The sequence below is a fragment of the Cajanus cajan genome, chromosome 2 (genome assembly GCF_000230855.2).
Source record: "Cajanus cajan strain Asha chromosome 2, NIPB_CcT2T_4, whole genome shotgun sequence".
NCBI classification, from domain to species: Eukaryota; Viridiplantae; Streptophyta; class Magnoliopsida; order Fabales; family Fabaceae; genus Cajanus; species Cajanus cajan.
In genome coordinates, this window is record NC_138518.1 from 3163557 (window position 1) to 3235645 (window position 72089).

At 36.0% G+C, this 72089-nt stretch overlaps 4 protein-coding genes and 2 long non-coding RNA genes across 6 annotated transcripts; 4 read left to right on the top strand and 2 right to left on the bottom strand.

The window, feature by feature from the left end:
• Positions 1-3709: 3709 nt before the first annotated feature.
• Positions 3710-4096, bottom strand: LOC145954624 (uncharacterized). The gene has a single exon (XM_083069312.1). It carries the CDS (start codon positions 4094-4096, stop codon positions 3710-3712), a length of 387 nt encoding a protein of 128 aa, XP_082925438.1.
• A 22483-nt stretch (positions 4097-26579) lies between these two features.
• LOC145954625 (uncharacterized) lies at positions 26580-28388 on the top strand. The gene has a single exon (XM_083069314.1). The coding sequence runs from the start codon at positions 26580-26582 to the stop codon at positions 28386-28388; it is 1809 nt and encodes a 602-aa protein (XP_082925440.1).
• Positions 28389-33506: 5118 nt separating this feature from the next.
• LOC109801826 (uncharacterized) lies at positions 33507-34578 on the top strand. Its single transcript, XR_002240058.3, has 3 exons — positions 33507-33794; positions 33900-33979; positions 34141-34578. It is a non-coding gene; the product is annotated as an uncharacterized LOC109801826 (long non-coding RNA).
• Positions 34579-34648: 70 nt separating this feature from the next.
• On the top strand, positions 34649-36718 carry LOC145955224 (vacuolar protein-sorting-associated protein 33 homolog). The gene is made up of 5 exons (XM_083069933.1): positions 34649-34716; positions 35008-35064; positions 35425-35487; positions 35588-35694; positions 36555-36718. The coding sequence occupies exons 2-5, from the start codon at positions 35032-35034 to the stop codon at positions 36652-36654; spliced, it is 303 nt and encodes a 100-aa protein (XP_082926059.1). The 5' UTR covers positions 34649-34716; positions 35008-35031; the 3' UTR covers positions 36655-36718.
• Positions 36719-37288: 570 nt separating this feature from the next.
• LOC109810273 (cytochrome P450 82A4) lies at positions 37289-39929 on the top strand. The gene is made up of 2 exons (XM_020373695.3): positions 37289-38340; positions 39121-39929. Exons 1-2 carry the CDS (start codon positions 37405-37407, stop codon positions 39748-39750), a joined length of 1566 nt encoding a protein of 521 aa, XP_020229284.2. The 5' UTR covers positions 37289-37404; the 3' UTR covers positions 39751-39929.
• Positions 39930-51524: 11595 nt separating this feature from the next.
• Positions 51525-56493, bottom strand: LOC114916624 (uncharacterized). The gene is made up of 6 exons (XR_003805183.2): positions 56386-56493; positions 53708-53761; positions 52629-52721; positions 52446-52549; positions 52157-52371; positions 51525-51803 (listed from the first exon to the last, which is right to left on the bottom strand). It is a non-coding gene; the product is annotated as an uncharacterized LOC114916624 (long non-coding RNA).
• Between the last annotated feature and the right edge of the window lie 15596 nt (positions 56494-72089).

The following is a 72089-nucleotide window of genomic DNA, read 5'->3' on the forward strand; positions in this document are numbered from 1 at the left end:
TAGTAGCTTGTAGGAGAAGTTATCCCTAACCATGGTTCATTAAGAACCATGGTAGGATTAACTTAAACTCCTACGGTTTAGCTATCTTCTAGGAGAAGCTAAACCTTGACCATGGTTCTTTTAGGAACCAAGGTAAGGTTAAGCTAACCTTGCTTGAGTTTAGAAGCTTGCAAGACAAGCTTCAAACTCAAGCAAGAATGCTTGAAAAATTCGGCCAAGGAGAAGGAAGTAAGCTAGGCGGCCCATGGTTCAAATTACTCCTTGATTTAATTTGAAATTCTTTGATTTGGTTTAGTTAGGTTCATCATATGATGATGAAACCTAGCTAAATCAAATCTATGAAAAATTAGGAGCAAAATGAGTCCAATATGTAAAATTTTGCCTAGGCCCAACTCTGGCCCAATTTCTAAGCACACTCCCTAACTTTGCTAAATGTCACCCCCTTTTTCCTACTGAAAAAAAAAGAATGAGTGTGTCAACTAGGGAGGTTAAATGGAGTTAAACTCTCCAAGTAACCTACCTCAAAATCAATATACAAACACTAGAAAAAGCTAGTAAAGTGCCTCACAAATACAAAGGCAAAAATAACCTATACACAAGACTATGTATAAACTGTACAATATAAACAAGTAGAACTAAGGCCTTCTCTTCATGATAGAGCATTCCAAGTGAAGATTATCTTGGGCCTGACAAGCCCATTAGTCTTCTCTAGATCCAGCTCTTCCTGTATCCTCCTAGCCATAGCTCTGGTCACTGGGCCCTTGGCCCATGGTCTATCACATTCTTTCTTTGAACGGGAGTAAAGAAGGGGGTTTATTCACTCTTTACTCCCAATCTTATAAGAATTTCAAGTCTGAGTTTTTCCGGGTAGTCCTCGTGGACGTCGACCCTTTGGAGGATGGGGATTTCTACTTTGGTGGACTGCCAAAGTTCCCCTTTTACTGGTGCCCTAATCCGTCGAGGTTTCACGGGGTGAACCCTTTGGAGTTGACGGCTTCGGAGGCTACTGTCGTTGAGAGTCTCTTGGCTTTGCCTCGCCTGTTGGATTGCAAGACGATCTTGTCGCTTGCGAACTCGGCACACCGGGAGAGGGTCCTGGAGGGTGAGTATTTTGTATCTTGGTATTTTATTGAGGTTTGTGTAATCTTTCTTTTGCTGGCGTGCCTTATTGTCTGTTTGTAGGCCTTATAGGAAAAGACTTGTGGCTCAAGCTGAAGCCCTGCTTCAACGTGATCGAGCTCTGAGTTTCTGAGCCTCCAGAGGATGAGGTTTCCCCCCTAAAAATCAACCGAAAACGGAGGAGGGGCGGGGGGGGGGGAGATCGGGGGGACTTCCGCCCCTCGTGAGGTAGGGGAGGTTGCCTCCCAGGTTGTTGAGGCTGGGGTGGTGGACCCTGCTGGGAGCCCGCAGTCGGAGGGTGTCGATCGTGTGGCTATCAAAGAGGTGGCGCCGGCTGCTGAGCCAGTCGTTCAACCCGGTGAGGTGCCGGTTCAAGCTATTAGGCGGGTTGCCGTGGTGAGTGCCTTGCCTGATTATTCCTTCTTCTGTCCTGTATGCTCTTTTTCAGTTTCCTGAGTTGGGGTTGTCTGCTACAGGTGGGGGCTATTGCCGAGGTGGCTACCCAGGCTGCCGGTGAGGTCGCTCCAACCTCCGAGACAGTAGCTCCGGTCGCTGAGCGGGTCGCCCAAGCTGCCGAGGTAAGCAGCGTGTACTTGTGATCCTTTGATGCACCGTATTCCTCAATTCTTTTCTACTTGTGAGGTTTATGTGTCTTTTCCTTTTTCTTTTGCAGGCGAGCGAGGTTGCCGAGGTTCTGGAGATTCCAAGGTCGGTGACGACAAGGGTCGATGTTTCTGGTGCAGGGCCGGAGGCTTCTGCCTCTGCTTCGGCCGATATTCGCGGAAAAGGGCCTAGCTCCGGGGTCTCGACTTCTGCTCCGGGGGCGAAGGGACCTCCCAAGCGCCTGTATCTTGCGTACCGCTACGCGCGGGAGGGCGCGCCGATGCGGTTGGAACATTTGAGCACGTCGGAGGAGATCGATTCTCTGTGGAGTGTCGTAGTGACGCCGGAGAAGTTTTTCCCCAAGGGGTCACTGAGTGCGGCTGATCAGGCAATGATTGAGTCGGCCGGGCCGATGGGGGGCCTTGAAGCGGCTCAGATTTTCCTGCAAAGGGGCACGACCATTGTGGATCACTGGAAACACAAGTGGTCCAAGCAGCAGGAGGATGTGGGGAAGATGAAGGGTCAAGTTCAGCCCCTGAGGGAAGAAAATAAGGTTTTGAAGGAGGAGAACGGGGTTCTGGCTGCCGCTCTTGGTGAAGCAAAGTTGCAGGGGGCCGAGTTCCAAGCGACAAGGGGGGACCTCGCCAAGGTTCAAGAGTCACTGGAGGCTACCCTGCACTCCAATGAAGGTTATGAGGGCCAGGTTCGCTCCTTGGAAGATGAAGTAGCGATTTTGAAGGGTGAGCTAGTGTCGGTGACCGAGGAGCGTCTTCGCGACGAGGTTATCATTAGTAGTAAGGAAGAGGAGATAGCCGCTCAGAGGATAGGTCTTTCGGCGTTGGAGGTCGAGAGGGCGGCACTGAAAAGGAGGCTTGAGGAGGTTGAGCGTTCCCTCGTAGTGGAGCATAAGAGGGGTTTCCTCAAGGCTGCTCGCCAGGCTAGACTCCTTGCGCCAGGGTTCGGTTTTTCCAGCATGCATGTGGAAAAAGTTGTTCGTTTTGGGAAGTTGGTGAGGGAGGACGACGTCGAGGATAGCTCTGGTGAGGACGCCTCTGCGTAGGCCAATTTTGATTGCGTTTGTCTGCTTTACTTTTCTTGTATTTGAATTCATGTACTGAACATGGTTTTGGTATTTTTATTTGATTTGGGCTGTTTTCGCGTTTTAAGACATATGTTCGATGTCTGTTGCCTGGTTTTGGACATGGCGGTACTTTGTTTTGAGTCGCTCGTGCTGAGGTTCGGAATCGACCTCTGTTTTATTAAGTAACACGTTGCGAAGGTTCGAACTCGACCTTAGTTTTTTGCTAAGTAACACGTTGGGAAGGTTCGTACTCGACCTTAGTTTTTTGTTAAGTAACACGTTGGGAGGTTCGTACTCGACCTTAGTTTTTTGTGAAGTAACACGTTGGGAAGGTTCGTACTCGGCCTTAGTTTTTCGTTAAATAACCTTTGTGAAGGTTCGGACTCGACCTCAGCCACGCCGGGGTTCGATTTCGACCTCGGGCTTTTCGTTGAGTAACCTTTGTGAAGGTTCGGACTCGACCTTAATCATATCGAGGTTCGAACTCGACCTCAGTCACGCCGAGGTTCGGTTTCGACCTGGGGTTTTTCGTTAAGTAACCTTTGTGAAGGTTCAAACTCGACCTTAATCATATCGAGGTTCGAACTCGACGTCAGTCACGCCGAGGTTTGATTTCGACCTGGGGCTTTTCGTTAAGTAACCTTTGTGAAGGGTCGGACTCGACCTTAATCATATTGAGGTTCGAACTCGACCTCAATCACGCCGAGGTTCGATTTCGACCTCGAGTTTGAGTAAAACGTAAAACAATGTGAAGTTTGAGAGATATAAGTAGAACATAATGAGTTCTTTTCATTGATTGCGTAAATGTGCCTCGTTAAAAACCCTCTCAGCCAAAACCCATCTTTGTGTTTTTTGGGACAAGAGACTGAGGTGGGGAAAAGAGTGCACAGCTTATTCATACAAAGTTTAACTGAAATAGAACTTGAGATGCGTAGCATTCCAAGTTCGCGGTATAGGTTTCCCGCTGAGTTCTTCCAGTCTGTATGCTCCATTTTCCAAGTCTTCTGTAACTCGGAAGGGGCCACCCCAAGTGGGTGCGAGTTTCCCATATGATGTGTCCTTTCTTGCTTTGCCTAATAATCGCCAAACCAAGTCACCTGCTCGGAAAGAGCGAGGTTTTACTCGGGTATTGTATCTGCGGGATGCTCGGAGCTTGCAGGCTTCTTCGTGGATTCGGGCTTCGTCTCGAAGTTCGTCCACTAGGTCGAGGTCGGCTGCCAGTTCTTGGGCATTCTGTTCGCCGCTGAAGACTTGGCGTCTGTGGGATGCTTTGCCGATTTCTACCGGGATCATCGCGTCGGCTCCGTAGGTCAGCTTGTAAGGTGTCTCTTGCGTGGTCGACTGGGGGGTGCAATGATACGCCTAGAGGATGCTGGGGAGTTCATCGGGCCACTGCCCTTTGGCGTTTCCTAGTCGCTTTTTGAGTTCCCGGAGGATGACCTTGTTGGCAGCTTCGGCTTGGCCATTGGTCTGGGGATGTTCCATTGAGGTTGAAAGGTGTTTGATTCCGAGCTCGCGGAGGAAGTCCTCGAATTCCTATGCGATGAACTGTCGACCATTGTTAGTAACGAGGGCGTGAGGGATTCCGAACCTGTAGATGATATTCTTCCAGGTGAACTTCTGCACGTTCTCGGTGGTAATTTTGGCGAGTGGGCATGCTTCGATCCATTTGGTGAAGTAGTCGACCGCTACCACGAGGAATTTTAGTTGGCCTTTCGCAGGGGGGAATGGCCTGACGATGTCCATTCCCCACTAGGAGAAAGGCCACGCCGACATCATGCGGTGGAGAGTTTTGGGCGATTGTCGGTGTGCGTTGCCGAATTGCTGGCATTCTTTGCATTTTTGGATGTGGTTTTGGCAATCCGACTTCAGAGTGGGCCAGTAGTACCCAGCTCGGAGTACTCTGGTTGCCATCGAACGTGCCCCGGAGTGCATGCCGCATATCCCCTGGTGGATTTCCTTGATGACATAGGCTGCTTGAGACGCAGTCAGGCATTTGAGCAGTAGGGAGGAAACGCCACGCTTGAATAACTCATCCCCGATGATGACGAACTTGGCCGACCTCATCCTTATCTTCCGAGCTTCGTCTTTATTTTCGGGCAGGACTCCTTCTTTCAAGTAGCCCCAGATGTCTATTATCCAGCCCAGGTCTTCATTGTCACTGACGTTGACGACCTTGTCGTCCAAGCTGGGTGAGTGCAAGGTTTCCTGGATGATGGTTCGGTGCTGCCCGGGTCTTTTGGTGCTGGTGGGCTTGGATAGGAGGTCAGCTCGGGTGTTTTGCTCTCGTGGTACATGTTTTATGGTGAATTCGTCAAAGGATGAGATCTGGTGGGACGCAGTGTGAAAGTATCGCTGCAGCAGAGTGTCCTTTTCCTGGTATGTCCCACTGAGCTGCTCCACCATGAGTTTCGAGTCGCTGTTGCAACTCACTCTTCGAGCTCCGAGGTCGCGGGCTAGCCTCAGTCCTGCGAGAAGTGCTTCGTACTCTGCCTGGTTATTGGTCACCTTGAAGCCAAACTTAAGGGATTGCTCCAAGGAGACTTGGTTTGGTCCCTCCAGAATGATGCCTGCCCCGCGGCCTTTGGAGTTGGAGGAACCGTCAACATGCAAAGTCCACACCTGGGGCTCCTCGACCGTAGCTGGTGTGAGCTCGGCTACGAAGTCGGCTAGGCATTGGGCCTTTAGGGGTCCGTGACCTTCGTACTGGATCCCGAACTCGGATAGTTCCACCGACCAGGCGATCATGTGTCCGGCGAGCTCAGGTTTTTGCAGGATTTGCTTGATGGGGTAGTCAGTTTTGACTATCACCTGGTGGCTCTAGAAGTAGGGTCTAAGCCGTCGGGCCGCGGTGACAAGCGCCAACGCCAGCTTCTCGATCATTTGGTACCTCCTCTCCGCATCTTGGAGGACTCTGCTAATGAAGTAAATAGGTGTCTGTACCTTCTGGTGCTCTTGCACGATAACTGCGCTAATGGCGTTTTCCGCTACGGCCAAGTAAAGGAGGAGGTCGGTGTTGTTATCCGGCCTCTGTAGGATTGGTGGGGTTGTGAGGAAGGTTTTGAAACTTTGGAAAGCTTCTTCGCACCGATCTGCCCACTGGAAATCCTTTGGTTTTTTTAGCAGAGTGAAGATTGGTCCCGCCTTCTCTGCGAGCTTGGGAATGAAGCGGGACAGCGAGACTAACCGTCTAGCTAGGCGTTGGACCTCCTTCACCGTTTGTGGGCTTTGCATCTGGATGATGGCTTTGCACTTCTCGGGATTGGCCTCAATTCCTCTGCTGGTAATCATGAAGCCAAGGAACTTGCCCTCTTGGACACCGAAGACACATTTCTCCGGGTTGAGGCGCATGTTATGCTTCCTGACCTGGGCGAATACTTCGGCGAGGTCAGCGGCGTGGTCTATCGCCGAGGTGGTTTTGATTACCATGTCGTCGACATAGACTTCCATGTTTCTTCCGATCTGTTGATGGAAGACCTTATCCATCAACCGTTGGTAGGTTGCCCCTGCGTTCTTGAGGCCGAAGGGCATCACTCGGTAGCAGTAGTTGGCATGGTCAGTGATGAAGGACATGGCACTTCGTCAGGTGGGTACATCATTATCTGGTTGTACCCAGAGTAGGCGTCGAGGAAGCTGAGGAGGGCGTGTCCGGAGGCTCCGTCGACTAACCTGTCAATGTTCGGCAGAGGGTATGAGTCCTTGGGGCATGCTTTGTTTAGGTCGGTATAGTCGACGCACATACGCCACTTCCCCGAGTTCTTTTTTACTAAGACGGCGTTTGCCAGCCATGTGGTGTATCTAACTTCACGAATGAAGCCGACGTTGAGCAATTTCTGTGTTTCGGTGACGATGGCCTCTCGTCTTTCGCTGCCGACTTTCCTCTTCCTCTAGGCGACTGGTTTCGCCTCCTTGTGTATTGCTAGCCTGTGACAGATGAACTCGGCGTCTATGCCGGGCATGTCAGCGCTGGACCAAGAGAAGAGGTCGGCGTTCTTGAGGATTTCTGCCTCGAGTTGCTGTCGCAGTTCCGGAGTTAACTGCCTACTGATCTTCGTGGTTTGTCCGGGGAGTTTCCCGATTTAGAGGTCATCGAGCTCATCAACGGGGCTAGGCCGTTCGTCTTGGACGTCAGATCTTGGATCGAGGTCGGTGATTTCTTCGTGGCTGGCGCGAGCCACGGTGGTAAGGTCGTTCAAGCACTGCTCATCCAGTGAGGCGATTTTCAGGCTTTCCGCGTAGCATTGCCGTGCCATCTGCTGGTTTGCTTTGATGGAGATAATCTTCCCGTCGTGCCCTGGGAATTTCATGGTGAGGTGCGGGGTGGACACCACCGCCCCGAGTCGATTCAAGGTTGGCCTGTCGATGATGACGTTATAGGAGGTGTCAGCTTCCACGAGTAGGTATCGAACCATGACCCGTCTTGAATCTGGAGGTGCTCCGAAAGTTGTCAGTAGGTCCACGTATCCCCGAGTGCGAATTCTTTTCCCTGCAAAACCGACTAGGGGTTCTGTGTGAGGTTGTATGAGAGAGTGGAGGACATATAACCTGAGGAATGTTGGCCAATATAGGATGTCAGCCAAACTCCCTTGGTCGACCAGGGTCTTGTGAACCTCCCAATTGGCTAATGCCACGGTTATGACCATGGGATCGTCATGGTTGGGATTGACCCCGGCGTAGTCGTCGTCGGTGAAAATGATCACCGGCGAGCTCCGGTGCGAAGCATAGGTGGTGAGGTGTACGTGGTTGACGTTGCGCAGGTATTTTTTCCGGGCCGAACTGCTGGCGCCTCCCCCAACGAAGCCACCTGCAATTGTGTTGATTACTCCCCGTAAGGGAGCTGGCCCCGCCGCCTAGCATACGTCAGCTCGCGTTGCTTCGCCGGGGTTGAATTGAGGGCCGGGAGGAGGGTCAGGGTGTCGTTGCTGGGGTGGAGCACGAATCCTCTTGTTTTCCGCGGGCAGAGCCGCTAGGTCAACCTCTTTAACGGTTCGTATTGCGGCCAGGTCGATTTCGTGCTTGGCACGCACGTTCTGTGGATCGGTGTCGTGCTGTTGCCGTATCTGCTTGACTTGGTCGACCAGCCTCCTCAAGGTCGCAGCGTCGCTATCCATGGTAATTGAGTGATCTGCGTTGTCTGTCGCACGTCTACTATGGCTTCTGGTGAAAACCATACAGGTCGCCGATAAGAGCTGTCCGGCCCCACGGTGGGCGCCAAATGTTCTTACCAGAATTCTGCTGTAGAGCTGATCTGCCAGGTAAGATCGGTGAGCCTCCTTCACGGGTACGCTGGTGCTCCAAGATGGGGGTGGTACCTGCAAAAGAGACTCCGATGCTAAAGTTAGTGTTTGTGGGAGTATGAATCTCGTATATGTAATGCACGTACCTTAGTGTGAATTAGGGTTGTTTTGGGCCTTGGGCCTGAGATAAGATATGGTAGGATTAAATGATGGACCCCGTCTGAAGCGAGATCGCTCGAGATCGGTTATGATCTGCTTAAATGCTGAGTTGACGTCGCGTAGCGCGTGCCCGACCTCATTTTGTGTAGTGATGCCGAGCTCGGAGCTCGGCTTCGCGGTACGGACAGTACAATTATAAATTTAAAAGTTTAAGTAATAATTTATATATTTTAAAATTAGAAGGGTTATAATAACACTGGTATAACTTTTACTAAGTATTACACCGCTCAATAACTTTATATTAAATGTGAATTTTGTAAATCCAACTGTTAGATTGAAAGTTCATATCACTTTATATGTTTATATCAATTTTTGTTAAAATTGAATAACTTAAAAGTAATCAAAGTGCTCATATTTTATTTGAAATGTATATATTACGTCAATTTTGTTTTACAAGAATGAAGTATCAAATCATCTTGAATTCATATAAAATTTTGTATATATGATCTAAGAGTAAAAAACTTTCAATCTAACGGTTGAATTCATAAAATTCATATGTTATTGAGCGATGTAAGACTTAGTAAAAGTTATACCGATGTTATTATATCCCTTCTCTTTTAAAATATTATTTTTATAAATTAAATTTTAACATTTTAAATAAATTATTAATTAACTTGATATATTTATTCATCTTAAATCTAAGATATAAAATTCAAAAAATGTATTTATCCTTGTTTTATTTTCTAATTATCAACCATTAATAAAATATTAATTTAAAATCTTAAATAGTTATATCATAATTTTTTCATATCAAGTTTAAAATCAGATATTAGTTACACGAAATTATTAAAATCATATAGTAAATTATTAATAAGATTCTAGTTAAATAATTTAAAATAATTTAAAATAAAAAATTTTATCATACAACAATAAAGAAATATTAATAGTTAAGAAAATACATTTGTACTCTTCCTATTAGAAAAAGAGACGATGTTATAATTCTTTTTTTCCTTAAGATATCACATCTCTTCTATCAATAAAATTTAAATATAAAAATTTATTTAAAAATAAAGTTATCATAAGTTAGAAATATATATTATAAATATTGATCAAAATAAATAAGAAATTTTAAAAAATTCATATACTCTAATTAAAAAAATGCATAAAAATCCAATCATAAAAAAACTAAATACTTTTTCACATAAATAACTATTGGTATTAATTATGTAGGAGTGCATATAAATATTTTTTTATTATAAATTAATTTCTTGCACTTACAAAAAAATAAAATGGGTTTGATACTCAATAACAATATTATCATCACTTTTAAGCAATTTATAAATTTTTTAAAGTTTTATTTAGTGACCGAATAGAATTTCGTCGCTAATTTTAACTAATATTTAGCGACCGAATATAATTCCGTTGCTAATTTTAATTAATATTTAGCGACCGAATATAATTTCATCGCTAATTGTAACTAATATTTAGCGATCGAATTTAATTCTATCGTTAAAAAAATCAAAATTTCTGATTTAGCAACTGAATTCAATTTCGTCGCTAATTTTAACTAATATTTAGCGACCGAATTTAATTTTGTCGCTAAAAAATTAAAATTTCTTATTTAGAATTCGATCGCTAACTATTAGTTAAATTTAGCGACCGAATTCAATTCGGTCGCTAAATTTAACTAGTATTTAGCGACCGAATTTAATTTCGTCGCTAAATTTAACTAATATTTAGCAACCGAATTCAATTTCGACGCTAAAAAAATCAAAATTTCTAATTTAGCGACCGAATTCAATTCCGTTGCTAATTTTAACTAATATTTAGCGACCAAATATAATTCAGTCGCTAAAAAAATCAAAATTTTTGATTTAGCGACCGAATTCAATTTGGTCGCTAAGTAGTAGTTAAATTTAGCGACTGAATTGAATTCCGTCGCTAATTTTAACTAATATTTAGCGACCGAATTTAATTTTTTTCGCTAATTTTAACTAAAATTTAGCGCCCGAATAGAATTCTATCGCTAAAAAATCAAAAATTTTGATTTAGCGACCAAATTTAATTCTGTCGCTAAAAAAAAACAAAATTTCTTATTTAGCGACCGAAATAGAGACTGATTTTCTAGCGATGACTTATTTTGGTTGCTAAATCAGTCGCTATTTTGATTATTCATAATCGGTCGCTAAATCAGTCACTAAATAGAGACTGATAAATTTCGGTCGCTATTTTGCAATTTTCTAGTAGTGCACTGATGTGCTACCAAAATAACACACCTAAGGTAGTCTAGGAGTACATGTAGGGAGCTACCCGTACACTCTCAACTAGAAAGATGTGTTGCTAGGGTCTGGTTGGGATAGTGAAGCTGCGCAAGTTACATCTCATGCTCACAAATGAGCGGAATCGAGACATACAAACCACAATATCCCCTAGGACTCCTCCAAGCTGTTACACAAGGAGGGCGTTCCCTAACGGTGTACTCCACATCATACCCCATCACATAGATGCACTTGATGCATGACACACATTTACACATTCATTGACTCATCATTTCATTTATCACAAATTCCCATGTTTCATGTCACCCGATCATTTTTCACATCTTCACATCATATTCACATGGTTTCATACAAGGAACTTCTCATGGTCATATACATCAAATTAACACATAAACCATACTAGGAAAATAGTCAACATCATACATATTCAATTCATAATTCATCATACACACAACACATAAGGTATTAGGTCGAGTCGCGCTTGGCGCGTCCCAGTTCCCGCCCAGTGCACTAACGCACCTGGCGTATTCCAACCACACCCGACGACTTAATTATCGCACCAAAAGCGGATCCCCATTCTTTGCACGTCTGACGACTTAAATGCCACACAAAAAGCTAAGGTTTTTCATCCGACGCAATCCTCCATGCACCCAATGTGAACCCTCCAAGGGACCTATGCCTAACGAGGCTCACCATGCACCCAACGTGGAAGTACCTGGAGACTTAGTCCCTAAATCAAGAATGTACGCTTGGTGTCCCGACACGAGCCTACATATTTCCACTTTGTGAAAACACACATTTTTCACAATTAGACAAGTATTCACATAAATCAATCAGTCAAAACACTTCATATGATACCCGGAACACGAATCCATACTCAATTTTACATAAGAATACCTCAAATTTCATCCAAGATCATGTTCCTAATTTCACCTCATAGGATTTCCCAAAGAGCACTGTAACTCATATAAAAACTTATCTATTTTCAAAATTAGACACATATTCACACTCAGCAATCATCAAGGAACATAATAAAAAACTCAAACATCAAAATAGAAAACATTTAGGAATTGCATGTTCCTAAGACATTAAGCAAAGGATTGAGGGTCAATCCTGCTATCCAACAGTTATTTCCACAACCCCAAGTGAGGTTTCTCACTCCCCCATTACCTTGATGAGAAAAAGATTAAGCGACAACAATCTTTGGTTGGTCTCCTTTTCCTGGTTCTCCTTGGTCTTCAAAGAGCATAGAAAGGGAATGAATAGAGTTAAGAATAAAAAACGTAGAAACGGACTCCTAACCCTCCATTTTTACTTAAAATTAATAATAATAATAATAATAATAATAAAATTTACAAATAATCGCAATGTCCTTCATTCCCTTCTTATAAAACAATTAAAATAATTAAACATATTGCATTCTCTTCAATACCCTTATTAGTTATGTAACACCCCAGTTTTCAAAAAGGTTATTATTATTATTATTTTTATATTGTTATTAGTATTATTATTATATGATATTTGGTCATAATTATTTTAATAATTATAGAGGAATATTATTTTGTACGTTTTAAATAATTATTGTTTTGGACAATTATTTTGTACGTATTAAATAAGTATTAGCATTTTTAAATAAATATTTATATGTTTTAAGAGAAGGTTGATTTTATATGATATTTTGTTATTGAAATTATATTATTATATTTTGGGTCAGAAATATATTATTATTATAGAGGAAAAATATTTTATAATATACATGTATTTATTTTATTTAATTATTTTGAGGAAAAAGAGAAGTGGGTTAGAAGAGAAGGAAAATGGGTTGGGTTGACCGAGTCCAATGAATTAATTTTAAGAAAAGAGTCAGGTAACGTTAACCCTATCTGCCTCATTTGCATTCTAAAAGGTTAGGGAAAAAAAGAGGAGAAACAATGAGCTCTAAGGAAGAGTACTCAAGAACAATATTAGATCACACCAAGACCATTCGTCTTCTGCTCATCTAGGTAAGGAGGGAGTGAAAAACCTTACTCTGGGTGTGGGAATGTATGTTGGGTAGTGGGATTGACCTCCAATCCTGTGTTTGTTGTATGCTCATGTATGAAGAATTTTCCCCAATTGTATCTGTTTCATCTATTGTTCCTCTTGTATGTAATTAATTGTATAAATTTCTTGAATGAATGACTAATTTCAGTTTTAAAATTGTAATTGTATGATTTGAGATTTATGTGAGTTCCTACGGGAAACCCTATGGGAAAACGTGCAAAATATGAATGTTTTCTGTTTTGCCTTCTGATTGCTTTGTTGTGTTCCTTGTTGGATGTGATGCATGAGTATATGGTTAATTTTGAAAATGAATATGTTTTTATATGAATTAGAGTGCTCTGTGGGTTCTTACGGAAACCCTATGTGAAAACAGAAAAAATATGAATGTTTTTTGTTTTATCCCCTGAGTTTTGTGTTGTGTTTTTTGATGTTTGCGGAGTGTAAATATGTGTTTCATTTTGCAAATAAATGAGTTTTGATATGAATTAAAGTGTTCTGTGAAAATTGTGAATATGATGTGATAATATGATAATATGATATGGTGATGTGATGTGATGATGTGATATGATGATGTGACATGATGATGTGATATGATAATGAGACATGATAATGTGATATGGTGATGTGATATGATGATGTGTTATGATGATGAGACATGATGATGAGACATGATGATGAGACATGATAATATGATATGGGAATGAAATATGAAAATGTGATATGAGAAAAGCATGGAGTCTTGATTGACATGCATCATGTGCATAAATGTTTTTAAGGGTACGATATGGAATACACCGCCAAAGAAGGCCCCCTAGTGTAAAAGCTTTGGGGATTAGTCCTTGGGGATAGCTCGGTTTGTAAGTCTCAATCTCGCCCATTGTGTGCATGGGATGTATCTTGTACGGCTTAGCTATCCCGACGAGACTTTGGTAGTATGTCCTTTTAGTGAGAGTGTACAGAGGGTGTGACCCGGCATGTACTCCTAGACTACTCTTCGTGTATTGCTAGCGGCAATATGCCATGTGATATGTTACTGGCGCCACATGCATGATAAAATGTAGTCCGTGTCCATACATGTGCATTTTAATGTTATATGAAAAATTGATGTCTTGGATGAGTGAGATGCGATGATTTTATTAATTTATCTATGTTATACCTATTTTTTTTTGTTTTGGCTATCCGACGTATATTTCTACACTATAAGCTAGAGTGAGATGTTTCTCACTCCCTTTTCTTGTGTTATTGTTTATCAGCATAAGACTGAGGATGTTGGTGATGAAGCTTAGGCTTCTATGTTGGGATTTGCTCTTATAGGACATGTGACATCGGGGCATAGATAGAATTAGATTAGAATGTTTTTATTAAATTATTTAGGAAGACCTTATATTATTTCTATGTAATTTTCGCTGATTAAGCTACTACTTAAGTTATGGATGTGATACCCTCTATTTAAACATGTTTGGCATTTCAATTATGAAAAAAAATATTCAATTTTTGTATTTGTGTTATGGTATGTGGGGTAGAGGGTGTCACATTAAGTGGTATCAGAGCAGGTCGATCCAATCTGCCGTGAGTTATGTACTTATCATGATTCTGTTGTGTAATCTAACAATGTTTTGTTTGTTGTATACTTTGATGATGCTTTGCTTTGATAATGATGATGATGATGTTCTCCTTGTGCTGATATTGTAGAGTTTTATACTGTTAGATTATAGTGTAATTAGAGGAACGATAGATAGTGTTAGCTAATATTATTATGACTACTCTTCTTCATTCTTATGAGTGCTGAATTGTTTGATACTTCTTGCTTACGTAAGAAGTAGTGGTTGGGTGGTATCGCTTGTGTTGCAAGCATATGTGCGAGTAGTAGTAGACGAGATATTGTGCTAATCAACTAGATACTATTGGAACCTTGGATGTGGGTGAGACATTGATTTGTCAAGTTTATTAAGAGTTTACGGTTGATGGAGTCTCTAAAATCTATAGTTGTAGCGATTGAATCTTAAGAGGTTATATGTTGAGAATTGGAGTTGAGTGTTCTTAATGAAAAGTTGAAATGTCAGTGATTCCCTTGAGTGTTGGTGCTGGCATGTTAACCGTTTATGGTTTAGGTAGCATGTGAGTTTTATTTTCTAAGTCTGTTGTGTTAAATATGTGAGTTGTTTTGGTTTAGGATTGTAGTAGGAAGCTTGAATATGAATTTGAGGTGTGAGTTTGGAAGGGTTGAGGTATTTTTGTGACCTTAGATATATTGATATACTATTGCTGTTAGGCGTAGAGGATATTTTCACTGCAGTTTTGTTGTGCCAGTATATGAGTACAATATTGACAGATTTAGATTTTATGATCTTCACAAAAGTTGTAGCCTTGGACGTTATCTTTCCAATGGAACTGGAATCAGGTAAAACGGAGGTCTAGAACTCCAGTTATAGCTACTTTGGTGATCAAAGGTCTATCTGTAAGCGCTGAATATATCTGCTGCGGTTTTTGAAATTTTTAGCTAAGAAGATGATCTTTTAGAATCTTATGTCTTCATAGGAGTTGTAGCTTATTCTCTTAGCTTTCTTTTGAGATAGGTTTGAGATCATTTGGATGAGTATAACTCTATAGGTATCATTTTCTTTGATCGTTGTTGAAGGGATATGTATGGTGTCATGATATTTTTGAATCATTAGGCAATGCAAGGATAAAAATTGATTTTTGTCATGATTCTGAGATGTCATGTGGATTGAGAGGTTGTTTAAGGTTGTATGATGTTATGTGGTAAAGTTGGTTCATGTACATGCTATATGGAGTAAATGGTGATTGATTCGTACATGCTTAGGAATGATATATATCGAATGTTTGAAATAGGTATTCTAATATGATTTGTATATGGAGTAATTAGTGGCTGTTTGTGTGTTTAGTAAGGTTGACCTCAAGGTGTGATATCATCAAATTGGAGTTGAGAGTGAGGATTTATCCAAGACAACTTTAGGCTAAGTTATATAAGTATGATTTTTGGTTGTATGAAGTGAGTTTTCTAGGTCTTTTAAATTTTATTAGAGGTATAATGTAGATCTATCTAAGGTAGAAGTTGTACTTCAGTGGGAGATACCAAAGTTAGTTAGTGAGGTTAAGAGTTTTCTTAGATTAACTTATTATTATAGGAGAGTTATTGAGGAAATTCCTAAGATAACATTACCTTAGACTAGATTGACGAGGAAGAGGAGTTGCCTTTATGTGGGATGGAAAGTATGAGAGTAGCTTCCAAACTCTTAAGGAAAGGTTGGCTAGTGCTAATATTACTGGATTTTAGTAAGCCTTTTATGGTATACAGTAGTGCTTCTAAGATAGGTTTGGGCGGAGTGTTGATGCAAGAAGGAATGCTAGTAGCTTATGCTTCTAGGAATTTGAGAAATCATGAAAGGAATTACCTTACCCATGACTTTAAGTTAGCGGTTGTAATATTTATACTAAGATTTGGAGACACTACCTATATGATTCTAAGCTTGAGGTATTTAGTGATCGTCAGGGACTTAAATATCTTTTGATAAAGGGAGATAGTTGGAATTTCTTAAGGACTAAGATTTTAATCTTAGTTGTTATCTAGGTAAAGCCAATGTGGTGATCGATGCTTTGAGTAGGGAACCTTTATATTTGCCTTTCTTTATGATTAGAGAGATGGATCTTTTAGTTCAAATTAGGGATTTAAGCGTGACTTATGAGGTTACCCTTAGTAATGTGAGACTAGGTATGACTCGAGTAACTAGTGGATTGTTAAAGGAAAATTGGAGGAACATAATTTCTTGATTCATTTTGGTGATAAGATATGAGGCTATAGGACAAGATAATGGATAAGTGTTTACCTTGGACATAGATGAAGTGGTAAGACTTTGAGATCGAGTATGTGTACCTAGTGAACTTATGCTTAGGTGGTTGATCTTTAGAGAGGGTCATAGAAGAAAAGCTAATATTATGGCAGATGCCTTGAGTAGGATGACCATTCACCTACCATCTTTGATGATTTAAGGGTTGGATTTGATTGAAGAACTTAGAGTTTTAAGCGTGATGTGTGAGCTCACCCTTAGGAGCATTGAATTTAGTATGTTGAAAGTGACTAATGAATTAATGGACGAGATTAGAGAAGCCTAAGAGTTAGATCCTTTCTTAGTGAACCAAGTGGAGAGGATTGGTAGGGGTATAAATAGCCCTACGAGTGGAAGTTGATGGTGTTTTGGGGTTCAATGATAGGATCTATGGCCTAGTAATCTTGAATTTAGGAAGATGATCTTAGAGGGAGGACATAAGAGTACTCTTAGCATCCATTTAGGAGCTACTAAGATGTATCAGAGTGGCGTAGTGAAAACGTGGTGGCCTAAGGTGAAGAGAGGAGTAGAGGAAGTTTGTTTACTCATGTTTAGTATGGTATAAGTCTAAGATAGAACATCAGAAGCCTTTTAGGACTTTTGTAGCCTTTAGATGTCCCTATTTGGAGGTGAGATAACACTACAAGAAAATTTGCTATTACAGACGGCCAGAATCCGTGGGAAATGCCAAAAATTCGTGGGTAATAGTTCATTTTCGACGGATTACCGACGGACACTAATCCGTCGGTAAATTGCTCGTCTGAAATATTTACCGACGGATTTTTATCCGTGGGTAACTTTTCGACGGATTTTCCCACGGATTTATCCGTGGGTAAATTACCCACGGATTTACCCACGGATATATCCGTGGGAAATTTTCCACGGATTTATCCGTGGGAAATTACCCAATAATTTTTTTTAATTTTAATAAATTTATTAATGTAACAACCCTCATATTTGGCCTCTCAAGGATTCTATTTCACGATATTTCATTGTTTAGCATGTTTTATCCTTATTTGTGCAATTTCTGGGAAATTTCCCAGAAGGTCACCCATCCCTGTACTACTCTAGGTCAAACACGCTTAACTGTGAAGTTCTGATGAGTAGGCTACCGAAATGAATATATATGTTGTCAGTATAACTTGTACAAATTAATTCATTTAAGTCATCTTCAAATATACAATCTCATATTTGTATTGTAATAATAATATATAATAATTTTATATTACAAATAATAATAATTAATAATAATAATATATTTAATTATTAATTATTTATATGTACTTACTTTTATAATTAACATCTACTTATTTTTATTTAAAATTATAATTTAAATTATTTAATTTAATAATTTATAATGATAATATAATTTATAAAATTATAAATATTTATTTATTACATACTTATAAATTAAATTTTAATATTTTAAATAAATTATTAATTAATTTAATATATTTATTTACCTTTAATCAAACATATAAAAATTCAAAAAATGTATTTATCCTTGTTTTTTTTTCTAATTATCAATTATTAATAAAATACTAATTTAAAATCTTATCTAATTATATATAATATTCTCATATCAAATTTAAAATCAGATATTAGTTATACAAAAATATTAAGATCATATAATAAATTGTCAATAAGATTTTACTTAAATAATTTAAAATAATTAATGTTTCAATTATATTATTAATTAGTAAATAATTTATTCAAAAAATAATTAATTTTTTATATTAATTATTAGTAAAGTTTAATATCTTTTAATTTAACAATTAATTGGATCGATAAAATTCAACACACGCCATGAGTTATTGAGCGGAATAACTTTACCAAGAGTTATTTTGTAAGTTATCTTTAATCAAACATATAAAATTCAAAAAATGTATTTATCCTTGTTTTATTTTTTAATTATCAACCATTAATAAAATACTAACTTAAAATTTTATCTAATAATATCATAATATTTTCATATCAAATTTAAAACTAGTTCTTATATTTTCGACAAATATAAATTTGTCTGAAATATTTCATCTATTATATAGCTTTTCTTACAAAAATTTTCTCATCGAAAATTAAATTTTTCGACAGATTTAATTTTTTTTTATAAGAAATCATCTTCGATTAATATAACATTTTGTATATATGATTTAAGAGTAAAAGATTTTTAATTTAACGGTTGAATTTAAAAAATTCACATTTGGTATAAAGTTATACGTAATCTTGTAACTGATTTTGTCTAAAAAGTAATAGATAATCATACCCTTAACTGATTTTTATTTTATATATTCTAATTTTATTTGTAATAATATGATTATATATTTAAATAGTTTAATTTTAATAATTTTTTAAGTATATTTTTGTCATTTCACTTAAAATATTTGAATTTCTATATTTTAATTTGAATTATTTTTTAAGTATATTTTTGTCTTTTTGTCTTAAATTTTTGAATTTCTATATTGTAATTTTAATAATTTTTTATTTCTATTATTTATTAATTCTTTTCTTTTTTAATGTTTTATAACATTATTAAAATTTTATAATTTTAATCTCTATAATTTTATCTTACTCTTTATTTTATAAATATAATTTGGATTATTCATTTTATAATTAAATTAAGTTTTTTAACATTTTTTATGAGTTTACATTCTAAGAATGTATTGAAACCCCTCAATCTTTAATTCTACTGATCGTACTATATGTTATTTTTAAATTTGAACTCCTAAACTTTATTTGTTATGCATGACATTTTATTTTGTATAAATGAACTTGTTTTGATTTACATAATTATGATTGATTTAATATCTTTAAATAGGATAATTATTTAATACAATTTTGAATTTAAAAAAAAATAATTTTTCACAGAATTTCCCACGGATTTCCCACGGATTTATCCGTGGGTAATTTGCCTAGGAAGTTTAGGAAGAATCTTGAGTATAATGAAGGAGTCATAGTTGAACCTCTTCATTTCAGAAATTCGAGGACGAATTTCCTAAAAGGGGGGAAGTATTGTAACACCCCAGTTTTCAAAAAGGTTATTATTATTATTATTATTATTATTATTATTATTGTTGTTATTATTATTATTATTATTATATGGTATTTGGTCAAAATTATTTTAATAATTATAAAGGAATATTATTTTGTACGTTTTAAATAATTATTGTTTTGGACAATTATTTTGTACGTATTAAATCAGTATTAGCATTTTTAAATAAATATTTATATGTTTTAAGAGAAGGTTGATTTTATATAATATTTTGTTATTGAAATTATATTATTATATTTTGGGTCAGAAATATATTATTATTATAGAGGAAAAATATTTTATAATATACATGTATTTATTTTATTTAATTATTTTGAGGAAAAAGAGAAGTGGGTTAGAAGAGAAGGAAAATGGGTTGGGTTGACCGAGTCCACTGGATTAACCCTATCTGCCTCATTTGCGTTCTGAAGGATTAGGAAAAAAAAAGAGGAGAAACAAAGAGTTCTAAGGAAGAGTACTCAAGAACGATCTTAGATCACACCAAGACCATTCGTCTTCTGCTCATCCAGGTAAGGAGGGAGTGAGAAACCTTACTCTAGGTGTGGAATGTATGTTGGGTAGTGGGATTAGCCTCCAATCCTGTGTTTGTTGTATGCTCATGTATGAGAGGTTTTTCCCAATTGTATCTGTTTCATCTATTGTTCCTCTTGTATGTAATTAATTGTATAAATTTCTTGAATGAATGATTAATTTCAGTTTTAAAATTGTAATTGTATGATTTGATATTTCTGTGAGTTCCTATGGAAACCCTATGAGAAAACAGGCAAAATATGAATGTTTTCTGTTTTGCCTTCTGATTTCTTTGTTGTGTTCCTTGTTGGATGTGATGCATGAGTATGTGGTTAATTTTGAAAATGAATATGTTTTTATATGAATTAGAGTGTTCTGTGGGTTCTTACGGAAACCCTGTGAGAAAACAGGCAAAATATGAATGTTTTTTGTTTTATCCCCTGAGTTTTGAGTTGTATTTTTTGATGTTTGCGGAGTGTAAATATGTGTTTCATTTTGCAAATAGATGAGTTTTGATATGAATTAAAGTGTTCTGTAAAAATTGTGAATATGATGCGATAATATGATAATATGATAATATGATAATGTGATACGGTGATGTGATGTGATGATGTGATATGATGATGTGACATAATGATGTGATATGATAATGAGACATGATAATGTGATATGGTGATGTGATATAATAATGTGTTATGATGATGAGACATGATGATGAGACATGATAATATGATATGGGAATGAGATATGAAAATGTGATATGAGAAAAACATGGAGTCTTGATTGACATGCATCATGTGCATAAATATTTTTAAGGGTACGATATGGAATACATCGCCAGAGAAAGCTCCCTAGTGTAAATGCTTTGGAGATTAGTCCTTAGAGATAGCTGGGTTTATAAGTCTCAGTCTCACCCATTGTGTGCATGGGATGTATCTTGCGCGGCTTAGCTAGCTTTGGAGATTAGTCCTTAGAGATAGCTCGGTTTATAAGTCTCAGTCTCACCCATTGTGTGCATGGGATGTATCTTGCGCGGCTTAGCTATCCTGACGAGACTCTGGTAGTATGTCCTTCTAGTGAGAGTGCGCAGATGATGTAACATCAGGGCATTAGTTTAGAATTTCATGTTTTTGTAATGACTTTATTTAGTTAATGATTTTAGTATTTCTTGGTTTTAATTTATGTTTTAGATGTGATACCTCTATCTGAAGAACCTTGTAAACAATTTTCTTTTTAGTAAAATTTATTTCATTGTTACGAAAAAGTTAACCCGTTCGTACAAGGCCCAAGAAATTCCTATATCAAACGCCCCTTCTTCAGAAGCTGACACCTGACAGCTTGGTGAAGTCGGAACTCCCCCAATATCAGGAGTAACTTCCCTCTCCGGGTTCGAACTCGAGACACCGGGTTCGTAAACAAGGCTCTGATACCATTGTTACGAAAAAGTTAACCCGTTCGTACAAGGCCCAAGAAATTCCTATATCAAACGCCCCTTCTTTAGAAGCTGACACCTGACAGCTTGGTGAAGTCGGAACTCCCCCAATATCAGGAGTAACTTTAAACTTTTTTATTAAATATATTAGCACGTGGAGTATCTTACTATACAAATTTTAGCTTTCAATCTTTTAATTTCTGCCGCTTTAGTCTTATAGCATCAATTTACCGTAGTGATCCTTGTAAATAAAAATATTTTTTTAACATTTAAAAACTAATATTTTTTTTTTTGATTTAATGTGGCTGCATACACAAGGTAGGATTCAAACCCCTGACCTTGCTTAAGCATGGATCAACCCCTACCGCTGAACAACACACTTAAGGTTATTAAAAAACTAATATAATAAATCTTATGTTTTCAAGAATTAAAATAACCTTTCTATAATTACAACCAAAATATTAATATCAATAAAAAAAATAAAGTTAGTAAATCATCAAATCATAAATTTGGGTTAAATTCAAACATATAATTTTGACCTTAGCAGGAATATTGCTTTTACCAAATAATCACGTTCAACAAAAATATTTCTATATATATATATATATATATATGTATAATACTATTAACCATATAATTAAATAAATAAATTTGTAATACAAAATTTAAATTATCAATATTTTTTAGATTTTTACTACACTTAAACGTTTTACATTCTTTACTCGTCTAAATCAAGATATGGAAAATAAAATTCTAATAGCTTCAACTTCGCCTACTTTTATTCATTTATGTTTATGGTTAATTATTTAGAATACTTCACATGTGTTATAAGAAACATTTAGAAAGTTCTTTTTTAATAAGAATATCCTTTTCATTACGGTCCATGCTTGAGTGTTTTTTTAGTATAGATGAATATATATAAGTTTTCCCTCAATTAGTTTTTTATTTTTATTTTAAACTCTAAATTTTAATAATAATATAATAAACTATTTTTTATCGTACAAATTGAAAAATTCTTATCATGCAAATTAAACAAAGACTTGCAGATGTATTTAAAATTAAATTTATTGCATATTTAACATTGTTAATAGAAAATAAACTAATTATAAAATAGACTTTTAAAGATGTTAATAGATCATTCTAGATTTTAAAAATGGTAGACCAAACCTATTAAAAGAGTCTATAATAGATAATAGGTCAGAATTAAATTTTAATTTTATAGAATAAACTTGACCTATATATTCAAAATCTGATTTGAATTATTCCCACCCCTAACTATATATATGAACATGTGAGATAGAAGGTGTGTCACAACTCTAGCACAAGATAGTTACTCGCATTTAATATATAGGGATTGATTTTGGGAAAAACTAGTTTTATTTTAAAAAATAACAGTTTGGACAAATAGAGAAAAATGTATAAAAATATGTATGTTTTATTAAAAAAAATTAAACAAAATGACTTCTTAACTTATTGACAAACTTATTTTAATTTATGCACACCAATTTTAGTTTATGAAAATATTTATTTATCTTTTTTTCTGAAATAGTTGTAAAAAATTTATCCAATTATATCTTTTAAAAAAATACTATATAAGTTTAGGCAGAAAATAGTTTTACAAATATGTTTTTTTTTGCCGATTTTCTTGTGAACAAAAAAATGCAGGAAATATCTGCAAATTTTCCTACAACTAAAAAACTGCTAAAAAAAAACATTTCTATACATGTTTATGTGAATCAAAAGTTGAAAGAAATATTCGTAAATTTTTTTTGTGAAAATAAATTTGAAGGAAATTCCTACAATGTTTTTTTGCTACTTGTATTAAAATTTTCTTTAATATATGTACCGGAGGGACCTTATCGGTCACGTGAACCAACACGTACCGTTCCGTCAGACATCCATGCGAACTGAACCATACCTTAAACCCTGACGCTAGAATCGGCTCGGCCTAGAGCCGAAGGCCGAGAAGAGGCTGCTAGCAGTATCGGCTCGGCTTAAGGTCGATACGAACGGCACCATGATGCATCTTTGTACACTACGTATCGGCTCGCCCAAGCGTCGACCAAGTAAGATAACCGATTAGGCATTTGTCGGCCCGGTCTACAGTCGAGGACGTGCAACTTCCCAAGCCTTAGCCTGCCAGCTCGGTGATGTGCCGAATGGTTAAACGGATTATAGTACAAATCACAGTTAACAAGGATAAGCGCATGATTAAGACATGATTAGCTGATTAGCATTGTATTACCTAATTTGGTAAGTGTCAGAAAAGGCCCACCACGGTCAGGCCCATGTCAGATATTATAAATAGGTCGCACGTAACGAGGTACGTCACTGTTCATTCTTACCCTAGAAAATCGTGCTTGTCATGACTTGAGCGTCGGAGTGCCTTTTGCAGGTATCTCCCCCCCTCTGAAGTGTCCACCAGAAGTATCCGTTCGGCCCTTCCCCACAGAATATTACGAGTGTACCCTCAGACAGGTACATTTTGGCGCCCACCTTGGGGCCGAACCGATAGCTGTGAAAGACTTTTGAGGAATCGTTATGGCAAAGACAAGAAGAGCTAACGTTGAAGACCACCAGTCTGAAGATGAGCACCGGTCCGGGGCGGACAATGCCGAGACAGTAGAGGAGACAAACTTGACTGATATGGTACGCCAAATGAAGGAAGAAATGGCCGCCATGAAACAGCAGCGGGAAAGAGATGCTGCCGAGATGGCTGCGTTGCGAGCAGAGAATGCTGCCCTCAAAAACCAGTACCGGGATCCCACATGGAAACCCTCTAAGACAACCCACACTCAGGGGTCGTTCCACTCACACGACCATCACACCTCTATCCCTCATACTTCTGCCCCAACCATCCATGCTTCGGTCAGCCGGCCGATACAACCGATGCCGGCCAGAACACACCGACACCCATTTACCCCAAACATCATGCAGTCTGCACTTCTTGACCATTGGAAGTCCTTGCCACTAGACAAGTATGATGGTACCACCGACCTAGATGAGCACGTCGATGTGTTCTTAACTCAAGTTACTCTAAGCACTACTGATGACGCCGCCTTGTGCCGAATCTTCCCAACATCATTAAAAGGGCGAGCACTGAGTTGGTTTACTCGGCTTCCTGCTAATTCGGTTGACTCGTTCAACACATTAGCCTCCCAGTTCACCATTCAGTTCGCTACAAGCCGGCCCCACCAGTTGACCTCTTTGGCACTAGTTAGCATCCATCAGGAGAAAAAGGAGTCCCTTCGGGCGTTCATGAGCCGATTCAACAAGGCGGCGCTTGAAATCCGAGACCTGAACCCTGCTGTAGCTCTGCACCACCTTACCACCGCCTTGAAACCAGGGCCTTTCGCCAACAACATTTGTAAGAAACCCCCTACTGACATGGATGACTTGCGTCGGCGAGCCGACAAATACATGCAGATGGAAGAATTGGCTGAGTTCCGGAACCAAGCCCAAGCGGAGGTGTCGGCAAAACTTGACAAGCCGGCCGAGACTAATTTCCAGAGTCGTCCGAAAGAGCTGATTCCTCGCGAGAAGCCTCCTCGCGGGCCGAGATACTCACAATATACGCCACTCAATACAAGCAGATCGGCCGTCCTAGAGCAAGCACTTGCCTCAGAGGTGCTAGCAGTCCCAAAATGAGCTTCGACCCCTCCCAGGGCTGATACAATAAAGTCTTGCAGGTACCATCGTAATCGGGGTATTCCATAGATGAATGCACGACTTTGAAAGACAAAATTGAAGACTTAATCAAGCAGGGACAACTGCAAGGCTTCATAGACTGTCCGACCTCATCCCAACACGCCGACCGGTCTCGGCGGCATGATCAACCCGAGTAGAGGAGAACGGGAACACACTCATACAGGGAACGTAGTCGGTCGAGAGATAGGCGAGAGGAAGAGCCTTCGGCGCAACCTCGGCGAGCCATCAACACCATAGCCGGTGGATTCGCTGGCGGGGGCTCATCCTCATCGGCCCAACGAAGACACCTGCGAGCTGTTCGGCACGTGCATGCAGTGGAAACAGCTCGTCGTCGCCTTCCCACCATCACTTTCACCGAGGTCGACTTCAAAGGCATCGACCCGGACCAAGATGATCAAATGGTAATCATTGTTGAAATTCACAACTGTATTGTACGTAAAACATTGGTTGATCAGGGAAGTTCAGCTGACATCCTGTATTGGAACACGTTCAAGCAGTTGGGTATTCCAGAATCTGAGCTAGTTCCTTATGATGAACCTCTGGTTGGGTTCTCAGGCGAACGAGTCAAGACAAAGGGATATATCAAGCTGTCAACCCGGTTTGGGTTTAAAGGAGCCGAATATCGTGACATCTCGGTCAAATATGTGGTAGTACATGCCAGCACATCTTATAATATTCTGCTCGGCCGGCCATCCCTGAATCGGCTTGGGGCGGTTGTGTCCACCCCTCATTTAGCCATGAAGTTCCCGGCCGAGTCAGGACGAGTCATCACGGTCCATGCTGATCAGAAGACTGCGCGAGAGTGCTACTTTGCCAGCTTGCGATTACCGAGAGTGAAGGACGAAGCGCCTAAGGAGCCGAGAGGCATTCACTCGGTGTCACAGCAATCGGCCATGGACCTCGACCCCCGGATCGATCAAGAAGAGAGGGTAGAACCTATTGAAGACAAGCAATCGATTCAAGTTGGAGCCTCGGACTCCCAACTTACTTACCTAGGGACCGTCCTCTCTGAACAAGAAAAGAGTGCTATCGGACAAGTAATTCTTGACAACAAAGACATGTTTGCATGACATCCCTCTGACATGCCTGACATTGACCCAGATTTCCTTTGCCACAAGCTTTCAATCAGTAAAGAGGCAAAGCCGATTGCCCAGCGGCGTTGGAAGGCCGGAGAAGAGAGGAAAACACCAATCGAAGTTGAAGTATCCAAACTGCTAGATGCTCGGTTCATCCGAGAAGTGCACTATACGACATGGCTGGCCAACGTTGTCATGGTCCGGAAACCGAGTGGAAAGTGGCATATGTGTACCGATTACACAAACTTAAACAAAGCTTGCCCGAAAGATGCCTACCCATTGCTGAATATTGACTGACTCGTTGATGGAGCATCGAGTCACAAATTCTTGTCTTTCTTGGATGCATACTCGGGGTACAACCAGATCCGTATGCACCCCCATGATGAAGAAAAGACGGCATTCATTATTGAAACGGCCAACTACTGCTATCGGGTCATGCCGTTCGGGTTGAAAAACGTCGGAGTCACGTATCAGCGTTTGATGAATAAAATTTTTCATGACCAGATTGGTCGAAGTGTGGAAGTGTATGTTGACGACATGGTCGTAAAATCAAGCGACATGTCCACGCATGTACGTGACCTGGCTGATGTCTTCCAAGCGCTTCGGCAACATCAGATGAGGCTTAATCCCGAAAAATGCGTGTTCGAGGTCTCAGGTGGAAAATTTTTGGGGTTCATGTTGTCCAACCGAGGCATTGAAGCAAACCCCGACAAATGCCAAGCCATTTTGGATATGAAAAGCTCGGGCACTCTTAAGGAAGTCCAAAAGTTAGCGGGCCGGCTCACCTCGCTCTCCCGGTTCCTCCCTCGTCTGGCCGAAGTAGCCCAGCCTATCCTACTTCTACTCAAGAAAACTGAGCGGTTTCGCTGGACCCGGGAATGTGAAGAATCGTTCCAACAGTTCAAGAAACGCCTTAGCACGCCTCTTGTACTCTCCAAGCCGATCGGTGACCTCGATGTGGTTGTTTACCTGGCCGTTTCAAGCTATTCTGTGAGTGCCGTCCTGGTACAAGAAAACCAAGGTCATCAGCAACCTGTGTATTTTATCAGCCGAACGCTGCAAGACGCCGAGGGACGCTATCAGCTGTTAGAAAAGGTGGCCTTAGGGCTCATCTATGTCGCCCGACGATTAAGACAGTACTTCCAAAGCCACAGGATAGTAGTCCGAACCGAGTGCCCGGTTGCAAAGGTCCTCCGGAAACCAGAAATTGCCGGCCGGATGATGGCATGGTCGGTCGTGCTCTCAGAATTTGACATATCTTTCGAGCCAAGAGGGCCGATCAAGTCGCAACATTTGGCTGATTTCGTTAACGAGCTTACTCCTCCGGGATGGTTTGAAGACGAGCCGTGGACCATGCATGTTGATGGATCCTCTAATGCCCAAGGCAGTGGCGCCGGTGTAATTCTTGCTAGCTCCTCAGGTATCACCGTCGAACAATCCCTTAGGTTCGGCTTCCGTGCATCCAACAATCAGGCAAAGTACGAAGCCTTGATAGCCGGAATGAGACTAGCAACCGAGATGGGCGTCAAGAAAATCATATGCTGGACTGACTCTAAAATCATGGCCGAACAGGTCAACGATAAGTTTCAGGTCAAGGACTCTAATTTGTTGCAATACTATCACCTCTTCGAAAAGCTCAAGGACGATTTCACCGAGGTACAGATACGACACGTCTTGTGTAGCAACAATGAACGAGCCGATCAGCTAGCTCGGCTCGCCAGCAGCCGAAAGCCAGGACAGTTGCGAACAACCATTCACCTTGAGATTCCTTCCCCAAGTGTGACGGTTGAGTGTATGGCAACCGGTACTGAGGCGCTGACCTGGATGATAGCCATCTGGAACTTTATTGTCCGAGGGGAGTTGCCAACCGACCCGATGGAACCGTCCTTCAGGCGACAACATTTCCATGAGGAGTCTAATGACAGCTCACTTCGAGCCGAACTCGATGTTCTCGATGAAGTACGAGAGAGGACACAGGTAGTGGCCGAAGCATGCAAACAACACATGACCCGACGCTTTAATTCCAACCTAAAGCCGAGGAAATTTCATGAAGGCGATCTTGTATGGAGAGCAACCGGTTCGGCAAGGCGCAACTCTTCTGAGGGAAAGCTCGCAGCCAATTGGGACGGCCCGTTCCGGATACGGCATGCCCTCCACAATGGAGCTTACAAGTTAGAAGAAATGTCCGGCAAGGTCATCCCTCGGACATGGAATTCTACTCATTTGAAGACCTATTACAGTTAGAAATTAACTCATGTACATCTGAAAATGTATAATTATGCACTCTTTTCCTTGAACCGGTCTTTTTTCCTCTTAAAAAATTATGAAAATAGGTTTTGGCCGGCAAGGTTTTTAACGAGGCATCCATTCAATCAATAACAAGATAGTTCAACTATCTATGACTTGTTGTACATTGTTGCGATTTTATTTCATATTACAAGTCTTCCCTCCCGAGATGTCTCTCGGCCAAGGATGTGGCTTTAATTATCTTACAAGTCTTCCCTCCCGAGATCTCTCTCGGCCAAGGACGTGGCTTTAATTATTTTACAAGTCTTCCCTCCCGAGATCTCTTTCGGCCAAGGACGTGGCTTTAATTATTTTACAAGTCTTCCTTCCCGAGATCTCTCTCGGCCAAGGACGTGGCTTTAATTATTTTACAAGTCTTCCCTCCCGAGATCTCTCTCGGCCAAGGACGTGGCTTTAATTATTTTACAAGTCTTCCCTCCGGAAATCTCTTTCGGCCAAGGACGTGGCTTTAATTATTTTACAAGTCTTCCCTCCCGAGATCTCTCTCGGTCAAGGATGTGGCTTATGTTATTAAGTCTCCCCTCCCGAGATCTCTCTCGGCCAAGGATACGGCTTCCATCAATTCTTACGAGTTTTCATCACGAAAAAAGTAAATATTACACCAATACATAATAGCAAGGAAAAACAATTCATTCAACAAGGCACTATCGGCCTAGAACAGTACATTCAAAAAGGGCACTATTGGCCCATCCATACAAAGAACAATAAAACACTCAAGACCCCACCTCCGGTTCCCCCTGAACCGGACCATCCTCAGGCGCACCCTCTTCATACGCCGTCACCTCCTCATTCGGCCCAGCTTGCCGTGCCAGGGCTTCCTTGTCGGCCTGTCGGTCTGGTGGGATGGAGGTTAGGTCCACCAACTTCCCCTGGAAGAAGTCCTTGGTCATATCTAGGTGAAAGTCGGGGGGGAAGTCACCGAAGAAGCATGCTTGCCGAGCCGCCTGAGCAAAGCCAGCCTGATGTTGAGTGAGGACCTTGCTGCGCGCTTTCTCTTTATAAGCCCCGAAAGTAACCTTCTCAACATCCAACTCCTTACCCAGAGCCGCAACCTTTTCGGTCTCGCTCTTCAAGGCGAGCTCAAGACGTTGAACCTTAAGAGCTAGGTCGTCAGCAGTTCGCCCTCGGCGATCCATCTGGGCCTGATATTTGCTGTTGGCCGTTTGGGCGTTAGTGAGTGCCGCCAACGTCTCTTGGAAAGACTTCTCCTGCTCAACCAACTGACGATGAAGTCCGTCGGCCTCGCCGTTCGGCTCCATCACAATACTCTGTGCCAAGGCCACAGCACGGACTTGGAACTCACACAAAAAGCTCCACTTCTGAACCGAGGTCATGCGACTCAGCACCCCTTGACCCGCTTCGGAGGTCAAGTCTTGGCTCAGGAAATCCTGAGCGTTAACATTAATAGGCAAAAAACTTGGTCCGACCAAGCCTTCTGGAACAGTTAGACCAGCCACACGGCGCTGCTTAGCCCGACGGCTCTCTTCCTTGGCCCCTCGGATCAGGCCTTCTTTTTTCAGGCTGGGGCCGAGTGGGCTTCCTCGGTTTGACCGTTGGTCCCGCCCCACCACCTTGGGCAGTTGGTTGATTCCCGCGCACGCCGGCCGGGGTCTTGTTCCCAGTGGTCGTCGCCGCTTGGTTCCGGATCAATGTACGGATGTCTAGATCGTCCTCTCCATGATCCTCCATGATACCTGCACATCATTACTCAAAATCAATGATAACGCAAGAATTTAAACAAGTAAGAAAGGTACTATACCAATCAATTCTTCCACTACGTCGGCTAATTCGTACAATCGGACCAGAGGACGGCACGACAAAGGCCGGAGCAACTTCTCTAAAAAAATTAGACTTGATCTCTCCTCCGGGGACATTCGAGATTTGGACACCGTGTCGTACTTCCTCGGCTTTCGAGTCCAGTACAACGGAAACAGTGATCTCCCTTCGGCATCGAAGAAATATTTATTCCCTGGCTCCGGCCGAATCATCACCTTCATAAATCTTACTTTGAAATTCTTATAGGAAGTGGTGAAAGGCTGTAACAGGCAATCACTGTGCCGAACCAGTGACAACCACTTAATCTTCTTCGTAGACCGAGACGAATAGAAGTGCAGGAACAGGTGCGGAGTGGGCTGGATGCCGAGAGCCAAGCACAACTGCCTAAACCCTTGCATCGCCGCCCAAGTGTTGGGATGAAGCTGACTCGGTGCCATGTTTAGAAGTCGTAGTATACTGACAAAATAATCATTAAAAGGGAGGGTTATCTTCAAATCCCGGAACATGTAATCATACACATAAAAGAACTGGTATTTGCATGACCCTTGGTTCAAATACACGAAATCCGGATTCGGCCCTCCATTGCCTCGGCACGGTTGAAAAAAGATGGCAGAGGGTTCCTCTTCCTCGGGAAAGGTCAAGAATTTCACTGCTGAAACGAAACGAATAAGAGAGTTCTTGTCGGTATACCGGGAATACACGCTGCCAACCTCCCCCTGCACCCACGAGTACCCAGGAGTCGATATGGGAGCAAAACTCCTAGACGATCCACCACCTCGGCTCGGATGATCATCAGAAGCTATCGCCGATGAAGAATGACTCCCACTTCGCGACCGTTCGGACCCGGAAACGGACTCTATACGATCCTCCCCATTGGAAGCCGAGGCCGATGCGACGTCTCGGTCCGGCGTTGCCCTCAATCCAAAATTGCTTGTGTCCCCGGAGGAGTCAACATGAACAACATTTAAATTTTCCATTGCGTACCTGATTGTTGAACTTGACCAATCTTTGTTGAAGAATACTCGAACACCGCAACTCAGCTGATCTCGGCTCGGAGCAAGCGATAAATGTGTATCTTTGGGGACCCTCCCCACACGCCTATTTATAGGCATTCCTTGCAAGTATATCAAGAGTCACGTCCCTCCACACACCGTTGGATCACTTAGATCCAAAGGTTCACGATGCGTAACCCTTCGCATGCGTCATTAATACTCGACGGTTATAACCCTTGGTATTCCGACAACGGTTACAACTCTTCGCCTTCCATTAGCAGTCATAACTCCTCACATGCGTTAATGCCCAACGGTTACAACCCTTCGCCTCCCATCAGCCGTTGTAACCCTTGGCCTTCCCTCGCAAAAGGTAACAATCAAAGTACCACATTCACCCTTTGCGTCGTTTCACTCCTAAAGGCTGGGGGGCTTGTGTACCGGAGGGCCCTTATCGGTCACGTGAACCAACACGTACCGTTCCGTCAGACACCCATGCGAACTGAACCATACCTTAAACCCTGACACTAGAATCGACTCGGCCTAGAGCTGAAGGCCGAGAAGAGTCTGCTAGCAGTATCGGCTCGGCTTAAGGCTGATACGAACGACACCATGATGCATCTTCGTACACTACGTATCGGCTCGGCCAAGCGCCGACCAAGTAAGATAACCGATTAGGCATTTGTCGGCCCAGTCTACAGCCGAGGACGTGCAACTTCCCAAGCCTTAGCCTGTCGGCTTGGCGATGTGCCGAATGGTTAAACAGATTATAGTACAAATCACAGTTAACAAGGATAAGCGCATGATTAAGACATGATTAGCTAATTAGCATTGTATTACCTAATTTGGTAAGTGTCAGAAAAGGCCCACCACGGTCAGGCCCATGTCAGATATTATAAATAGGTCGCACGTAACGAGGTACGTCACTGTTCATTTTTACCCTAGAAAATCGTGTTTGTCCTGACTTGAGCGTCGGAGTGCCTTTTGCAGGTACCTCCCCCCCTCTGAAGTGTCCACCAGAAGTATCTGTTCGGCCCTTCCCCACAGAAGATTACGAGTGTACCCTCAGACAGGTACAATATATAATCATAGCTACTGATTATATATTAAAGAAAGAAAATTAAACGCATTCATTTTTGTTTTGAAAAACTAATTATGCATTGAAGACAGAAGATGATTTCAAATTAAAATATTGTATGGTTTTTTTAATAAATTTTATGAAAATAAACTAGAAAAGAAATTCAGTGTTTAACCGCTGTGATCATTGCAGTATTTTGTCCATTTACTACAGATAAGATACATCTAGAAAATTAAAATACAAGACTAAATTGTAAATAATAAACACAACTACGATCTACATTCTTTTGCTCAATTATTGTTGGGTGACTGAAGATTTTATTTTATTTTATTTTTATTTTATAAATGTATATATTGTCCATCAAATAAGATTTACTAATGTCAAAAAATATCCGGCCTACGTCAATGTAATTGACATTTAATGAAAACTAACATTAATGAACTTATCACTTTATTTCATAGTCAACTCATATCTGTTATTCGGGAAAAAAGTAATAGTGCTGTTCTTTCGCCAGCATTGTCGTATATTATAAATACACAAAGTTTCCATTATAGGAAATAGTGAATAAAATGGTAGTTGGGATAGGTTTATTGGTAATTGTTTATAGTCGTATCGGAAATTTCACTAAATTATTTATTTAAAGTTAAATTTAATCTTATTGGCCCTGGAATATACAAGAAGAATTAGATTAATTTGTTTTTCTTTTACAGTAGTATATTAATATTAATATTATATGTAATTAAATTATAAAATATTCGAATATAAAATTTAAATGAAAATAAACACATTATTAGACAATTAAATAACTTCCATCTGTATAACTTAATAAATTCGTTTTTATAAAGTTATCATCTTTATTTCTGGCATATGATAGAAAACTATTTAAAATTATAATTATAATTACACTACAAAAAAGTCGGAGTTTGTTAGCGTTCGTTTTCTAGCGGTTTTAGAAAAAGTCCTATTTTTGTGGCAGTTATATTAACCGCCAAAAATTACTGCATTTTTTTGCGCTTTTAAACACCAGAATTTAATTATCTTTTATGGCACCTAATCCACATTCGAGTAACATCTTTCCATTCCACTAACTTAATTGCTCAACACATTTATTTTATTTTATAAAATGAAAAAATCAATATAAAAATTATAAATCTTATGTATTTAACGTAACATAATATTATTATTATATTTAGAATTCGATTCTCACATTCAAACTCAGTATCCCAATGGTGTAACGCCGTCGACTTATTGGGAAAAAGGAGGAAAATCACTTTTCTCTCTTGTTTTGGAGAAATAAGTGGCTCACGAGGAATGGAAAGAAACATCTTATATTTGATCTCGAAGTCCTCATATGGCGCTTCTTCTTCAAATCCTGGATAAAAGTTAGAGAAAGAGAGAGGCAGAAAATGGATGCAATGGATTATGTGTTTGATCTGTTTAGAGAATTTGAAAAAGGCAATTTGATAATTGGGAAACGCTACCACAAATCCGATTGTAAAGGTGAAACCCTAATCCCAAATTTTCATCGATTCGAATTTTTGTGTGGTGGATTTGTTTGCTTTTTAGCTACCAATTTGTGATTTACAAATTTGTTTGCTTTTTTAGATTCAAATCTTCAGATATTTCCTCCATTTGTACCATAGCGCAAGATTTTCGCTGCTTCCGACCCTCTTCGCGCGTTGATGGTACGCATCTTAATCTTAATATCCCTCCATTTTACTTTTTTAATTAAGTTCTTGAAAAGAGTTTGCAGTGGAGTGAGTTTACTAATTTGCTTATCTAGATTTTAAATTTGTTGTTTTGGTGTTTTTCTATGAAATTGATTTCATTTTTAAATTTGATGCAGGGTGTTGATCCTAGTATTAGAGTTAAAGTTTGGCCATTCCTACTTGGAGTTTGGGGCTGGATTGTAGTGTATGATAACTTGTCAAAACAGCTTTGGGATATTATGAAACAGAACTAGAATGCCACTCAAATGTGTTGAAATGGCGATAGAGCATGCCCAAAATTTGCATTAGGCATTTCTGTTTGGTGTTATAAACATGCAGTGTGTAGTACTTTTAGTGCTAATACTTTATTTAAATCTTAATGTACATATAAATATATTTTCAATGGTTGCTATTAGTAATCCTACATTGGTTAAGAAATCTAAGTTCTACATTGAATTAATTCACACATGATGTTTGCTGCATTTTATACTATATTTAATAAAAAAGAAAACATAGAATTTGCTACTTTTTTTTTATAATTGTAAACCCATGAATCCTTGTTCCCAATTAAATTTCTGCATGATTTCAAACTATATATTTTGCTGCAGAGTGTCTTGCTGGGCATTCTTCAAGGGGACAGTTTGGACACTCTCGTGTATGGCTCTCTTGACAATGGAAAAAAAATTGTGTGGAATGAAGATTTTCATTCAAAGGTAAAACATCTTCTGAACTTTTAATTTTAGTGAAGGGATAAAAAAAAATTGGATTTGTTGTTTGTCTCTTTCTGCTGACTTTTTGGCTGATTTTTGACTTTTTAGCTGATTTTCTAGTCATTGATTCTATGCTGATTTTCTTTGGCTGACTTTTTCTCTGAAACCTCTTTTTAGCCATAGTTCAGACATCCATTTTCCATTTCTTTACACTTCTTTTGTTGTTCATTTTCCTTTTGCTCATAGTATTTCTTTAAATAACATTTCCTTGTATGGATTGTGTTAGTATTGCAGTTTTTACGTCAAAAAGCTACTTCCATGAAGCAAGACTACACAAAAATGACAACTACTGTAAGTAGATGGTCTTTTACTCGGACATTTATTTTACTGCCAATTTTGCAAAAGTATCTGTTTTTGTAACCAAACTTTTCATGTGAAAGTAATAGCAGTGAATCCACTGATGTCCTGTTGTTTCCTTTTATTTCTTTGAAATTATAATACACTAAATTTTCCAAGTAGTTTTGCTGCTATACTTTACGGTCAGAGGTAATTTTAAAGTTGGATGTTTGTTTGATAGATGCTATAAAACTACAGCTTGAATAAATTGTGTTGAAAAAATTTGAAAAGCACTTTATAAAGTTTTTATATAATTGGGAAAATTAAAATAGATTTGTAAAGACTTTATAATATATTGCTTTCCATGACATCCAGACACAGACAGTTTCCGAGTTGAAGGACTTTGTGAAAAAGCTGAACTCATTGCCAGAGATGACTGTAAGAACATTTTTGTTGTAATTTTGATACTTCATTGAGACATTTACAAGATTCTCTTAATGAGTATCAAATCATAATATGTTTTAAATTATTTCCCCAGAGGCACATTAATCTTGCTCAGCATCTATCAGCATTCACATCAAAGCCTTCATTTCTAGGGCAGCTTGACATGGAACATACAATTGTGGAGGCCCAAAGTTATGACATGTGAGTTTATTTTGAATGCAGACTGTTTAGTATACTTGATGGTATTATATTTTAAATTAATATAATTTCTCCATGTATATGAATTGAGTAGGTTGTGATATCCTGTATTTTGGAGGTGGCTAATGCTAAGGTTTATGACGGGTTAATTTGTTCTAGCTAGAGCCACTTGCTTTTGACTTGGTGGCCTCAAAATTTTGTTGGGGGTAATTATAAAACATAAATTTCATACGATCATTTGCAACAAGTACCGTTTATTGACTTGTATTTAATTGCCCAAGATAAGAACTAGTAGTTTAGTACCGCTGTTTGGAACATATAGCTTTATAGATTCTTCTACTTGAAAACTTAATGTTTCTGTTTGAGGTATATATTTTGTTAATTAAGACTTAAATTTGAATGATATTTTGCTAATAATAATTTGTTAATTAAGACTTAAAATTGAATGATATTTTGTTTGTTTCACAATCTTGTATGCTTTCATTAGATTTTCTATTTCTATGACATCTCTATTTATTTCTAAATTATTATGCTTTTAATAATCAAGTGATAGGTTATCATCCTAGACTTTTCTAAGTGATAAAGTGATCCAATACTAAGCTTCTAAGTTTGGTTTTGAAAACTTATTTAAGAGTGGTATTTTATAATGTAAAGATTTATGGATGGAGTTTGACTTGCAATGGAGTGAATGTTCTAAAGATTTTTTTAGGAAGAAGCTATTTTGACCTGTAACCTTTTGGCATGATAAATCAGATCTACTGTCTTGTTTTTTTTACTTCTATGTGTTGTCTAGGTTATATTAACTCTTTCTTTGACAAACATGTTATATTTTATATTTGTAATTTTTTTATGTAATTTTGCAGTTACCTTCCTGGACCAGATGATATGCTAGTTTTGGACATAGCTTATACAATCTATAAAAAAGTCTGCCCGGGAACTCATTACGCGTTTGCAGAAGATTGATGGTGACAATTATCCTGAAGTGTGTTATCTTGTTCCCTGTATAATTATTTGCTATTTTCTTTCGGAATGCTGATTTCACCGGTTTTTGGAATGGGTGATAAATTTGATCGGTCTTGTCAAGTACTTTATTAGGCCAATAAATAGCTCCCAAATGCAATTTTTTGACGATTTAAAAGTGTAAGAAAGTGTAAAAAAAAAAAAAAAAAATTTTCTGGCGGTTTAAAATCGCCATAAATGTTGAATCAAGCAAAATTTAGATGAATTTTGTGGCGGTTTAAACCGCCAGAAAATGTAAAACAAGTCAAACAAAAATGTATTTTATGGCGGTCTCACACCGCCACAGAGGGATCGAATTTTCTGGCACAAAACCAGCGTATACAAAATATCCGCCGGAAATCACACATTTTTTTGTAGTGTTAGTATATTAAAATATTTATTATATATAATTAAAATTTATAATAATATTTTTATTTATTGATAATTCATTTTTAAATATTAAGATTTATTTCATAAATACTTAACGTAAATAAAAATTAAATTATATAAGAAATTTAAAAAAATTTAGAAACTTATTGAAAAAAAAAATTTCTAAAAGTATTCTCATACAGAATTTCGTGCTTAACATATAGAGTTGATTATATCATGTCATCTTCACCCTTACACATCATCACTTGACTTTTGCTTCCCTGTAACAACGCATGATCTATATAAGGATAATAATCAGCATCTTCAAAGTACAACTTGGCTAAAATGGATTTTGTTCTAAATTACCTAAATGCAACTGCCATTGGACTTCTTTCTCTAATTCTCTTTTGTTTGTTTTTGTATCGTCCCTTCAAATTTGGTCATAATAAAGAGGCTCCCATGGTTGCAGGTGCATGGCCAATACTTGGCCACCTCCCGTTGTTGAGTGGTTCTCAAAGACCACATAGAACTTTGGGTGCTTTGGCTGACAAGTACGGGCCCGTATTCACTATCAAGCTTGGTGTCAAAGAGGCTTTGGTAATCAACAACTGGGAAGTGGCTAAGGAATGCTTTACCACAAATGACATTGTTGTTTCCTCTCGCCCTAAGCTTGTTGCCGTTGAGCACTTAGGCTACAACCAAGCTTTGTTACCCGTAGCACCCTATGGTCCTTATTGGCGTGAGCTACGAAAGATTACAACATCAGAGATTCTTTCCAATCGCCGAATAGAGGAACTACAACCTGTTCGTGTGACAGAAGTTCAAACTTCGATTAAGGAGCTCTTCAATGTCTGGAGTAGAACAAAGAACGAATCTGGTTATGCGTTGGTGGATCTGAAGCAATGGTTTTCTCATTTGACATTCAACATTATTTTTCAGATGGTCATTGGAAAGCGATACTTTAGTGTTGCAACTGAGGATGATGAGAAGGCACAAAGATTTGTAAAAGCCGCGAAGGAGTTCATCCGTCTGTTTGGCGTGTTCACAGTGGGAGATGCTATTCCTTATTTGAGATGGTTTGATTTTGGTGGCCATGAGAAGGCCATGAAAGAAACTGGCAAGGAATTTGATAGTATATTAAGTGAGTGGTTAGAGGAGCATCGACAAAATAGGGCTTTGGGTGAGAATATTCAAGACTTCATGGATGTGATGATTTCCTTGGTTGATGGAAAAACAATTGAAGGGATAGATGCCGATACCATCATCAAATCCACCGTAGAGGTAATGTATGCGGGACCCTATACTCTTCATGTAGTCGTCAATATTGTTAGCAACGTTGTCTTTTATTTTTCTTTTTTTGGACATAACTAGAAAGAAATAAAAAGAAAATTATTAGTAAATAGAAAGAAAATGACAAAAGTGATAAATGATATAGGAGTGATTACCATACATATGTGAATTATATACCTCGCGTCCATCCAAGTTAATCACTTATAAAATTTTTCTTAATTTTGTCTTATAAATGATTAAAAATAAATGCACCATTAAGGCACAATTAATCATTATATATATATATATATATATATATATATATATATATATATATATATATATATTACATTTTTAAAAAAAAAATTCAGTTCTTTTAGATTCACTTTAATTTTTCTTTCTCAAACATTAATTGAGTTTCATAATTTTCATGTATGTGGATTTAATGAAACATTTTCTTTTAAGATATGACTAAATTATATTTTAATATTTAATTATTCATATAATAAATAATAAAACTAATATCTAACTTGTTTCTCATTAAAATATGATATTTCTATCTTTTCAATAGAGTAGAGGATACATGTACACTTGAAAAATATAAATCCAGGTACAATGGTATCATTTCAAAATCATAACAACATACCAAAGTGTTTTCACATTCATGTACAATGATTCAAAGTATTCGAAACAACAAATTGTTAAACAAGCAAATATCATACCATTTTCTTTATTTATTGATTTAGAAACTCTCACTTATAAAAGGTTTTGGATCACATATTTGATTTGTAGACGATAATTTTGGGCGGAACTGACACGAGCAGTAGCACTCTTACATGGGCAATAAGTTTGGTATTGAGAAATCCTCTTGAATTAGAAAAAGTTAAAGAAGAACTTGACATTCAAGTTGGAAAACAAAGATGTGTATGTGAGTATGATGTAAGTAAGTTAACGTATCTTCAGGCCATAGTCAAAGAAACTTTGAGATTATACCCTCCTGTTCCCCTCTCTGCTCCTCGTGAATTCACAGATGATTGCATTTTAAGAGGATACAATATCAAGAAAGGAACCCGTCTAATTACGAATCTTTGGAAAATTCACACAGATTGTAATGTTTGGTCAGATCCATTAGAGTTTAAACCGGAAAGGTTTCTTACAACTCATAAAGATATTGATATCAGGGGTCATCATTTTGAGCTATTACCATTCGGAAGTGGTAGAAGGGTTTGTCCTGGAATATCCTTTGGCCTTCAAACTATTCATTTTACTCTTGCAAGTCTTTTGCATTCCTTTGAGATCTTAAATTCATCAACTGAACCAATTGATATGACTGAACTCTTCGGAGTAACCAATGATAAAGCCACTCCACTTAAGATTCTTATTAAACCACGATTATCTCCTAGTTCTTCTGAAAGCTTGTAATCCTTATGTGTTAGTTAGCGGTGTGAACTTGGTGCATGTATTTTGATTGTTAAACTATATATGTAGTCTATTTTGGGTAAATGGGCGTGTTTGTCTTGTAAAGTATTTCAAAACTATGTATTTGTTGTTTTCATTTTAATTATCATAAAGGAGGAGATTAGTTTGAAGTATTTCTTGAATATGTGATTATTCGGTCATAATAGTATTTTTTCTATGGTCAAAATTATATGTTTGAATTTCTCCTAAATTAATGATTCGATGATTAACTAACTTTAATTTTTCATATTTTATTGATATATTAATATTTTGGTAGTAATTTATAAGATGTTATTTTAATTGTTGAAAACATACGATTCATCGTATTAGTTCTTAAATGATAAAAAAAAATTACATTTTTCACTACAATCACAAAACAACAATTTAGGGTTGGTTATACACCAATGTCAATGACAAACTAAAATATTGAAAGCTAAAATTTGAATAAACTAAATAGTTGGTGGACATATATGTTTCTATTGAGTATGACTAAGAATATGAGATTGAAACATTGGTTGATGTATGAGAGTATTAGGTAACATTGCAAGAACATGTTGATAATGTCAATGTTGCTAATTCAAATTGCATTGATAAGTAAGAATTTTTCATTGATGAAGCACTTGAACTCTTGGTGGTTTCCTTTGAATCTCCTGTTCAAACTCCACTTTTGCTTTGTATATTACAAACCCATAAGATTTCACTTGATTAGTCCCTAAATCAGATTGTACTAGGGGATAAGATCATCTCTAACATCACACATAATCTCTTAGATTTGACATATTAATAGTTTCCTTATACGACACTTTAAACTATGACACTCCACATGATAACAATTCACTCAACTCTTTATTTGTTAGAAATTTTTATCGATGTAAACTCTTCTTGGTTAGTCTTTTTTAATATGTCTAGCCACCTTAGAATCAATAATTGTTATACATCAGGAATTAACACACATGTTTCTCTATATTGGTATGATATGGTCTATATTATATCTAAATCTTCATAGATTTACTTTTGGTCATCACTCAAGACACCTCATACTACTATAGACATTTATGTGCTTATAAACCCATGTCTCTTTTGTTGTTCTTGTAACATCTTAAACTTACTAGAATAAGAGAGATTTAGAGACATTATAGTTGAGGATGACTAAAATTAAGAAATTAATTAGTACTTATACTAACAAGATGTATCTACTTTATAGTAACTCATCAGTTAAGAACTCCACAGTTAAGTAAGTTTAACTTGGAGCAATTTAGTTATGGTGACCTTTTGGAAAGTTTCTTAGAAAGTATGTGAGTGAAAATACATTGTAAAGTCTTGTGTTAGTTTGTGAAGATAGTTATTGATCCTAAAGGCACCAATCATCTTGAAAAGGATACCCATGAAGGGTTATGATCAATGAGAACTTGTGTGAAGTATTACCGTATGAAGCATTGCAGAGTGTAGCAATTGAGATGCCATATCTAATACGGATTACAATTCTAACGATGTGGGACTTTGTTTATAGCTTTAACAATTGTCATTCTTAACTATATAATCTTTAGATCTCTTTCACCTTATATTTCAAAGATGTTATGAATGTCACTGTGTGAACCATTGAGAAGTTGAAATTGAGGGGCGTTACACCTAATAACACTCTAAGTCAACTCTAACATTCAAATCTATGACGAATCTCTCATTAAGATGCAATTCGTTTGTGAGACAAATAATGGTATAAGAAGATAACTTCATTAAGACGATCCTATTAGTAAGTAAGATGAACTTTCATACATAAAAAGATATATGCATTAAAATCTCGATCATGTAAAATCTCTAAACATGAAACTGACTACATTTGGATATTTTCTTAATAGATCAAATTTAAAAATACATCATTGATACCAACATTCTACAAAAAGGAAAAGAAAGACATATTTTATGTTAGAAAAGGACAAATAGATCTTTACAAACATGGTAAGTTGTAATCAAAAGTTGTTTCATCACTACAACATACAAATACACACATATAGCTACTCGGTGCCAAAAGGTGATAAGTAACTTCTTTCACAAAATAAGAAGTGACAATTAGGTGAAAACATTTAATGAAAGCATTATTACACCACACTTCACTCCTCAAGAAGCCAAACGTGAAGATAGGTGAAGCAAGTCACGAGAGAGAAGCTCAAAAAGTTGCAACAATTATCTTCATTAAAGTCATATAAAAGGATGTTTGAAGTTTAGAAAGAAGAAAGATTAATCATTGTAAAAGCTACATTCTTTCTTTCTATAAAAAGTCTTTGTATGTAATTTGTTGTATCATGTCTTGAAAGGAAGACAAAACAAATTTATAAACCTCAATAATATTATTAGGTTTGAGCCTATAGAGACTTGATTATAAAAGAATACTTGTTATTTGAGCATGGAGAGGTTTGACTGTAAAAAAATACTCAATGTTGAAGTATCAAGAGCATTGTGTAAAATGAATACTTGGGTTGATTGCTTGAGGAGGTAATTCAAAAAATACTTAAGGTTGAGAGAAAAGTGACTTGGTAAAGAATACTTGTATCTTTGATAAGATAGTGGAACTTGGTTTGGTTGGATAAAAAACTATATGTATTCTTAGTAGTTGAGATGAACCGATATCAATCTTCAAGTTCAATCTTTGCTTCATCTTCCCTTTCATATTTGTTATGTCACTACTTCGTTGCTCTACAAATAGTGGGAGTTTTGAGTACATTAGTGCAAAAATTGGATTTAAAATCAGAGTTTTAAGATCGGTTACAAGGTAACCGATCTTAAAAGTGACGCGATGACAATTTTGTAAATAAACTGAACACTTTTAAGATCGGTTCAAATTTAACCGATCTTAAAAGTTGTATCATACATAACTTTTAAGATCGATTATTTTATGACCGATCTTAAAAATGCTACTTTTAAAATCCGTTATTTCAAAATCAGTTAAATTTCGTTTTCCCTCCATTCGTTTTTTAAATCTCTCTCTCGGGCCGTTCTGAGTTTTGTTCTTCAATTCGTGCTTTTCACAATCTGGAACGGCCCGTTCTAGTTTGATTTTTTTTCTTGATCAGCACTTTTAAGATCGGTTATAAAACAACCGATCTTAAAAGTTTACTTTTAAAATCGGTTATTTAACCGATTTTAAAAGTTAGACTTTTAAAATCGGTTACAAAACCGATTTTAAAAGCCTTTTTTCCACTAGTGGTAACACTATTCAACCTCCTTTCTAGTATTTCTTTTTTCTCCATATGAATGATTTGAGGTACCTATATTATTGTTTAGAAAAGAGAAATCATGGAGAGAGCAATTATGAATAAGTTATGATGTAAGTTAATTACTAACAACTTGGGGTATTTTGATGATAGCAATTTGGATACCAAAGTCTATGGTTGTGGGTACTAACAAGAAAGAAACCCAAAAAAATTGGGCATCAAAGTCTTAGATAATTTCTGTAGCAGATACCCTTAGTGGGAAAAAGGAAGGATTCACGCTAGTACCTGAATAGTGGCTACTCATGACACATGACAGGAGAAAGGTCTATATTCCTAGACTTTCAACCTCATGAAGGGTTTGTCTCATTTAGAGGTAATGGAAAATGAGGAATCGAAGTATAAGTAACATAGATAAAAATTCCATACCTACTATTCATAATGTTTTATATGTTGAAGGTTTAAAGTACAATCTGCTTAGCATAAGTTAATTTTGTGATACTAGATATACTATGATATTTGAAAAAGATACATGCATAGTCAAGAAAGATGATGAGTCTGTACTTTTTATTACCTACAAGAAGAATAATATCTGAGATTAATCTAGAAAATTATGGAAAATAGAATGTAACATATTTGGTCTACAAAGAAGATGAAAGATGGATTTGATAAAAATAAGCTTAGGCATGTTAATCTAAAACATATTTCAAAATTGAGCAAATAAAAACTTAGTAAAAAGATTGTCTGAGATTTCATGGCGAACTCATTTTTTCTATGAAGTCTGTTAGAAGAAAAAAAAATAAAACTTCTTTTAAATTCAAAAAAATTATTTCCACTTGTAGACCTCTAGAGTTGTTACATATGGATTTGTTCAATCTAATTAGAACTTTAAGTCTAGGTGGTAAGAAGTATAGACTAGTTATTGTTGATGACTATTTTAGATATATATGGGTATACTTACTAGTCCACAAACATGAGTCTTTCAAAATCTTTGAAATATTTTAAAAGAGTTTCAAAATGAAAAAGAATTTTGCATATCTACCATCAAAAATGACCACAGAACCAAAATTGAAAATACTTATTTAAAAATGTTTTGTCAAAAAAATGGTATCTTTCATAACTTCTCTTCACCGAGACCATCTCAGCAAAATGAGGTAGTTGAAAGAAAGAATTAAACTTTACAAAAAATGGCTAGAACTCTTCTTTGCGAAAATTCTTTGGCAAAATACTTTTGGAACCATTTGCACTTAGTTTTTGAGTGATATTGAAGTTGGATGAGATTTCTCTCTCAATGGCTTTATATACACCGGTTTTCGTCTAGGATTTTCCTACAAGGATTGGGAGACTTATGAAACAAGAGAAGCAACCTCTAAGGTCTAGGGAAGGTACGAAAGCGGGCCAAGATGGAGCACGAGAAGTTCGGGAAGCATTTCTACACAAAAAAGAGTCAAAACCTTAATCCTAGGTCTAAAATAGTTGTTTCTAGAGGTGGAACGGTTGTTTCCCCTTTGTAACACACATTGCTCTACACAGTAATTCCATTTGACCTGATGATGTGTAAAATTAAGGCGCAAAATAGTCGGTCCAGTGTTGGGAACAACCATTCCTTTTACTTGGATGCCTATAAAAGCATGCTAAGGGCTCGTACTTCCACACACTTGATTCCTTCCCCCTCCCTGAGAATTTTGAGTGATAGTAAGATTCTTGTAGAGTGAAGAGGCTACCAAAAAGCACCCCTATGTTGATTTACAAGAAGAGTTATAAAAAGCACCCCTACCAAAAAGCTTTCTTCTCTTTTACTTACTACTTTTCTTTGTATGCATAGATTAGGCACCATGTAGATAATAAAAGTGATGCATATGTTACAAACTTGGATAATGTAGAGCTAAACTATTGTATGTTTAATAAAATAAAAGGGGTGGAAATTTAATTACACCATTATTATACTAAATTTGTCATAGGGTACAAAATTTGGGTGTTATAAGATATCTAATACCTTCTCTACACATAACCGACTCTGAACCTGTCTCTGGCTATGAAGGCCAAAGTTGACTTTTTGGAACAAAAAATTTTTTTTTTCAACATTTTGTTAAAATGTTGGCGGTGGCTCCTTCGAACTCTTTTCAAAACCATTAGACGAAGGATTAGTCTAGTATTCGAGCAATCCAAAGTTGATGAGATTTTCAAACAAAGGTCCAAACCATTTGTTGGTAAGGTCAAAATGTTTTGGGTTCCAACAAATGGCAACTCCACTATGGAATCTAAAATACGATTAGACCCATTCAATGAAAAAATTTAGCAAAATAAAGAGTAATCAAATTTTTACCCCTTTTACATTATCTGTAAGTATCTATTTTTTTTTGTATGGCTTTAATAACTGCATGTTTGCTTTCATTTCCGCACTTGATTGAAAATAATTGTAAACGACTGTTGCACACAACAGTTCCCTCTATACTCGAGGGAAAAAGTGTGAATAGACTATAGGGAGTAGTTGACGTACAACCGACCATAGAATGAGTCTTAGCCACCCACAGGTCGTTGTCAAAAATCATGCTCAAGGTGATAACTTGTTGCTCTAACAAGATACTTGGATGGAGTAACAACGTCTATCCCTTGACGGTGACAAAAATATTGGATCCCTATAATGGGGGCACCTTGGGGCCTTAACACCAGTGAGAACAGTTAGAACCACCAAAGAATATGGACCTTTCTCAAGAGGGACCTCAACCCATGGAAATGAACGTGACTGTTTATGAGTGTATGGTGATTAAGCATGTGTGTGTGTATTTGTTTTTTTGTATTGTTTGTTTTCAATAGGAGTGGATTGGAACTTTAAGTAAACAATAGTTAACTAGATTCTAAAAATGACCAAATTAATACCCTTCTTGTGCACACTTAGGTCGGCATTTCATTAGCATCATATAGGTAGTTTTCTATTTTTAGAAAAACCAAGAAAATAAGGAAAAATTCCAGTTGAATAAGGTAGCCTTTATCATGCATCATTTCCCTTTTAGATAATGAAAACATGATAAAGTTTAGGCAAATAAACACAGTGGCACACAATTTCTATGCTAGCCCATTGATTTCTATTCATTTTTATTTTCATTAGATATGGAAGGTATAAGTAGCAACACACATGGGAAATTGAAAAAGGTGAACGTTTTCAGCCACCCAATGCTAAGGATTGACAATATATGTGCATTAATGCCTAGAGAGCAGGTTCGTTTAGATTTTCAAAAATGTTGTGGAAGGGTTCTCGATCTACTAGGAATAATTGTCGACCTTGCCTTTGTTAGAGTCTAGGTACACTTTAAGAAGCTGAAACTACACTACTTTGAGTTTCCACGCCTTGACTTAGTGCCCACTCTTGAGGAATACGATATGATGATTAGATGGCCTAAGTCAGTCGGGATCTATACTATTAAGGAGGATCATATTTCTGTAGAGAGATTGGGTAAGCTGGTCAAATTGCCCTCCCATTTGTTTGCTTTGGAAGGCAATGGGAAATAAGAGGTTGGAAGCTTGCCCTAATCGTGTTTGGGACTACTTTGTTTCCTTTTCATTTTGGGGCAGTTAACCACACTGCGATGGACGTTTCTTTGCTTGGGACGTGCACTTGAAGAGTCTCGTGCCTACGATTCTTGTCGACACCCTGATTTATGTCAACATCTACAATTAGAAATCAAGGAAGCTTATGAGATGTTGTTGCTCACTATTGTATGTGTGGCCATACACTCACTTCTTCGCCGAGGGTCATATAGGAGCACTGTCTGACCCATTGAGAAGCTTCTCCAAAATACTCACACTAAGGAGATATGTCATGGAGTGGAAGAATGAGTTAGAGAGCCGTATTGAGGGTTCCATTGCTTGAATACATCCCCGATTTCGCTCGGGAAATGTGTTAATCCGATGCAGTGATTTTCCAAGCATTCTTTTGATGGGTCTAAGAGGATGCGTAGCCTATTACTCGACATTAGCATTGAGGCAACTTAGGAGGACTACATTAGAAGGGCTTGAGACAAGCCAGTCTATTTTGAAGATGATGAGCTAGGAAAGTCGAGGGTAGCTTTTTCCAATGATTACAATCAATGGAGAAGTAAGAGAGGGGAAGCTAGTATGTCAAACCAATCCCTTCAGTTGAAAGTAGTCAACAACAGCAAGTCAATGTCTTGCCAAGAAGGTGGAGATTTTAGAGGCTCAAGTAAAAGCCTTAGAGGAGCCAGTTGAAGAATTTAACCTCACCATTGACGGTTTACAAAGGCAATGCAATAGGAAAGATATGGAGATCAAACGCCTGAAAGATAAGTGAGCTGACAAACATGAAGAGACCACTCGTGCAATAAAGCTACAAAAAACTGATTCAAGTGGTCAACTTCAAAAGGCTACATCAAGGATAGCACAACTCGAGGATGAAATCAAAGCACAGGCACAATTGATGAACCAAATGCAAGAGGACCTGTCTAAGACTCAATTTTAGGCTCAAAATGGTGGGAAGTTTCGCGACAACAAACCACTACCCTCTCAAATCTACAACAAAAGGAGAAAAGAGGGTATGAGCAGTTCAAAGTGCTCACTCATTAGAGGGATCAAGTTTTAGAGGAAGTTCAGGAGTTGCGAGTAATGACTAGTTATCATCAAGAAAAGGCTAAAGAGACAGAATCAGTATGTGATACATGAGTAAAGTTGTCCACTTGCAGGTAGAAGTAACGATAAGACATGTTGTGAAGGCTAAGGATGAGTCACAACGACGTCAGCCAACCATCAGCTTTTTTAGACTTTTGTGATATTGTTAAAATGTATTAAAGAACATTGTATGAGAACGATCACCAAACAAAAAAATCAATGAAAATGATATTTTTTAAATTTTCAATTGTCCTCGCATTCTGCATTATATACATTTAGAACATTATTCCTTCCTTATAAATGAATAAATAAAGAATAAAAAGAAAAGTCTAACCTATGCATGTTAATCATATATTGAAGCCACTAGTAATTGACTATGAATCCAATACGCAAAATTGGGAGGCGCTTAAAGTAAAACCAGTCATGATACAAGTTGATAAGGGGAAAAATATGCTCAAGCAAATAACGATCAGAACATCGATTCCCTTTCCATATGCAAGTAATAAAGTCGTGTCATGGATCTATGATGTGCAAGTTGAAGATATATCAAACATCACTGAGATAGAAGGAATGACTAGAAGCAGACAGATCTACACTCTTAACGAGTTACAAGCTAAAGTCTCCAAAGAAAAAAAAAAGAAAAAAGAAAAGAATCTGATGAGGAGGATGAGCTCCTCAAGTACATAAGGCAGAGTGAATACTCCATTATAGATCAGCTGAACCATACCCCCAGCAAAGATCATGTTGCTTATTGATCATGAGCTCAGAGCCTCACAGATAGGCTCTGTTAAAAGTATGAAACAAGGCTTATGTCACACACAACATCTCTCAAGACAAGTTTGAAGGAATCGTAAGCCACATCACAACGAACGATCACCTAATCTTCACGGATGACGAGATTCTGAGTGGTGGAGCTAACCACAACAAACCTTTACGTATTTCTATAAAGTGCAAAGAGTTTCTCACTACCAAAGTCTTGGTGGACAATGGATCTTCCTTGAATGTGCTCCCCAAGAACACACTTGACAAATTGTCAGTCAAGGAAGTCCCAATACGACAAAGTCATATAATCGTCTGAGCTTTTGACGGATCTAGAAAAGATGTAATGGGAGAAGTCACCATACTAATCTAGATTGGACCCAATACCTTCAATGTTGAGTTCCAAGTGATGGACATCGCTCGTGCTTACAATTGCCTCCTAGGAAGACCTTAGATCCACCAAGCTAGAGTTGTACCCTTAACACTCCACCAAAAAGTCAAGTTCGTGGTAGATGATAAGTTGATAGTAGTGCAAGCAGAAAAAGACCTGCTTATCAGGAAACCACTGACCATCCCATATGTGGATGCGGTGGAGGAAGCCTTGGAAACCATTTTTCAAGCATTAGAGATCGCCCACATTGAAAAATTCTCAAGCAATGGAAGCTTATTAGCACAAATGCTACTCAAGAAGGGTTACTAGCTAGGACAAGGGCTTGGTAAGGACGCTAAAGGGATAATTGAGCTTCCAAATTTTCAAGAAACCCAGGGCGACAAGGCTTGGGGTATGGGCTAGCCACATTTTCAAGGGAGAAGAAGTCGAGAGATCTCCCTTTGCACAAAATTTTTTGAAGCATTGACATTCAGACACATGAAAGACCAACTCTGGTGGTCAGGTGGACCAAACCTCTCTAAGGGGTATATTCTCTTTTCTTCTTTATTTACGAATCACGAACTTGATGCGTGTCCGGACCCTCGAGCTATACTAAATGGGAGCGTGTAAATCAAAGATTATATTTTAATGTTATACATCTTTCTATTTCATTTTTTTCTTCCTCTAATATTTTAATCTATGCCTTATTAATAAACCCTGAATGAGAAAATATATTTGAAGTAGGGCATCATCGAAAATAATAGCTTAAAATGCATTAAAATCAAAGAAAAATAGTAATACATAAAAATCAATCAAATAAACTCAGCTTGGCTTGTGGATACAAATCCAAATCAAGATAATGAAGTAAATGCAAGGGACATTTTCCTTTTAATGAAAAAATGGTTATCATTTCATAAATGCTACAAAATAATGAAAGCCCGGCAAAAAACTGACTAAGGGGGTTGCGAAAAATTAGGGTAGGACCCACTAAGCAACCCACAAAGGAGGGAAACCTAGGCAAAAGTTAGGTTTCAATGTAAAAGTCTGCTAGGAATCCCATAAAGGGGGTGACCCAGGCAAAAGTTAGGACATAGAAAGCAGCATCCTGAGCTAAAAATCGAAAGGCGATTTAGGAAGATCACTTAACCAAAAAGCAATCCCAAGTCATCGCTTGAATTTCAAAAAAATAATAAGCTAACATGGAAAATTGTTTCCCCATTTCGAATGTGCTCGTTCATTAGCCTAAAAACCAACCCACATTTGCCAACCATGCTTCTAATTTTTTTTTTTGAAAACCCTTATGAACAAACCTCTTGAAAAGACAAGATATATATCCCTTTTCTTTTTCTTCTCTTGACCTACATGGTATGACGATAATATTGAGAAATACACGGAGTATGTACAGTGAATACATAGAGGGGGGTTGGGGTGTCCTAGAATAATGTCTAAGAACACTTGATCTAAGAAACTGACCGATCATATTCGGTATAGGCAAGGAATAGACAAGCTAAACAAACCTTAGGTTCAAGGAGGAATATCCGATAGGAATGGATCTGGCATGATTAAGGATAAGAATCATGAAACTAATCTGCATTTTAAGTTTAGCATAAGAACATTAATCCATTACATGCATATGGCACAAGGGTACACAAAAGGGTCAGAATTTAAAAAAATAAAAAAACGCTAGAGGCCTAGATTGGCCCTTCTTGGAGGCAAAACGACCATTCCCAAGGACGTTGGTCGGAACGACCGTTCCTCGTCCTTTTTAGGGCCTATATAAGGGGTTCTCCCCTTCACTTCCAATCCACCCCAGTTTTCCACACCATCTACTTTCTTCATTACTTTCTTTGCATAATTCTCAACATCTAGCGATCACGATGAGTCAAGAAGAGTCCTCCCACAAGAAAACGAGCAAGCATCCTTGGGTCTCTCTCCCCCACTATTCCAATAGTCATGAGCAAGGAAGTCTGTTGATGACACCAGTATTTGGAGTCCTTCATAATTAGTTTGACGAGGATGCTCCAACAAAGCATGCTAAAGGAAGTAGGACTTTGGGATAGGGTCAGGGATCTCCTGGCTGGTATCAGTTGGGAGTTCATACTACACATCTTTGAGCCAACATTTTGCAAGGCTACCATGGAGTTCTTAGTGTCTTCGACTCAGTACACCATGAAGTCCCAACAGGGCATAGATATCCCTATGGTATCCTTCTGGATGAACATGGTCTATAAGTCTATGGATTTGGAGGACTTTAATTGGTTTTTTGGTTTTGTACCATTGGAGCACTTCGATAATAGAGAGTATATACGAAAAAAATAGTATTTAACAAGGGTTAATTTTGAATTTAACTAGGGTTATAACCCCTGCTAAATGCATTTCCAGGGGTTGTACAAATCCCCGGTAAAATCATCTGTAAGGAACGTGTTAGCGAGGGTTTTTACCAACCCCTGAAAATTGCAAATTTTCTGGCAGTTTTTAACCCCCAGTAATTAACAAAGGTTTCTAACCCCAACCATGTAGTCATGGTTTCTAAACCCCAATAATTAACAAGGGTTTCTAACCCCAGGAATGTGTTGGGAGTTATACAACCCCTATTAATACAATCTAAATTTCTCCTAGATTATTTACTTTTCGATAATACGTATTTTTTAAAAGAATATTTTCTTATACCTGCACATTTAATATTATGCTAGATATTTTTTATATAATAAATTTTTTGTTATATAATTATATAAAATGAATCAAGTAATAAAGATGCAAAATACAAAATATAGAACTAACACAAACTTATATTAGTTTGATTGCAAAACACAAAGTACATACATAACAAGCACAATGTATGAAACTTGTATTGTGTGATTAATCCTACAAAGTAGTAAATATAAAAACCTACGATATGTTCCTCAAAACAAACTAGTACAATATGTTGTATCAAATTTCCAAAAATAAAAGAAAATCATCTACAACTTAGATAGTATACTCATCATCAACGATCAAATATGTTCATCTCCATGTTGAGAATTTGTTTCATTAGTTGGTACACTTCCTTGATCAGAAACCTGAAATATAAATGTAAATCATTAAAACTTAGAAAATTATATAATGAAAAATATTTAAAAAAAAAGTTATTTCACTTTTAAAAATTACTGGTGAAGGATGAAACATTGCCAAATTTGGGGGCATTTGACCTTGATAATTTTGCACAAAAAAGTTAAACATTGCCTCAAATTTTTTATTTTGTTCATCCAATTGTGATTTAAAGGCAGTGACCTGTTTTAAAAAAATTAACTTAGTCAAACCAATATAATAAAAAATAAAAATACATTACCACTAATTTTGTCCCATTCACAAGGAATTAATTCAGTCCCAAAAAAATTTAATAGTAATGAGAGAAAAAGAAACACTTATTAACCTCATTTTGTAATTGTCTATAAGAAGAAGATGAAGCCATCCCATTATGAGAATGCCTAGTGTATCGAAACAAGCGAGATGGGCAAGGTCCCCAATCCCATCTTTCGAACACATCCACAATGTTCTTGACTTCCTAAAGCATGTGTTAGGGAATCTTGAGTTGATATGTCTTGTGAAAATGATGGTGCATTTGATTCATATACTTTAATTTTTTTCCTACAATATAAGTAACCATATAAATTGACATATACTTGTTTGAGCAATATAATATTTACCAAAACTACACTTACACTAATTTCCCTTGCTTCACCATTTATACAAATTCTCCATTAGCATGTTTATGTGTTGTTATCCATACTTCTCCCCTACTAACTTTACGACCACACTCTTGTTCCTATAAAATGTAACAAACTTACATTATTATATACACTAGAAGAAAAAGTATAATTTTATTATTGAAAGTTTTAAGTTACCATCTCGTGTCTCTTTCTTACAATGCTCTTGGATCCACCGGTGTGAGGAAATGTTTGCCTCTTTCTATTATCCTTATTTTTTTAGGAAATTTCCTATTCACAATAAAAGAAAATTAACAAATCCATGTGCATAAAATATTAAGGCTGAGCAAAAAATACGCATGCAAATTCTGATAAGGAATCACATAATTTCATTTGTTAAAAAATATTTTATCCTAGTTGTAAATTGTGTTAATGACTGTACATAGAGAGAAGAAAAATGATTGTGCTTCTGTGGGGCAAAAAATATTAAAACTACAAACAGGAACGGACAAAACCATTACCTTGGTATAACTCAATGAAAGGTAGCACAAATCTTAACCAATCAAATGAACTCTAATTTTCTAAGCCAGATGCACTTTCCAATAACAGTCATAATTAACTCAATAAATAAAATTTGATTTACAGAACATATAAAATAATAAAGAATGCATCAAGTACCTCCTCCACGTTACAGTCTTTCCTGTGATTTCAGATGAAAATTTTGGTGCAACGACAATTGTAATTCTAATACTTGAAGTAGTTATATAGGACAGGTAGAAAAGAACAAATCAAAAACACCTTCCCATGATTTTTATTAATGACTCCTTGTGAATTCGCAACTTAATACATAGATAGAAATAATATAAATTGCAAAAATCAATGTGATTTAACAAAGAAGGAAACTAGATAAATGCAATTACACAGATAAACAAGAAAAATCAATTAACTACTTGAGGCCACACTTTCTTATGAGGTAAGCAATTTAGCATTTTAGATTACAGAGAGAAAAAGGACTTTCCTTGGAAAATAAGGTTTATATCATATATAAAATGTAACCATTTCATTATCTTAAACCCTAAACCCTAAATCTGAAAAAGTTGAAACGTAGATACACATACATGAAGGATTGAATAATGGACAAAATCAAGTCAACACCATCGAAGCAACATTCACTTTCCATTAAATTCCAATGCTCAACAAGTTCATCGTAACAAACATCCCCCATTGAAAGAAAAAAAATTCCTATTGTATTGAAAAGGAAAAATAGTCTTGAATACCTCTTGGCTTACTGTTGCTCCTACCTTTTTCGTTCTAAATATAACCTTCACTCCCTGATTCAAAATTCAAAAACACATTTCAGTTATAGATAAAAAAAAGGCTCAATAATCAATATGATGAAGGAATGGTCTCTGAAAACCTAGATAGATTAGGCGATGCGACCTTCCCTTCGACGGAAAGGAGGAAATCAGAACTCCGAGGAGGAAATGGTCTCTAAAAAAAAGGGACATGCTTTGAGTAGCAGGGGATTGTGTGGCCTTGAAAAAAAGGGACGTGCTTTGAAAAATGGTCTCTGAACAATGGAGCATTGTACGGCCTGAAGGCTGGGTTGTGCAACTCGAATAGAGAAGTTGTAAAGCACGCACAGAGAGGGAAAAATTAAACAAGGGTTAAGGCCGAGTTAGGGAAAAAAAATGAGTGTGTATTGATAAAAAAAATGAGGGGAAATGAAAAATAATTAAAAATAAAAGGTGGGAATCAAATTCTTTTAATGAATATATTAAATTAAATATAAAAAAATATCTAAATTTTATAGAGGTTTATAATAAACCCATCGATTTACTTATAATTTCATTATAAACAGTTGAAACTTAACTAAGGTTAATCCTTGATAATTTCATACATTTCTAGAACCCCAGCTAAATAACCCCTGTTAAATCCTAGTTTTTTTTTGTAGTCAGGAGGCTATTTAGGCCAAGCCACCCGGGACATCTATTAACGCCCTGTGGTAGGAGCTGATTGGGGAGGCCACCATGTCGAGGACAGCAAAGGCTTCAAGGCTTAAAGATCCAACTATGAGAGTCGTCCATAAGCTTATGATTGGCTCTATCCATAGACGCTGGGAGAGTAGTGGGTTAGTCATCCATATGGATTTTTTCCCCCTCTACTACATGACTCAAGGTTTAAGGTGCAACATTGGTTCGTTCTTTCTACAGAACGTGCGTGAATTTGGAATTCGAGAAGGCAACATCATTCGCACAAGATACATTGTGGTAAGGTCTCTGCTCACCCGACTGGCAAAGAACTTTAGGATCAGTACGTAGGGACGACGATGACCTTGGACCACCTTCGTGCCCTATCGACATCGCCACTTTGAGGATCATGGGGATCATCTAGAGTACGATAGATAGTTACACCCTCGTACGTACAAGGGTTTACTCTAGATTATTTTGATGACCTATTCGGGGATGATCCAGGGCAACAATCAGAGCAGCCCCAACACCGTACCATAGTCGAAGAGGGAGTAAAGAGCATCCACAAGCAGTGGGAGCAGTGGCAGGTAGCCACCAATGCTTGCCTTGACTAGATGAGTTGAGGCATCAACCAATGGCATGAGCATGCAGATTGCCAATTCACTAACATGGATTATCAGTTTGATCATTAGGAAACAAAGATACGTCAGCAAAATGAGCACATGATGGGTTGGCTCCAACGTCGCTTTCCCGACCCCCTAATGAGGATTAGGATTTATCTACTTGTATTTGTATTTTGCATTATAATCAAAACTTTTTCAAATTAATGAAATTGCAATTTCTCACATCTTGCCTTTGTTTCTTTTCACTTTAAGTGCAAGAAAAAGCTGAAAATAGGATAGATAAAAGAAAAAGGCAAAAGAAAAGTACAAATAAGAAAAATGTTAAGCTTCTTTATGTAGAAAAAATTGAAGCTTAAGAAAAATAAACTTTAGAAATCCTCAGAGGTCTCAATAACAAGAACATGCAAACAAGGGGCAAGGATTACCATAAGCGAAAATCCCTAGTCAAGTTAGACTGAATACCTGGTAACCAAGACCCACACAAGTAAATGTGGCTAATGAGTAGCTTACCCCCGACGGAGGGAACCAAACCTAGAGAGGCTTTAGTAAAGGAATACTCAGGTTACAAAACTGCACAATCCTAGTGGATGATCGCCTATAGAAAGGCAAAACAATCAAAGCTAGAAGCATCGTCTACATCTCCTCCTGATTCCCTAGTAGAGAAAATAGGACAACACAATTATGATCACCCTACTAAGAGGATGATCTTTTGCCCGTTAGCACATGGAAACTATTCATAGACTACCCACGTCTTCATCATACATCCCCACCTAAAAGAAGAGGCTATCAGATTATGGAAATCACCTTAGGCCTAGAAAGACTATGCAAAGAATACTCACTTTAGGCCTGGAGAGGCTATGCAAAGAATGCTCACCCTAGGCCTGGAGAGGCTGTGCAAAGAATACTCACCTTAGGCTTGGAGAGGCTGTGTAAAGAATACTCACCTTAGACCTGGAGAAGATGTGCAAAGAATACTCATCTTAGGCTTGGAGAGGTTATGCAAAGAATACTCACCTCACTACAAGAATTTATGTTTTTAACTAGGATTGTTATAACCCTTGAAAATGTAAACATTTATGAGAGTTTTAATAACCCTAGTTAAATTATAAGGGTTTGATTTCAAATCCCGGGAAAGTGCCAAGTGTTTTTCAAAAATCCTTGGTAACATTATTTTAATTAATTAAAATTTTATTTTTTTTATTTCTCTCCGATTATTTCTTTTCCCTCTAATACAGAGACAATGTTTTAGTTTTATTTTTCTTTTTCACAAGCACAAATTAAAATTGTAATTAAATCCAACAAAAAATATAAAAGCACATTAAGAGTTTTGATAAGGAATTTGAGTTTGGTGAAGGCCTTAACTTCAGACGTCTTGAACCTCTCCTTGAGGCGCTTCTTGGTTTCCTTGTGAGAGGTGACCTTCTTATCCTTTCAAAAGTAATGTGCCTATAGCGCGTAGCATTTTTGAGAGCAACATCAAGCATGTAGCGCGTAGCGTCTTGAACCTTTCCATCCGTGCCGGTGGCTTTCAGATATCTTGAAGGTAATTTTATTGGTTTGGGCTTTGATTGTGTTATGGTGGATTTTGTGGTTGGTGATGACTTTTGGAACGGTTTCATGAGATTAGAATCATGGAAATTGTAAAGTCAGGGGTGGGTTTATATATCCTTGTCTAGATTTGATCCTCGATGAATCTTTGTTTTTCTGTTTTGCAATGGAAGAGTTTGTTGAATGTTCTGCCATCCTGTGTTTTTGGTCATCTTTTGCTTAATATTGTTTTGTCTGTAGCTCATCATGGATTGTGTTGTAATTTTTAATAAATTTTAGCCAATAGTAAAGGAAGTGTTAGAGAATATCGCTAGCGTTATCTTATTTTTAAACGGGAACAATGGCCACAATAGTTTAATGTAGGGAATTTTAGGGAGCCTCGTCAAAGTGAAGAATCAATCTATGATTTTATAAATTTCTATTTTACAGTGCCACTATAGTTTCGTTATTCGTACTTTTAATGGTTTTAAGATTTTTGTGAGTTTGGAGTGATGAAATTGTGGTGAGTATTCTATACTTTGGGGTTTTGACAAATTTTATGTTTAGGGCTTAGCACAACCCCTATTCTTTTAATCGGGCTTGGGACTGGCTATGAGGCCACAAATGGAGTTATATTGTTGTGTGTGATCCATATAATTCATCTCACCTAGTAGGATAAAGGCATAAAACTACTATTTATGATGTACTGATACGATACGCATATCGGATATGACACGTATCCGATACGGCGATATGATTATTTAAAATATATAGGATACAATACTTGTAAGATACGTGTCATTATATATATATCAATATTCATAAATATAATAATTATGTACTTGTAATTTTGATCAAAATTCATAAACATTAAATATATAATTATTATTTTGCAAATCTAAATTAAAAATATACTTATTGTACATTACTAAAAATAAATAAATTATAAATTATTTCATCATAAATTACTTTTTATTATTTACAAATAGAAATAATATTACCAATTTCATTTCTTTCTTAAAATTACCTATATAGAAAACAATTTTCATTTACATTTCATCAAGGACTAATATTTTTATGTTTCTATATTAAACATGTTTATATATCTTATTTAACTGTAATGAATATTTCATTATTTTTCAAAAATTTAAATACTTTATCGATACGTATCACCAATAAGTATCGCTGAAGTATCTAAGTATCAGAATTGAATAAAATTTTCATAATATTTTTAAAGGCTAGGATACTTCATTGACACGTATCGGTGAAGTATCCAAGAGTATTGTGTCGGATACGTATCGGATACGAATACATGAAACAAATTGAAGTATCGATATTCATAGACTACTATTGATATTGTTCGAGTGATGAAATCGACTTGGACCTTTTTTTACCCCTTTTTAATCATATTGTGTGTTTGGGGAATATACTATGCCTAGTGATATTCTAAAGCAGTGACCATATTCTTGTTTTTTGTTACAGAAATATTACTAATTTTTCTTGTAATTCTTACTCTTTATATACTCTGAATTTGTGTTCAGGGCTTTGAAGGGAATTGGGGATGTGTTTCCCAATAGTGAACTGAAAAAATGGATAGGTTATGTGGTTGTACTCGAATATGAGATAGAATTGTTGCTGTGGTGCCACCAAAGCCTGTGTCACCATCAGCTATGATTGGCCTCAAGTAGTTAACATAAAGGGTCCTTGCCCTTTCTTCCCTGCTCATGCTCATTCTCTCCTCTTTTTGTTTCCTGCTGTCATGGTATTGTTGAGCAAAGAAGAAGTGCTCAACCTTGTTGGGGACAGTGTCATAAGGATAATCAGCAAGGTCAGGGGCAGGCTCATTGGTGGTGGTGTGAGTGGCTGAAGACTACCACCCTGAGACATAGATTGTGTCCAAGTGCTTGGCCATTTGGGTCACCTGAACAGGATCTAGAGCACCAAAAGTCCTTCCGTCTGTGCCATTGGCTTGGTGGTTCTTCAGAATGCACCAAAGCTTTTTAGATGCATTTGCTTAATTGGCCATGCTGACGATAAATTATATATTAGCGGCTTTAGCTAGCATACTTAATTAGACTCTTTCTATAAAGTAAACAAATTGATACACAAAAAAAATGTTGTATTAGAATCATGCCTTTTGGGTTGAGATTGAGTACCTTGACTTGAGTGCAGGAAAAAAAATATTCACAGGAACTTTCAACAAATATGTAATTGATATATATTAACTTGGAATCAGAATATTTATTTTAATAATTATCATAAACATACAAGGTTTGATGTCTCCTGGGTTTGCAGTTTGGGAAGAGATGGGGAAAACGTCGGATGTTCATGGCCACAAACAATTATTACATGGTTAATTCTTCAATTTTCACTTTCTAGTTTGTGAGGAATCATTAACTTGAGAATGGTGACAGACACAAAGCAATAAGCAATATGCAATGCTTGGTGCTTTTAGGATCAATTTTTATTGGTTATTAAAATAATATTTTATTAACAAAAATCATATTTTGTAAGGGTAGATTACTATTTAATTAGTTGCCAACTTTAAACACCGTGTAAATGATCTCCATCACAAAATAATAGTGTTAATACCTATGACTTGGAGTGGTGTTTTTCTTCGGGTGCGTTTGTGGATTTTGTACAAGTAGGTTTGTGAATTAAAAGATGATCGGCAATTATCCTTGAGTTGTCTATTATAGTTGTAGGGCCAATGTATTTGCATGTGAGTCTTTGCTTGCCAGTCCTGCTTCACTGCTGTGAGTGATATAGGTTACAACTGTTGTGGAAATGGCTCAAACACTGGCCATGGTCCTATGATTTAGTAACCACAACTAGCAATAATCCTTTATAATTATAATTCATATGCCACTAAAGAATATGGCTGCAACCTTCATCAGTGAAACAGGTTCAATTAGAAAGTAATAAGACTTTTTACTTTGTAATGTCACCAATGTAATTTTTTTTTTTTTTAAATGTGAGTTTTGCTAGAATCCGTTTAAGATAAAAATAATCAACCACACATGGTAACCCTGGAATCAAGTTTTATAGTTTGTTTCTTGGATAGAAAGCTCCATATCGTTATAATATTGAAAAATCTCATTTGTTCAAAATTTTTCAGAATTAAATGTTTGGATGAGCTTTTCTGCACAAACTTAAGGGTAAATGCAGCAAAGATTTCCAGGGTAGAATGTTGACGTTTTATACAAAGAATGTCTTCACTCATAGGAAAGTGGCAAATATATACAAAATTTATCCTGTTTGATAAAGATTAAAGATAAAATTATCTCCCAAAAATTTACTAAAAATGCTAATTTATGAATAAGCGAATAATTTGACCACTTTACACCCACGGTATTTGAGTACAAAGTTAATATATAAAAAAACTCATAGTAACTAACGGTAAATATTTAATTAAGAATAAAATATCAACTCTATTAGCATCATTTAATTTTCCAATATCCTGAATAATGATCACAATTGTGATAAAGTCCTATGGAGATCCCAAAATATTATAATTATGGCAAAAACAGTAAAAGTCCTACAAAATCTTAGCTAGCATTCATTGTTATAATTTCCAGGTTGTACTTATTATATTAACTAATTTTTAGGTTGTATTTAGGATGAACAAAATAAAAAATTTGAGACTTTTTTTCTTAACGTAAAATTATCAAGGTCAATTATCTTCTAACTTAGCAATGTTTCATTTTTTACCGATAATTTTTAAAAGTGAAATAATTTTTTTAATATATTTCATTATAATTTTCTGTTTTAAATTATGATTTACATTTATATTTTCAGGTTTCTGATAAAGGAAACGTACCAACTAATGAAACAAATTCTCAACATGGAGATGAGCATATTTAATAGTTGATGATGAGCATACTAACTTGCAGATAATTTTTTTTTTGGAAATTTGATAGAACATATTGTACTAGTTTGTTTTAAGGAACATATTGTAGGTTTTTATACTTACTATATATTTTGTAGGATTAATCACACAATACAAGTTTCATATATTGTGCTTGTTATGTATGTACTTTGTGTTTTGCAGTCAAACTAATATAAATTTGTGTTAGTTCTATACTTTGTATTTTGCATCTTTACTTGATTTATTTTATATAATTATATATAACAAAAAGGTCATTATGTAAAGAATATCTAGTATAATATTAAATGTGCAGGAATAAGAAAAATATCCTTTTAAAAAATAGGTATTCTCGAAAAGTAGATAACTTAGGGAAAATTTAGATTGTATTAATAGGAGTTGTATAACCCTCAACACATTCATGGGGTTATATAACCCTCGCTAATCTACAGGGGTTATAAATACATGTTATTTAACGGGGCTTATAAGCACACATTACTTAATGGAGGTTACGTAACTCTAGTTAATTATTAAGGGTTAAAAATTGCAATTAAATAGCTAGGGTTAGAAATCCTTGTCAATTACTGGGATTTAGAAACCACAACTATATAGTTAGGGTTAGAAACCTTTGTTAATTACTAAGGGTTAAAAACCTCAACTACTTAGTTAGGGTTTAAAATCGCCAGGAAATTTCCAATTTCTAGGGATTACTAAAACACCCCGCTAATGCGTTCCCTACGGATGATTTACTAGGGGTTTGTGCAACCCTTGAAAATGCGTTTAGCGGGGCTTATAACTCTGGTTAAATTCAAATTTAACCTCCATTAAATCCTATTTTTTTGTAGTGCCTTAAACTTTGAGAGGCTAGCAAATAATACTCGTCAAGCTTGGAGAAGCTAAAAAAAGATGAACTCACTCCCTAGCAAGTTTGGAAAATCTCAATGTAAATGAACTTAAGATCTCAGCGAATCTCGCCGAGCATTAGCACCTACATGGCCTAGAGAAGCGGCAAGGGATACTCGCCCCCCACTCATCCCCATGAAGATGGGAAGTTGAAGATTCGGACAAAACGTCTATGTCTTTACTTGTCTTTGGAAGACATAACCATAGTGTCTTGCTACCTAAAGGACAAGTAAGAAATGGTAGTTGTAGACACCGATTTTCATATGGGCTTTTCCTACAAGGATTGGGAGACTTTTTAAACAAGAGAAGCAACTCCTGAGGTCCAGGGAAGGTACGGAAGTGGGCCAAGATGGAGCAGGGGAAGTTTGAGAAGCATTTATGCACAAAAAAGTGTAAAAATCCTAATCCTAGGTTCAAAATGGTCGTTTCTAGAGGTGGAACAACCATTTCCCCTTTGTAACACACATGGCTCTACACGGCCATTCCATTTGACCTAATCATGTGTAAAGTTGCGGTGCGAAATAACCGTTTCAGTGTTGGGAATGACCATTCCTGTTCCCTAGATGCCTATAAAAGTGTGCCAAGGGATCATACTTCCACACACTTGATTCCTTCCCCCTCCCTAAGAATTCTGAGTGATACTGAGATTCTTGTAGAGTAAAGAGGCTGCCAAAAAGCACCCTTGTGTTGTTTTACAAGAAGAGTTATAAAAAGCTTGCTTCGAAGGTTCTCAATTCTTCTATTTTACTTACTTCTTTGTTTACCACTTTTCTTTGTATGCCTAAAATAGGCACCATGTAGATAATAAAAGTGATGCATATGTTGTAGACTAGGATAATGTAAGCTAAACTATTGTATGTTTAATAAAATAAAAGGGGTGGAAATTTATTTACGCTGTTATTGTGCTAAATTTGTCATATGGTACCAAATTTAGGTGTTGTAGGATGCTTAATACCTTCTCTACACGTAACTGACCCCCAAACCTGACTCTAGCTATGAAGGCCAAAGTCAACTTTTTTGAAAATATTTTCTTTTTTTGACATTTTGTGTAAAATGTCAGTGGCAACTTCTTCGAACTCTTTTCAAAACCATCAGACAGAGGATTATTTTGATATTCGGGCAATCTAAAGCTGATGAGATTTTTAAACAAAGGTTCAAACCATCTATTGGTAAGGTCAAAATTTTTCGGGTTTCGACAGGTTTAAATATCTCTGACTTTGTTTCCAATTCTCATATCCTCTTCCTAAGAATGTGGTGAGATTTGAAGTGGGTTTATCTTCTTCCTTGAAGTGGCACCACTTGAAAAGAGTTCTTTACTTTTAAAGGTGAGTCAGGAGTTCTTCATCTCCATTGGAGAGCTCTTTGAAGCTTAAGAAGTGTTAAGAAGACAAATTTCTAGTAATAAGATTGAAGGAGAAGCTACATCAATCTAGTTCCTCCTTGAGGTTTCCATCATTTGGTATCAAGAGCTAGGTCTTCTTGGTAAACACTTTCCTCAAGCTTCCTTTCAATTTTTGTTTGGTTAATTCATCTTGTTTAGTGTTTTGATTTAGTCATTTTATTGTGTTTGTATGGATTAGAATTGTTCTTGTGTCACATATATAGATTTATAGAACAATTCATCTTGTCTTACACGTTTTCTTATTCATTCTTTAGTCTATATGGATCAATCTTCTTTTGTGATTTTAGGTTAAATCTTGTTCTTGCATTTTGATGTTTTAGGTTTTTCTTATATCTTGTTTGAAACTCCAAAATATTTGGTAAAAAAAAAAACTCTGAAGAAAAAAAGTAGTTGTATGCATTTTTCCTTTCTTAATCTCCTAAGTTTTGTCTTAGAAGTTTTGTGTAATTGCTTTACTTGTTATTACTTCTCTAGTGTACCTTTTTTTTCTTTTGAGATATAAAAACAACATTCTTTGTTCAGTTTTGGTTATATTGTTGGATTCACATATTAATATTCTTAGAAGGGCTTATTGAATGATTCCTATGCATGTTACTAGATCTAGCATGCTCTAGTGTCATATTTTGTGAACTTCACTTGCTAACTCTTACTTAGAAATTCAAGGCCAAAAATTCCTTGAGTTTTTTGTGCTTTATTTGAGATATATAATCAGTTTAAGAAGTGTAAAAAAAATCAAAGAAAGTGTACAAAAAAGATAGCAAACTAAAAGCCAAACTAGATACTAGTAACCTAGAAACTTATCTAGTACATTTACACTTCCTATAACTCTATTCCACCACTTGTAAACCTTTTTAATTCATTGTTAGACCCTTATTTAGTGCTCATATTCAGTGTATAAAAACAAAAGATCCAAGAAGGAAACTAAAAGAAAAAGAAACAAAAGCAAAAGCTAAAAAAACAAAACTACAAGAAATGTTACATATAGTGACATACAAAATGTGTCACTATAGATATAATATATGTAGGTATATATCTATTTGACATATAGTTACATATAATTTTAGTGTTGATTTTGAATGAGATTTAACAACATATTTTGTGTGTCACTATAGCCTACACCCACACTTTTGAACAATATACCAACATATATTATATTTATTATGTAGGTAAAAGTATTTTTTAGTGACACGTATTGTGTCACTATAAGGCGTGTGTCACTATATGACAATTTTCTTGTAGTGATAAAACAGAAAGTTTAGAGCATTTGACCTTGTGATTTTTTGTGTATTTTTCCTTTGGATTACTCTCTGTTAAGTGGCTGGAGACACATTAAAATCTCTCAAAATTTTAGCAAAAATTTATTTTTTTTCATTTTGTAATCCATTCTAGAACCAATCCTAAGTTACTCCTTTGAAACCTAACTTAAAATTTGTGCTTTATTTTCTTGATTTGTGTCTTCTTACACTCTTTGACTTTGTCACATACATTCTTTCTTGAGTTTATCCTCTTTTAATTGTGTTTTTCAGTCTTGATTTTATTGGCTTTCACTCTCTCTTGTTGGTTGTTAACTCTTGGTGGTTATAGGTTCACTTTCAAGTACACTTGAAAAGAAGTTGATAATTAAGGCATATTGGAACCACCTCAAAGGGGATTGCAACTTTTGGGAGATTGATGTACCTATAATCTTGAGTGAAACACTTTGATGAGGCTAACTTGTGTGTTCATTGTAGTAAAAATTTGAAGAGAAACTACCAAAGGATTTAGAGACAGAATTTTTACATTGCAACCCTATCCGTCACAAAATCCGTCTCCAAATTTTTTAGTAAATTCGTTTCTAATTGTTTGAATTGTATTTCATTTATTTTCCTTGTGGATTAATTTATTTTTATTTCTTTGTTTTCTTAAGCTTGTACTTTACCTTTGAGAGTATTTTGGGAAGCCTTTAGTGTTACCTTTCCTAAGTATGATTAGTGAAACTTAATAATCGTTACTACTTGTGGAAGAGTCCTAAAGGGCACCAACTGTCACTTAGGTTTCCACTAGGGAGACACCTAGTTTACTTGCTATTAGAAATGTTTAGTACTTGAGAAAGTATTCTAACGAGCTCTAAGTGTCACTTAGACTTCCACCCAAGGGACTTTTAAAAGTCTAAATTTGACCTTTTTATTAACCAGGTTAGACTAGGTCAAGCTTTAAAGAGATCAGGTTATAGACCTCTATTTAAGGCTTGACCTATTTCATCCCTAATTAGTGGTTTATTCGCACACACACACTAATAAAAGTCTTTTGTAAAAATCTTTATCACTTCAATCTTTTCTTCTATTTGCAAATTTTGTGAAAAAAATTTTCAAGCAAAGATGAGTGATCATTTTCATCTTAGTAGTGTGCATGGTCAAAACTCCCATTGTAACACCCTACTTTTCAAAGATAATAATATTTTTATATTATTATATTTTGGTCAGAAATATTTTTATTATTATAGGGAGGAAAAGTATTTTATATTATATATTTATTTATTAATTTATTTATTTATTTTTGAGAAAAGAGAAACGAGTCGAGAAGAGAAGGAAAATGGGTTGGGTTGACTTGACCTAGTGGATTATTTTAAGAAAGGGGTCAGATAAAGTTAACCCTATCTGTCTCATTTTTCATTTTGAAAGGTTAGGAAAGAAGGATAAGAGAAGAAGAGAGCTCTAAGGAGGAGTGCTCAGGGGCAATCTCAAAATGCATCAAAATTCTTCCTATTAACACAACAAGGTACAAGGGAAAAGGAAGTGTTTCATATGTATGGTAGCAGGAGGGAATGGGTAGAAGGAGAAGTCTATGAAATTCTTAGGATTTTCTAATTCATTTATGTTTATGAGTTTGATAATTTAATTAATTTCTGTGTAAATGTATGGTTATAATTTATGTTGATGAAAAATAATGTTCTGTTTGATAATTTAATTCTCTTGAAATGCCTCTTGGGTTAGGGTTTATGAGGGATTGGAATTTTGTTGATTGGTATGTTGTTTTGTACGTGAAATCGATGATTCAATCGAGTTTATATTGATTTATAAATGTGGTTGTTATATTGTTTGGTAAAGTTGATGATCTAGATGATAATTGAATTCATTGGAATGTGCTCTATAAGTTAGGATTCTTGTAGATTGATGAACACCCTTAATTATATGACTTAATGAGTAACTGGGAGATTTTACTTATGAATATGTACCTTAGTATTTTTGTAATATCTTTGTGTGATTAGCCAAATCAAAATCCATTTTTTAGGTTAGAAAGAAGACACTTGGTGCTATAATTTAGACCCTATAATCATGTAAAATTGTTAAGAATTGATTGAGTTATGCGAGTTATAAATTCAGTCTCCATTCTAGTGCATGAAATATTAACTTTTGTGTTGTCATCCATTAGAGGTGACCTTAAAGACATTTTTAGGCTTCATATTCTTCACAAAAGTTTTATCCTTGGGTGTTATCTTTCCAATAGCGTTGGAATCACTCAATATGGATGTGTATAATTCATGTTATGGTCAATATAGTGAGTAGAGGTTAAGTTGCCAGGATTTACGATGCTTAGTGAGAATATTCTATTTCAGTTTGTGTTTTTGATGTTTTGGGACCCCTTTTTGGCATGTTTGTGATACTTTATGATTTCTTAGTGATTCTTTATAATACTTATGATATGATTGAATGAGTTTGATGTGGGATTGTGAAATATGGTATTATATTAATGAATGTTGATGATGGTTGTGAATTGTATGATGTCCAGTAATGACTATTGTATGAATATATATATATATATATATATATATATATATATATATATATATATATATATATAAATGGTGTGTATTTGGGTAAGTATATTTGAGTATGAATGGTTTGTATTTGGATGAGTGATATATAAATGTGGTTGTATGCGAATGGTTAATAAATGTGTGTTAGCATGAATGAAGATGAGGAATGGATTTGGTGGTATGAATTGACCATTGATAGACGCATATATATTACCCTGACCTATGTGGTGATTAACAGGGATGTAATATATATATATATATATATATATATATATATATATATGTGTGTGTGTGTGTGTGTGTGTGTATAGTCACCTTGGCTTGTGTGGTGATTAACAAGGCAGTGCATTACCTTGACTTGTGTAGTGATTAATAAGGAATGCATGTAATACTTATATATCCACTAGTTATGTGGTGTTTAATAGTGGGGAAGTGTGTGGTGGTACCTGATGAGATTGATATGGTTTGCCCATTGTATGGCGCTCCGAGTCAATGCTTCTTAGGAGGTTGTAGTTAGGGGTGGGAATGGATCGGTTTTTTTAAAAATCGATCCAAACCAATCCGATCCATTTTTAAATGGATTAGTTTAGTGGATTTCGATCTGATCCAGTTTCCTAATCCAATTTTAAACCAAACCTAATTAATGAATCAGTTTCAAACTGATTTTTATCCAAAATTTATGGATTAATCCATTTTCAAAATGGATGCGATAAAAATCAGTTTAAAATCGATTTTTTAAACCAGATTTTTAACCAAATCTTTTTTAACCAGTTTATAAACCAATTTTTTGAACCAGATTTTGTAACGAAGTTTTTTAACCCACTTTTTAAATTTGTTTTTTTAATCATATTTTTTTACCGATATTTTTAAACCTAGATTTTAAAACTTTTTTAACCCAGTTTTGTTAAATTAGATTTTCTTACTAGCTTTTTAAATCAAAATTTTCAAGCAAATTTTCTAAAATCAGGTTTTTTAAGCCAATAATTCTTGTTTGCATCATACATGTGATGTCCATCCATATAAGTAAAAGGAATAAACCATAACAAGAAAAAATAAAGACATCCATGGAAACAACTCACATCACCGGTTAAGAATTGCAATATATATCTCAATTCTTAAAAGACACATGAAAATAAAGACATCCATGGGATGTCACTTATACTGCTCTGTTGTTAGGGAGATCTCCTAGGTGTATGTGTGACGACACATTAGATGATTGATATGCATTGATATCTTTCATGAGATGCATTTATTGCATGATTGTTAATATGGTGAAGTGTGTGGTGTTTGGCTTCATGATTGGTGGATTATATTTTATGCATGAGTAGTATTGGATAGAGTGTATGGTGTGACTCTATGAATATGATTGATAGTTGGATGATTGTGTAGTATAGATTATTGTTTTGTACTTGTATGATTGATTTTTTAACTCTAGCTTACCCTTCTGTTTCCATGTGGTGGGACTGCAATGATCATACTTGGTATGGGAGCAGGTTAGGGATAGTTGCGAGTTGAGGTAACCGCTGCGAGACGGGGAGTTTGATCTTCTTGTTAGAGTTACCATTTTGGGTAACGATTTTATTTGTGCTTGACCAGCACTAGTGAATATTATTTTTGGGATGATAGTACATATATGGTGTTCTATTTTGTATACAGAAACTTAGTTATTTTTATTCTTACCTATCCCTATATGTATGAGTTATTCATCTTAATATTTCTCTTAGTTTGCTAGTAGTAGTGCAATTCCACTAAGTGTATAGACCATAGCGGGTCGTTACAGATTAGATTAATTGTAATACCCTATTTTATAAAATAATAATAATAATAATAATAATAATAATATATTTTTATATTTATATAATAGTTCGGATACACTGAAATGAGAAGGATCTAGAGATTGTACAAATATGAGAGTGTATAGTTGAGGATTGCTTAAAGGGCTAACCACGGAGGGTTCTAACCAACGAGAAATGTATGAGTTGTTATCGTGTGAAGTATCGTGGAATAGAGTCGTTGAGAGTTCAAGGTGTTACATTAAAAAATTTATTAAAATTAAACAGAAATTTTCCAACAGGTATGTGTCGGAATCACATAAAAATTTCCAAACAATACCATAAAAATTTCTGATGGAATATTTGTTGGTAATTTCTGAAAGATATATCTGTCAGTAATTAACGACACATATTTACCACAGAATCATCCGTTGGAAATTTTCAACAGATTAAATTGTTTTCAACTGATTTTTTTTTCGATGTCCCTTTTTCCGAGGGATTTGTATCTGCGGAAAATTCTCTCTTTTGATGAATATTCCTTTTTATCGATGGATTATGCCCATCAAAAATTTATGTGTTTCTTATAATGTGGACAACTATAAACGAGTATTAATCTTGGGACCATCGTACATGAGCTTTATTAATTAACACCATGTGTATTTAGATCTATATAACTCTATGTTTATTGCATTAAGTGCATAAGTTCTGAAGGTAAGTTCTCTACCTAAAGAGACATTTTGTAAATACTCTTTTCATCTTACAATTAAAAATTTTATTCAAATTTTCTATTGTTTACTAAAAATACGAGAATGTGAGATACTGGGGTACTACAATTCTGGAACAAGATAATCATTCCTATTTAACATATAAGATTTGATTTAGAAGAAAACTAGTTTTAGTTTAAAAAAACAATAGTTTAGAAAAACAAATAAAAAAGAAAAAAGAAGTTGCATTTTTTTATTAAAAAAATTTAAACAAACGGACTTCTTAACTTTTTCACAAACTTATTTTTAATTTAAGAGTATATAAGTGAATGATAACTCTCACCTTATAAGTTTATTTTCTAAGGTTGAGTTAGACTTAAAACTTATTATTTTATATAAGTTGGTATCAGGTTACTTACCATTACCAAACTCAATAGTCCTAAACTTGAGGAGGTGTATTGAGAAAAACTCAAATCTCACATTGGTTATAGATAAAATAATTAATTAGGAGATAAGATAAGTAGAGGACGAGCCTCATTTTACAAGTGAGATAAAGTAATTAAAGAGTATTTGTACTCATCTTGTAAGTCTCACATCAATTAGAAATAAGGTAATTAAAAAATATTTTGAATTATTTCTTAAAATTTTAGTGGCAATAGAAAAAAAATATTAAATTCTAGTAAAAAATGTCACAAAAACTTAGACACTTTTGTCAATCATTATAAGGATTTTTACTAACATGCAGAATAATTATCCATAAATATTTTAGATATATTGCTTAAAGATTTTATAACAATTTTTATTATCACTAAAAATCATATTAAATATTACTAAAATTTCATTTTGTCTACAGATCAGATACATCTAGAAGATTAATAATATATACAAGAATAAATTGTAAATAATGAACGCAACTACGATCTACTCTTCAATTATTATTGAGTAACTTAAGATTTTATTTTTTTAAATTATATTGTCCGTCAAATAAGATTTATTGGGTGCCTTAAGATTTTATTTTTTTTAAAAGTCCTTCAAATAAGATTCAGTGATATCAAAAAACAAAAAAATCTGAACTACTTCATAAAACTGACATTTTCTGGACACGGACATTAAAAGATAATAGTGCTGTTCATCCCCGACATTGTTGTATATTAAAAATACACAAAAGTTTCAATGATCTGAAGTGGTGAATAAAGCACTGGTTGAAATAGGTATATTGTTAATTGTTTATAGTCGTACCGGAAATTTGACTAAATTATTTATTTAAATTAAATTTAATCATATCGACTCTAGAATATATATATATATATAGTTAGATTAATTTGAATTTTTTTTTATAATAATATATTAATATTAATGTTGTATATAAAATCAAATGCATTAGAATATAAAATTAAAATTGATATATATTTTTAATATTAATTTTACGATAAATACTATCATTAGAAATATAATATTGTAAAACAATATATTACTAATATTTTAACCAATATAATACATAATAAAAGGTATTTATTATTATAATAAAAGGTATTGGACTTTTTGGTGTATATAATTTTTGTCCAATTTTATCTTAATAATTAATTATTTTTAAATCATATTTTTTTTATTCTTTTATGTAAATTTCACTCCAAAGTCGTCTATATTTTAAATAATCTCTTACTATTACATAAGATTTATTATTTATTATTTTTAAAAATAATTTGTAACACTCAAATTTTTTAAAAATTATTAAGAAGATATTTTAATTAAATAAATAAGTTTTATGATTATATTAAAGATTTCTTTTAAATGATTATGATTATTTTTGTTAATTAAAGAAAGATTTGTGAAATTATTTGTTATTATTAGAGATATAATTATATTTTATTTAACATATTTTGATTAGATATTATGACTTTGATTATTTTAGAGTTTTATAGATAAAAAAAATTTAAGATAAGAAAAATAAAGATTTCAAAATAATATTATTCGAAGATATTATTTTGTGTAATTGAAGAAAAATAAAGATTTCAAAAAATTTTATTTGAAGAGATATTATTATGTATTTATATATAAGATTTTGAATTGATTAATTGGGCTAGTATTATATTCTGAGTGATATTTCAAAATAATAGTAATAATTATTTACTTATTTTTAAAATAGTGAGAAGTGATTAATTAGGGTAACAATATATTTTGAGAGATATTTTAAGATAATAGTTTATTTATCTATTATTTCAAAAGATATATTCTTGATTTGATTGTTTTTAATAATTACAAAAGATAATTAATTGAGCTTTTGTAGCCGAAGACAACCTCGAAGATCTACATCTGGAGTTTGGTGATCATTGAGGTAAGATGAGTAGTATCGCTCTACGTGTAATATATATATGTTAGGTGGTGGAATTGACCCAAATTTCTTCTTTGTTGTTTGTATTGTATGAAGGTGTTTTTCCAAATTGATTGCATTATGTATTTTTTTCTCTTCTATATGATTCTTTGTTGTTCTATTTGATATTGTGTAGTTGTATGTGCCTCCAGTTACATTATTGAATCTGTAATTGTGAAGTTTAGATTGTGTAACACCCCATTTTTCAAAAAAGGTTATTATTATTATTATTGTTATATGGTATTTGGCCATAATTATTTTTATAATTATAGAGGAATATTATTTTGTACGTTTTAATTAATTGTTGTTTTGGATAATTATTTTATACGTATTAAATAAGTATTTTTATTAGCATTTTAAATAATTATTTATATACTTTGGATAATTTGGGAGTTGATAAATTATATATTTTATTATAAAATCTAAAAGGTTGATTTTATATGATATTTTAATATTGAAATTATATTATTATATTTTTTGTCAGAAAAATATTTTATATAATATACGTATTTATTTTATTTAATTATTTTGAGGAAAAACAGAAGCGGGTCGCAAGAGAAGGAAGATGGGTTGGGTTGATTCAGCCCAATGAATTATTTTAAGATAGGGATCAGACAGAGTTAACCATATTTGCCTCATTTGCGACCTGAAAGATTAGAAAAGAAATAGAAGAGAAATAGTGAGCTTTAAGGAAGAATGCTCAGGAACAATATCAAATTACATCAA

What these genes read in the sequence shown, in the direction of transcription:
- LOC145954624 (XM_083069312.1), bottom strand. Translation starts at nt 4,096, where the DNA reads ATGATCCCGGTAGAAATCGGCAAAGCATCCCACAGACGCCAAGTCTTC.
- LOC145954625 (XM_083069314.1), top strand. Translation starts at nt 26,580, where the DNA reads ATGCCGTTCGGGTTGAAAAACGTCGGAGTCACGTATCAGCGTTTGATG.
- LOC145955224 (XM_083069933.1), top strand. Translation starts at nt 35,032, where the DNA reads ATGAAGCAAGACTACACAAAAATGACAACTACT. An exon ending in ACTCATTGCCAGAGATGACT is followed by an intron (nt 35,488 to 35,587) that starts GTAAGAACATTT and finishes TTATTTCCCCAG; the next exon opens with AGGCACATTAATCTTGCTCA. An exon ending in GAGGCCCAAAGTTATGACAT is followed by an intron (nt 35,695 to 36,554) that starts GTGAGTTTATTT and finishes GTAATTTTGCAG; the next exon opens with TTACCTTCCTGGACCAGATG.
- LOC109810273 (XM_020373695.3), top strand. Translation starts at nt 37,405, where the DNA reads ATGGATTTTGTTCTAAATTACCTAAATGCAACTGCCATTGGACTTCTT. An exon ending in TCATCAAATCCACCGTAGAG is followed by an intron (nt 38,341 to 39,120) that starts GTAATGTATGCG and finishes TTTGATTTGTAG; the next exon opens with ACGATAATTTTGGGCGGAAC.